The 72,089-nt window shown below is 41.2% G+C and overlaps 2 protein-coding genes and 1 long non-coding RNA gene across 4 annotated transcripts; 2 read left to right on the top strand and 1 right to left on the bottom strand.

Annotated features, from left to right (window-relative positions):
* Window positions 1-29,862: 29,862 nt before the first annotated feature.
* LOC131225314 (uncharacterized) lies at window positions 29,863-36,293 on the top strand. The gene is made up of 7 exons (XM_058220836.1): window positions 29,863-30,210; window positions 31,426-32,166; window positions 33,327-34,005; window positions 34,136-34,236; window positions 34,329-34,418; window positions 34,504-34,631; window positions 35,906-36,293. The coding sequence occupies exons 2-7, from the start codon at window positions 31,528-31,530 to the stop codon at window positions 36,048-36,050; spliced, it is 1,782 nt and encodes a 593-aa protein (XP_058076819.1). The 5' UTR covers window positions 29,863-30,210; window positions 31,426-31,527; the 3' UTR covers window positions 36,051-36,293.
* Window positions 36,294-43,705: 7,412 nt separating this feature from the next.
* LOC131225508 (WRKY transcription factor 22-like) lies at window positions 43,706-46,383 on the bottom strand. Its single transcript, XM_058221045.1, has 3 exons — window positions 46,126-46,383; window positions 45,877-46,014; window positions 43,706-44,345 (listed from the first exon to the last, which is right to left on the bottom strand). Exons 1-3 carry the CDS (start codon window positions 46,203-46,205, stop codon window positions 43,880-43,882), a joined length of 684 nt encoding a protein of 227 aa, XP_058077028.1. The 5' UTR covers window positions 46,206-46,383; the 3' UTR covers window positions 43,706-43,879.
* Window positions 46,384-62,701: 16,318 nt separating this feature from the next.
* LOC131225654 (uncharacterized) lies at window positions 62,702-68,183 on the top strand. Of its 2 annotated transcripts, none has more exons than XR_009161447.1 (3): window positions 62,702-63,242; window positions 63,356-63,530; window positions 67,788-68,183. It is a non-coding gene; the product is annotated as an uncharacterized LOC131225654 (long non-coding RNA). The 2 variants fall into 2 exon arrangements; XR_009161446.1 differs by lacking the exon at window positions 67,788-68,183 and adding an exon at window positions 66,656-66,936 and having other exon boundaries at window positions 62,703-63,242.
* Window positions 68,184-72,089: the final 3,906 nt, after the last annotated feature.

The following is a 72,089-nucleotide window of genomic DNA, read 5'->3' as shown; positions in this document are numbered from 1 at the left end:
ATGGCTCTAAACGTGTAGATTAGTGAGCGCTACGTTACTCTAAAATCTGGGATCCATCACTAAATCCAGTTGTTCTGGAAAATTTTTGGAAGATCTAGATCGGACCTGGACCGCGCGTCGAAAGTCCGATGGCGATGATCTTAGACTGTTGCGGTCACCGAGTTGGGCTTGGTCATCCCCTCGAAAATCAAGACGATCTGATGTTCTAGGTCGATTTGCTTGAGCTCGGAGTGAAGAGTGTGAGAACGGTTGGAATTTATTAAGCTTTTATTGAAATATGAGTCATGTCGCTTGCGCGATGATTTTAAGCATTCTGACCGTTGGATTCTGACCCAATTTCACCCTCTGATCAGGATAGTTGGCCCAGGCATATCCTAGTGCTTGTGGACCTGATCGAGATTCCGTGACCGTTGAATTGAGTGTGGTCCGCCACGGCTGATCTGAAGAGCCGGTCGGTATGAAAACTCAGCTTGACCTAGATCCATGGTCAAGGAGCTTAAGTCCGACCTTTCGTGGTTATAGGCTCACCAGAAGTGCTTCGTTGGATCGAGAAAGGCTTACTTTGGTTATAACCTAAGTATACCTTGACCCTGGGGTTATTTTCGTCAAGTTTAGGCCTATTTATAGTCCTTAAACCCTAGCTCTCTTTTCCATACGATTTTCTCTAACCCTAGCTTGGAAAGAGAGTGGAAAAGAGAGAGAAAGTGAGAGAGATAAGTTGGTGAATCATCTTGATTTCTTCCTTGTTCTTCTTCATCTTCGAACCTTCACTTTGAATCGTTCTCCCGACGATTCTGAGTTCTTTTGGGGTAAGTTAACCTAACCCTAACCTGTGTTAGAGCTTAGACTAGACTTGATGTTGTTGTATCTCATTTCTATCCTTATTTTAGGGTATTCTAACGCCGTTGACGAAGACAACTCGTCTAAATCAGTTCGGTGTTCCTTTCTTTGCTTAAGGTGAGAACTTTAAGTGTATAGGCTATGGTTTTCAAGGCTTTCAATCCCAGTTAGTGATTTATTCTTGTTATGGATGAGATTTCACATGCCAAATGTTATGTTTACATTGCTTTCCTGATATGCATGTGCTATATTGAGATTTGTGTATTCTAGGTGTATTTATAAAGTACCGTATACGTATAAATTATGCACTTATGTTTGCCATGATTATTTGTCATATATGTATGCTAGATGCATGTATGACAACTCCTTGGAAAAAGGAATTGTCTAAGTGCATGTATTCCAACATACATCATGTATGTCGTTCCATGTATGCTAAGTGTTTGTAGAAATGCATGAATGATCTAAGTGTAACTTATTACACTTGTTGCGGGCGTTGAGAAGTGATTCTCAATACTCCTATTGATGCGCATGATTTCCTTTATGCAGTTACTTTCCAAGTTATTTAAATTCAAGCATCTCCTATGCTTACATTTATGTTAAGTTGATATTCTTCAGATGCGTATGTGCCATGATTTGAGTTGTTGTTTCATTACTGTCTTACAATCCATATGAGTATCTGTAGTAGTGTAAGGTGTTTGGGACTATGCCTTAGTCCAGGAAATCGGTAATTGACCCTATATACGTGGTTGAGATTGCTTTCGCCATGTAGGACGTATTAAACGAACCCGAGTCGTATTAGAGTTGTCGGCAGTGGTTTGGCCACGCGGAGTGTTTGCGCACTCTATGTCGTTCAATTCAACGTGCGCTCATGCTAGTCGAGTTCATCAAGTAACCCGATTGTCCGTTGTATGTTAACCATGTATGGACGCTACTGTTTGAATCTTCCGCTAAAACTCATGAGCCGGACATGGTGGTATGAGACACTGTGGTCGAGCTGTCGGCCTACGCTGGGGTGACAAGCCTCCCCGTAGTGACCAATGAGCAACTAAACTCGTGAGCCGATTATGGTGGTATGGGACACTATATTCGTGCTGTCGGCCTACATTGATTGGTGACGAGCCCTTTGTAGTGACCTCGAGCATACCTGGATACCGCAAGGAGGTGACGAGCCAAATTATGGTAGGAAAGGCATGAAAGGCGTGCATTGATTGGTGACGAGCCCTTTGCTACGACCTCAAATGTATGATCGTATGATATGTCTAGGATTGACGACCCTAGTATGGATTACTGTTAGGATTGTGATATGGGGAAGGTATCTTAGCTTCCAAATCCTGCTGGGTGAAATGGACTAATAACAACTTGGTAATCATATCCATGCACTGCATTTGCATGTGCTTTGTAGATGTGGCGCACTTTGAGGCGATGTCATGCGTAACGTAAGATGAAGACGCTAAGGGTATACGCGTGAGGGCACGCATCATATTGCATTCATCATTGCATTAACAAGAGTACTTAGGATTTATTTAATTGTTCTGCTTTATCATTACTGTTTGATTGAACTGATAACATGTTAACCAGTGCCTTATTGTTCCACTGAGTTGATCACTCACTTCCACGTTTCTGGGGCGGTGTTACACACCCACCAGACTCTGTCTTAGGCCCTGATGTTGCAGATGTGGATGCGACGTCTGAGGCAGAGCGGGAGATGGATGACGACGAGGCTGCCTTCTCCTATATGCAGTTTTCAGACGGGTTCTAGCGAGCCTCGGTCTGTTGCGTGGGATCTCTGGGATTATATTTTTGGAACTAAAATGATGTAATTTATACTCGAATTTTGTTACATAACACTTTCAAACGATCTGGCTTGTATATGTAATTAAAGGATTTACACTTGTACACATATTTTGCTATAAGTCTTCCGCTTGCTTTATTCACTTGTCCCTGAATCATATCTGTGTTTGGGCTTAATCTAGTCCATGTTTTATGCACTAATACAGTCAACATACATCTCTCATTAATTATGTTGCATAAGTGATGTTTTGGAACTCGGGAGCTGAGTTATGCTCGACACCCGAATTTTAGGGCGTTACAAGTTGGTATCAGAGCATGATCTAGATTAAACCGGACCTGGGTTATGGTCACACACCGCACGTTGTCACCACTTTAGTGTATGTGGGTGTGGGTCTATCATCGCTTTGTGTTTGTGCTCCGTAGTTTCTATCGGCGAAGGTTTTCTGGAAACGTTCGCCGAGATCGAATCTGTACTCTTACCTGATCACACACAGCGACCTGAAACCTTTCCTAGACCCTCTATTAATGAGTGTAGACGGTCTATCTTCCCTTTTTTCATCTTTAAACCTTCCAGAAATCGCTATTTGAATCAGATTTCTGTCAGAATGACCCGATAGGCGTCAAACTACGCAAGGGGCCAATCGGGGCATTTCCAGTGGGACCCAGGGGGGGACCACATGTTTTGGACCATAGGGGACCAGGAGGGCCTCGCCAAATCGGTGAGGCATCGCCGATATGTCCAGAGACGGGCGATGCCATCGCCGGTTCGGCGAGGGATCGCCGGTCAGCGGGCTCAGAGGGCCGAGCTGACGCGGGCCGATCGTCCCTAGGCCTTGTGTGGCCCACCCCTCCACGGTTTTGCCTTTATATCTTTTTTTTTACTTATTTCCTTCACAAAACCCACCCCCAAGCTTTCCCTTTCTTCAAAAACCTCTCCAAACTCTCTCAAATCTCTCCCAAATCTTCATCTTCCTCCCATTTTTGTGCAAACCCATCACCCCATTTTCAAATCCTCCCTCTCATTGCTGATTTCTCTTTCTTTTCTTCTCATTTGACTCCTTGCTTTCCCTATTTGGCTAATAGTTGTGTGGAAGCTTCACCATCTTCCTATTTCTCTCTTTCTCTCATTCCTCATGGCCCTCTTTGAGATTGTGACGGCCATCTTTTTCATTTCTTCCCTTCTTTCCTTGATGGGGAAGAAGAGAGCGCCCTTGGATGAAGCCGGGCCCAGCCGCCCAACCCGTGCACGGAGGCCGAGAGGTGCTGCCGCTAGCACGTCCGCCACGCGCGAGTTCCAGACGAAGCGTGACCTCGATCCTCGAGCTCCCGTTAGTAGGACTTTGTTGGCGGAATTGTCGCATGGAGTCTATGAGGGGCGTAGAGTCCTTTTTGAGGCTCATGTTGATCCGCGGCTCTTTGGTGAGTTCTTCTTGTTGGAGCGCCTAGAAGGGGCTGGTTGGGGTCCCTTGTTCGAAGGTGAGTATCGCGCGAATGCTAGCACTGTTCGGGCCTTCTATGCCAACATTCTAGAGCCTTCGCTGGATCCTCTGCAGTTCAAGATTTCCTGTGGTAGCGGTCGAGTTGGTATTGTCAATGTTGCTTTGATATCCCGACTCTTGAAGGTGCCACTTGGGGAAGTGCATGCCAGCGAGAAGAATGTGGACAGTGTGCGCGAGAGGGATCGTCGCACCCGATTCTTGTGTGGTCATCTTGTTGAATGGCAGCCAAATAGGAGTCTTCTGGCTTCTTTCATGACGGACGACTTCCGTTTGCTTCACCACATCTTTACGTTCAATGTATATCCAAGGTGGAGCAACCGCAGCGAGTGTACGCTCCTGATGGTGGATTTTCTGTATCAGGTGGGGTAGGATGCGAAGTTGTGTGTGCCGACGTACGTCCTGCGTCAGATTATTCTCATCGCTCGTTCGAGTAGAAGGACCGAGTCTCTTCCCTTTGGCCGCCTCATTTGCAAGATCGCACATGAATTTGGCTATAGGTTTGGAGCTGAGAAGCCGGTCCTTGTTCGTTATATCAATTTGAGGACTCTTAAGCTGATGGAGGTTGGTTCTGGTCGGCTTGCCTCAGAGGGTGAGGCTGAGTCTGAGAGCGGTGACGATGAGAGTTAAGCTGAAGGTGGTGCGGAGTCTGAGGAAGAAGCAGAGCAAGATGAGGAAGAGATTGAGGCACAGAATTCGAGTGATAGCTCTCCTCCTGTGGTGCCAGAGCAGGGCGCAGAGCAGATTGCCAGAGATGCCCGTCTTACACGGCTTGAAGAAGGGCAAGCTGCTTTACGCTAGGAGATGGTTGATCTTCGAGGCTTTGTTAAGCATAAGTTTAAGAAGATGTCTCGGACTTTGAAGTCTATCCTGTGTTGTTTGTAGGACAAGGGTGCTCCACCTCCATCTCCTGATTCCGACGAGTAGCATCGTCGTGGCCGTCTTTGCTTTGTTTGTGTTTTCTTTCTGTATGTAGCCGTTGTTGGCTTGTAGTTGTAGTGTTGTAGTTGTGGTAGTTGCTGTGGTTGGTGAAGTGTTAGATGTTGTTGTTTTTATGCTTTCCTAGTCGTGATTCATGTATTGCTGCACTACTTGTATTGCGACGATTTTGATTAATGGAATGCATGTTGTTTGTCTTTGGAGTTGTGATGTGCTGTGTTGTTGTGTGGATGAATTATGTGACTTAGAATCTGACAGGTTGCATCCTTTGATTTAATGTAGGGATGCCTCCTAAGGGTTCGAAGACTTCGGCCCGTCTCTCTCTGATTGAGTCGCTTGATGGGGTTCCTCCCTTGAGCGATAGCCATTCAGATCCGCAGGCGGGTCCATCTTGTGCCGGTGTTGGGTTGACACCGATGGCTCCTCCAGTCACACCCTCGGTTCCTGAGCCGAGCCGTGCACCTTCATCTACTCCACCTGTTGATAGGTTTGAGCAGATGATGCTGTTGATGCAGCAGCAGCAGATTCAGCAGCAGCAGCACCAGCGGCAGCAGCAGCAGCAGCAGGAGTTCCTCTCCTCCATGGCTGGCATCTTTGCTCAGTCAGTAGGGGCGACTCCACCTGTTTCACCTATGCCTCCATCTGGGAGTGCCAGTGCCAGCGGCACATTGGAGCGATTTCAGCGCTTGCGACCTCCTACTTTTGCGGGTTCTCATAGACCCGAGGAGGCCGAGTATTGGATTGACCGCATCTCTAAGATGCTGAGACCGTTGCACTGCTCTGAGGTCGAGCAGGTTGAGCTTGCCACCTTCATGTTTGAGAAGGAGGCCAGTTTGTGGTGGGACAGTGTGCTTCGCACTGTCGAGGAGGACTTTATTTGGTCGTGGCAGGCGTTTGAGGCGCGCTTCCACGAGAAGTATTTCTCGGTGACGTACCGACATGAGAAGGAGAGTGAGTTCCTTCGCCTCCGCCAGGGAGGGTTGTCGGTTATGGAGTATGAGAACCGGTTTACTGAGTTGGGGCGGTATGTTCCTTTGATTCTGGGTGATCAGCCGATGAGGATGCGGCGTTTTTCTGAGGGACTGAGACCTGAGATTCGATCGAAGATTTGCTGTGCTAGCATTTCTTCATATGCGGAGCTGGTGAGCATGTCCTTGCGAGCAGAGCAGGACGGAGATAGAGCGTCCCGCATGCGAGCACCGATGGTTCCTAGGCCGCGACCGGACTTTCAGGGTGCACCTTTCCTTGGCAAGAGGCCGCGAGTTGATTCTCCTCCGAGGCGTTCAGCGCCGCCCGCTCAGCAGATGAGAGCTGATCTTAGATGTTCTTATTGTGGGAAGGTGGGGCACTTGGACCGTTTCTGCTTTTTCCCGTATGCGAGCAGGTGGTTTTACTCCACCGCAGAGGGTTAGCCGTCCGATGCCTCAGGTTATTTCTCCTCCTCCTATTCGATTAGTGCCAGCTCATCCATCCTTCAGACTTGCAGTTCCTGGTTTCAGGCCACCTCAGCGGCCCATGGTTCCTCCGCCGAATCGTCAGCAGCAGGCTCGTGTTCATGCGCTTTCAGCTGAAGCGCCTATGTCTGACTTGGTGCCGAGGTCCTTTGAGGTGACAGCGCATATTGAAGGTATTCCCGTTTCTGTGTTAGTGGATACAGGGTCCACTACTTCTCTTATTTCTTATGCGGCAGTTAGGCGTTTGGGTTTGAGATCTGTTCCTATGCCTGGAGTGACGCTTACTACTGCTACGGGGATTTCCTCTGCTTTGGGCAAGCGTTGTATGGATTGTTTGGTCGATCTGGGAAGTGGATCGATCCATGTTGATTTGCTAGTCACACCGCTTTATCATTACGATATTATTATGGGTATGGATTGGCTCACGAGGATGCGAGCTGAGATTGATTGTGAAGCTAGATCAGTGACGATCCATGGACCTGAGGGCGAGATTGTTACTTTCCCAGTTCAGGTCAGTTACCCTCTTCGTATTGATTTTTATTCTTCTCTGTTGGAGAGTTCGGCCGATTTGGCGTTGGTTAGTACGCCGGTAGTTCAGGAGTTTGAAGATGTGTTTGAGTCGATTCCTGGATTACCTCCTCAGCGTGAGATTGATTTTGCTATCGATCTTATGCCTGGTGCGGCGCCCATTTCCTTACCCACCTATCGGATGCCTCCGAGTGAAATGGAGGAGTTGAGGAAGCAGATAGATGGTTTGCTGGAATTGGGTTTTATTCGGCCCAGTGTGTCTCCTTGGGGAGCACCTGTTTCGTTTGTGAAGAAGAAGGATGGTTCCTTGCGATTGTGTATTGATTATCTAGGTTGAATCTGGTAACTGTGAAGAATAAGTACCCTTTGCCCAGGATTGATGATCTGTTTGATCAGTTGAAGGGGGCACGGTACTTCTCGAAGGTTGATCTGCAGTCAGGGTATCATCAGTTGCGCGTCAAGGATGGAGACGTGCAGAAGACCGCTTTTAGGACCAGCTTCGGTCATTATGAGTTCCTTGTGATGTCGTTCGGTTTGACGAACGCACCGGCCGTGTTCATGGATCTGATGAACAGGGTGTTTCGGCCATTCCTGTTTCGATTCGTCATTGTCTTTATTGATGACATTTTGATTTATTCAGTGAGCCGGGCAGAGCACGAGGAGCACTTAAGAGCGGTTTTGGATACTCTTAGGAAGCATCAGCTCTTCGCACAGTTCAAGAAGTGTGATTTCTGGAAAGAGGAAGTCTAGTTCCTGGGACCTGTGGTGTCCAAGGAAGGAATAGCCGTCGACCTTGCCAAGGTAGCTGCAGTGCAGGATTGGAAGCAGCCTGGTTCAGTTACTGAGGTGAGGAGTTTTCTGGGTCTTGCAGGCTATTATCGACGCTTTATTCAAGACTTCTTGAAGATTGCCAGACCATTGTCGCAGCTGACACGGAAGGATTTGAAGTTTGCTTGGAGTGAGCAGGCAGAGTTAGCTTTTCATGAGCTGAAGGACAAGTTGACGTACGCCCCTGTGCTAGTATTGCCAGAGCAAGGGGTTAAGTATATTATATATACTGACGCCTCTCGCGTTGGTCTGTGTTGTGTCTTTATGCAGAAGGATAGGGTGATTGCTTATGCTTCGCGGCAGTTAAGGAAACACGAAGAGAATTACCCTACGCACGACCTGGAATTAGCAGCTGTCATCTTCGCATTAAAGCTTTGGAGACATTACCTCTATGGTGAGGAGTTCGAGCTCTTTTGCGACCACAAGAGCCTTAAGTATATTTTCACGCAGCGTGATTTGAGTATGAGGCAGCGCAGGTGGATGGAAACATTGAAGGACTTCAAGCTCGATGTTTCTTACCATCCTGGTAAGGCGAACCTTGTGGCAGATGCGTTGAGTCGCAAGAAGGCTTTGGAGTTTGCGGCTCCGCTGATGATAGCAGAGTGGGATATGTTGGAGTTCGTGCGCGATTTTGAGCAGAAGCTTACGGTGGTTGAGCCGTATGAGGTTATCGCACACATTCGTGTACAGCCCGTTATCGACGAGAGGATCGTTGCAGCTCAGGCAGATGATGAACTTTTAGTGAAGATGAGGCAGCGAGTTGGTACAGATGAGAACTCCGACTGGAGTGTTAGTTCTGATAGGGGCCTACATTTTCGTGGCCGGTTATGTGTTCCTAACATCCCTGACTTGAGACGTGAGGTTCTCGAGTTAGCCCATAGTTCTAAGCTTGCGATGCATCCAGGTAGCACGAAGATATATCAGGATATGAAGAGGTCTTATTGGTGGGACAATATGAAGGTCCAGATTGCTGAATTTGTTTCTCGTTGTCTCACGTGCCAGCAGGTCAAGGCAGAGCATCGCCGACCTCCTGGGTTGATGCAGCCCATGCCCATAGCTGAATGGAAGTGGGATTTCATCTCTATGGATTTTATTTTTGGGTTGCCGAGGACGAGAAAGAGATTTGACTCTATCTGGGTGATCGTCGATCGATTAACGAAGTCGGCGCATTTCTTACCGATCAGAGTCACTTATTCTGCAGACGAGTTGGCTAGGTTGTATATCAAGGAGATAGTACGTCTGCATGGAGTTCCCCTGGAGATTGTGTCTGATAGAGACACACATTTTACATCTATCTTCTGGACTCGTATCCAGGAAGCAATGGGTGTGAAACTGAAGTTCAGCACTGCGTTTCATCCGTAAACAGATGGGCAGACGGAGCGCGTGAATCAAGTCCTGGAGGATATGTTGCGAGCTTGTGTTTTGGATTTCAAAGACAGTTGGGATGATTGTCTTCAGTATGCAGAGTTCGCGTATAATAATAGTTTCCAGGAGAGTATCGGTATGGCTCCCTATGAGGCGTTGTATGGTCGCCCGTGCAGAGCACCACATTATTGGGCGAAAATTGGTGAGCGTAGTTTGCTTGGCCCAGAGTTGGTGCAGGTGACTTCTGAGAAGGTTGACATCATTCGACGTCGACTTTTGACAGCGCAGAGTAGGCAGAAGAGTTATGCGGATACGAGGCGTCGACCGCTTGAGTTTGTAGTGGGAGACCATGTGTTTCTGAAGGTCTCTCCTATGAAGGGAGTTTTGCGGTTCGGTAAGAAGGGGAAGCTGACGCCGAGATTTATTGGTCCATTTCAAGTTCTGGATCGAGTGGGAGCGGTAGCATACCGCCTTGCTTTGCCCACACCTCTTGCGGGCGTGCATAACGTATTTCATGTTTCTATGCTGAAGAAGTACGTTCCTGATCCTTCGCATATTATCAGTTGGGAGCAAGTGCAGTTGAGTGAGGATGCCACTTATGTACTGCGACCGACGCGTATTCTCGACAGGAAGGAGCAGGTATTGCGTAGCAAGGTTATCCCTCTTGTGAAGGTGCTATGGACGCATCATGGTGTGGAAGAGGCTACTTGGGAATCTGAAGCTGAGGTCAGGAAGACCTACCCTCTGATCCTTGAGGATTATATGAAGGTATGAATTTTAAGGAAGAAATTTTCTTTAAGGGGGGTAGATTGTAACGACCTTGGAATTTTTGTGCTAATCTTTCCTTAAGTAGTTGTTTTGGGGTAATTAGCGTTTTACTCGATTGCTTGTGAAATCCGCATCAATCACTTTAAATTGTATCTGCATGGCTCTAAACGTGTAGATTAGTGAGCGCTACGTTACTCTGAAATCTGGGATCCATCGCTAAATCCAGTTGTTCTGGGGAATTTTTGGAAGATCTGGATCGGACCTGGACCGCGCGTCGAAAGTCCGATGGCCATGATCTTAGGCTGTTGCGGTCACCGAGTTGGGCTTGACTATCACCTCGAAAATCAAGTCCATGTGATGTTCTGGGTCGATTTGCTTGAGCTCGGAGTGAAGAGTGTGAGAACGGTTGGAATTTATTAAGCTTTTATTGAAATCTGAGTCGTGTCGCTTGCGCGACGATTTTAAGCATTCTGACCGTTGGATTCTGACCCAATTTCACCCTCTGATCAGGATAGTTGGCCCAGGCATATCCTAGTGCTTGTGGACCTGATCGAGATTCCGTGACCGTTGAATTGAGTGTGGTCCGCCACAGCTGATCTGAAGAGCCGGTCGGTATGAAAACTCAGCTTGACCTAGATCCATGGTCAAGGAGCTTAAGTCCGACCTTTCGTGGTTATAGGCCCACCAGAAGTGCTTCGTTGGATCGAGAAAGGCTTACTTTGGTTATAACCTAAGTATACCTTGACCCTGGGGTTATTTTCGTCAAGTTTAGGCCTATTTATAGTCCTTAAACCCTAGCTCTCTTTTCCATACGATTTTCTCTAACTTTAGCTTGGAAAGAGAGTGGAAAAGAGAGAGAAAGCGAGAGAGATAAGTTGGTGAATCATCTTGATTTCTTCCTTGTTCTTCTTCATCTTCGAACATTCACTTTGAATCGTTCTCCCGACGATTCTGAGTTCTTTTGGGGTAAGTTAACCTAACCCTAACCTGTGTTAGAGCTTAGACTAGACTTGGTGTTGTTGTATCTCATTTCTATCCTTATTTTAGGGTATTCTAACGCCGTTGACGAAGACAACTCGTCTAAATCAGTTCGGTGTTCCTTTCTTTGCTTAAGGTGAGGACTTTAAGTGTATAGGTTATGGTTTTCAAGGCTTTCAATCCCAGTTAGTGATTTATTCTTGTTATGGATGAGATTTCACATGCCAAATGTTATGTTTACATTGCTTTCCTGATATGCATGTGCTATATTGAGATTTGTGTATTCTAGGTGTATTTATAAAGTACCGTATACGTATAAATTATGCACTTATGTTTGCCATGATTATTTGTCATGTATGTATGCTAGATGCATGTATGACAACTCCTTGGAAAAAGGAATTGTCTAAGTGCATGTATTCCAACATACATCATGTATGTCGTTCCATGTATGCTAAGTGTTTGTAGAAATGCATAAACGATCTAAGTGTAACTTATTACACTTGTTGCGGGCGTTGAGAAGTGATTCTCAATACTCTTATTGATGCGCATGATTTCCTTTATGCAGTTACTTTCCAAGTTATTTAAATTCAAGCATCTCCTATGCTTACATTTATGTTAAGTTGATATTCTTCAGATGTGTATGTGCCACGATTTGAGTTGTTGTTTCATTACTGTCTTACAATCCATATGAGTATCTGTAGTAGTGTAAGGTGTTTGGGACTATGCCTTAGTCCAGGAAATCGGTAATTGACCCTATATACGTGGTTGAGATTGCTTTCGCCATGTAGGACGTATTAGACGAACCCGAGTCATATTAGAGTTGTCGGCAGTGGTTTGGCCACGCGGAGTGTTTGCGCACTCTATGTCGTTCAATTCAACGTGCGCTTGTGCTAGTCGAGTTCGTCAAGTAACCCGATTGTCCGTTGTATGTTAACCATGTATGGACGCTACTGTTTGAATCTAGGATATCGAACTTACCAGTGAAATCCTGTTAACTATGGTACTTGATCCACTAAGACTCATGAGCCGGACATGGTGGTATGGGACACCGTGGTCGAGCTGTCGGCCTACGCTGGGGTGACGAGCCTCCCCGTAGTGACCAATGAGCAATTAAACTCGTGAGCCGATTATGGTGGTATGAGACACTATATTCGTGCTGTCGGCCTACATTGATTGGTGACGAGCCCTTTGTAGTGACCTCGAGCATACCTGGATACCGCAAGGAGGTGACGAGCCAAATTATGGTAGGAAAGGCATGAAAGACGTGCATTGATTGGTGACGAGCCCTTTGCTACGACCTCAAATGTATGATTGTATGATATGTCTAGGATTGACGACCCTAGTATGGATTACTGTTAGGATGGTGATATGGGGAAGGTATCTTAGCTTCCAAATCCTGCTGGGTGAAATGGACTAATAACAACTTGGTAATCATATCCATGCACCGCATTTGCATGTGCTTTGTAGATGTGGCGCACTTTGAGGCGATGTCATGCGTAACGTAAGATGAAGACGCTGAGGGTGTACGCGTGAGGGCACGCATCATATTGCATTCATCCTTGCATTAACAAGAGTACTTAGGATTTATTTAATTGTTCTGCTTTATCATTACTGTTTGATTGAACTGATAACATGTTAACCAGTGCCTTATATTTCCACTGAGTTGATCACTCACTCCCACATTTCTGGGGTGGTGTTACACACCCACCAGACTCTGTCTTAGGCCCTGATGTTGCAGATGTGGATGCTACGTCTGAGGCAGAGCGGGAGCTGGATGACGACGAGGCTGCCTTCTCCTATATGCAGTTTTCAGACGGGTTCTAGCGAGCCTCGGTCTGTTGCGCGGGATCTCTGGGATTATATTTTTGGAACTAAAATGATGTAATTTATACTCGAATTTTGTTACACAACACTTTCAAACGATCTGGCTTGTATATGTAATTAAGGGATTTACACTTGTACACATATTTTGCTATAAGTCTTCCGCTTGCTTTATTCACTTGTCCCTGAATCATATCTGTGTTTGGGCTTAATCTAGTCCATGTTTTATGCACTAATACAGTCAACATACATCTCTCATTAATTATGTTGCATAAGTGATGTTTTGGAACTCGGGAGCTGAGTTATGCTCGACACCCGAATTTCAGGGCGTTACAAGAGAGGAATTAGATTTTTTTATTATTATTATAACATTTTACGAATTTTGATAGTTAGAGTTAGTGTTCCAAAAAACTAATGTGCACCCTAATTCACTATCCATGCGGATGTGATTGGGCAATCGATCTCAGCCGTTGATCTTGATGACCATAGGTCCTTCTTAGACATGCGTTGTATACTTTAGACATACTTAGTGTTGTATTTATCTTACATTCATCAGATCATGTGAGGAGTACATGGTACATCCATAGTTTTAGAGAACTTGAGATTAGACAGTGGTCACAGAATGTGAAGAGTTGTGTTTCATGGATCCCAATCTTAGATGACCTGTAATCGTCACATATGCTTAAAACACATATGTGGACATCGATCTTAGAGATGTATGGTCATCCTATATGAGGGGACTGACTTGAGTTATGATTGAAGGTCTTCACTAATGAAAACCAACTTGGAGTTGGTCGTGCACTTTCGTCCCTACCCTACACAGGAGAGAGAGAGAGAGAGAGAGAGAGAGAGAGAGAGAGAGAGAGAGAGAGTGTGTGTGTGTGTGTGTGTGTGTGTGTGTGTGTGTGTGATGATATAGGATTCTAGTGTGGACCCTTAAATACTTACATTAGTGGATCAAAGTTTAAGTTAATAGTTCAGAGACTTATTAACCTAGACTATAATCATGCGATAAAAGATTTGAGTGCACACATTAATTTATTAATCTTGAGAACTGAGGATGTGTGAGAGTTTTGGATCTTGACCAGGTGGATCTGACTCTCAAGGCCACTGAAACTATGTAATCTTGGGTATGTCTATCAAGGTTCATTGATTCTTACATGGGTCGACAATGAATCCACTAGTTTTATTATGGTAATCATTTAAGACAATATCTAAATAGATGAGGAAGTCATTGAGTGGTTTTTCTGCTGGGCCTAGTATTTGAAAGGTTATAATCAACTTTTGAAAGGTTTTCAATCGTTAAAGTTTTGATCAGCATGGAATCTATATTATGAGTGAATATCCTTGATAGGGAAGAGATTAGATTATGGTTATGTGCACGACAGAAGCGAATTAACAAATTTTCTTTACAATAGGATACATGAAAGTCCATAGATTGGAGGAGCACCATATTAAGTGCACCTCCTAGACCCTAACTCTTCTGATTTTAGATCATATTGCAGGGGAGAATAAAAGAGAGAGAAGAAAGAGCATGAACATCCCCCCAACTCCTTATTTTTTGTGCGCAAGGTTTGGGACTTTGGCCTTTAAATCTGGGTCATCTTTCAAATGATCCAAACCATTAATATGGCAAGTCTCACTTTTATGGTGGAAAGACAACAAATAAAAGCCGAACTTGGATTTATTTCAGCCCTTCGATAATTTGAATATTTTGTTCTGAAGATGTATGTTTGCTATATCATTTCCTTTGTAAGGTTAAGAGGTTTAAATCTAGAGTTATTTTTTAGCATGCGCCATCCAATGGAAGCTCTATGAAATAAATAAATTGTGTCATTTAAAAGTGACAAATCCAACAGCTAGAGTCCCGATGTATCGTATAATTCGTTGAGATGTATTTCCGTGAAGGTATTGCAAACGATTTTGGTCCTATCAAATCTCTCTCCTCTCTCATTTCCTGGCACAAATCCCTTGGCTTTTCTCCTCCCATTTCACATTTCTCTATCCTATGCTACTGAATTACACCACTTATCCTATACACCATCATGGCGGAGGAGAAACACAATTGCAAGAACCCATTAGTGGAGAAGATTCTTGATCAGGAAGTGAATGAGATGTAAACTAATCCTTCCGATGATTTCATAAGTCTTCCTCTCAATGTATTAAAAAAAGAAGAAGAAGCTAATAGTATCTTTACTTGCACAAAAATATAGTGAAATATCACGATATTTTATGACTAATCAATCTAGTTAGCAGCAAAATATTATGAAATTTTATGATGTGATAATGTATTGAATTTGAGAAGAAATGGAATCTGCTTTTAGTATTAGGAAATAATGATGTATTAGGGCATAAGCAAAATGGCTCTCTTTAAATTCAATGTTGTTTTTTAGGGGTTTCATCTGCTCAATTGTTGGATCATCGACATGCATTCTAATGTGATGTTTTAGAGTAATTGTTCAATTTTATCCCCAAAAAGTAATGCATTCGGGGTTTATTGATATGGGTTTCACGTCTGTAGGAAGCTATTAGGATTCTATTCACCAACTGTTAAGCGAAAGGGTCTAGATTGTGGAAAATATGAATTTGTTTATTTCACTAAAAATTTAGGGTTTATTGAAATGGGTTTCACGTCTTTAGGAAGCTATTAGGATTCTATTCACCAAGTGTTAAACGAAAGGGTCTATATTGTGGAAAATATGAATTTGTTTATTTCACTAAAAAATTCAAGGTGCTTTGAAAAGAGAAACTTGAGTTTAAAAGATACAATGAATATCTATTTAAAAATAAAAAAGATTTAATGGTAATGTGATGATGAGTCAACAAATCAGATGAGTGACAAATCGATTTGCAGTATATGAGGTGAGGATGACGCAACGAAGCAATGAGTGGTGATGAAACAATTGGTATGAAGTGAGCAGACACTTTCAACAAGTGGTAATGAAACGATGAGTAGCATGAAGTGAGCAGAGGCATCTCACACCACTGAGAATCTCAGAGTGCCCTGAAAAAGAGGAACTTAGGTTTGAAAAGTACAATAAACATCTATTTGAAAGTTAAAGAGAGAGAGAAAAATTTAATAGTAAGGTGGTGACGGGTGAATGAGTAACATGAACGATGAATTGAATGTGTAGTATGAGATGAGCATAAGGTGACAAAGTGACAAGTGGTGATGAAAGGATGAGTAGCATGAAGCAGACATTTTTAAAGATTTCTGGGATGTGAACTAATGGCACTTCCAATGACTAGTAATAATCTAATGACACTTTTGGTTCCCATGATTTCACCCATTGCACTCGGATGGATATACAATTTTAGCAGCTGGGATATCACTTATTGTTCTTCTGGTAACTCTAAATGTTCCCAAAAAAAAAAAAAAGTTTCGGCCCATATGCCTAACGTAATTAGGTCAGGTCCATATGCGGGACATAATAATAAGTTCAGACAATAAGTCTATACGCCCAGGTACAAAAGCAAGGCTTGGTTGAGAACGGCGTATCCCGAAGGTGTATCGAGACAAACTAAAGTGGATGATTGACTCATTCCACACTATACTTAGAAATAGTCACAAGAAATCTTTTAATAATGATTATATTTATTTCTCAACGATGTTCTGAGATTGTGACGATGGGTGAATGGAGGTGCTGACACAGTAGGGGAAAAATGGTGATTATGGATCGATTGTCTCCAAATGCGCATCAACATTAGGCGCACTTTTGGAGATTATTCTCAGGAAAAAAAATATTAAAGGAAAAAGAGATGCAAGTAACTAGACATCCCGACTTTGGTGGTGTGTTGATATGGCAAAGTTATTTGGGCCCCACCTTGAATGTATTTGTTATTCCCACCCATCTATCCATTATTTAAGATCATTTTTGTACATGAGCCCAAAAGTGAGGCACATACAAACCCCAAATTGACCACACCATTGGAAGCAGTGAACGTTGAATGTCCGTTGAAAATTTCTCGAGGGCGATGGAAGTATTTGTGTTTTCCCTTCATATGGGACTATCCTGCTGCTTTTTGTGGTGTGGTTCACTTGAGGTTTGGGTCTAGCTCATTTTTTAGCTCAAGTGTTAAACTGATCTCACAAAATAGATGGACGGTGTGGATGTCATGTGGCCCACATAACTTTGCCAGACAATCCACTTCCTTGCTGAAGGCAAAGCTTGAAGAAGACGAGCCACATGTGGAGATATTGTTAGATCTTCGTAGCAGGCTACTCTGCGAGGAAGCACATGTGAGGAGGCTGGAAGCTGATTATTAGGTGTGCACGTCACCAAGTTTTGTGGGTCCCACTATGTTGTATATATTATATCCACACCGTCCCTCTATTTTGAGAAATCATTTTACATTATAGACAAAAAATGAGTCAAATCTAAGGTTCAAGCGGACCACACCGCAAAAAACAACTGGGATTAAATATTTATTGTTGAAAACTTGTCGAGATCACGGAAGTTTTGGATCAAGTTGATATTTGTGTTTTTTATTTACCTAGGTATGTGTTACCTTGTGAACAACTTTGATGGCAAATAAACATCACAGAGGGCTATAAGAAGGTTTCAATGGGGGTGTCATTGTTCCTCTTAAGTCATGGATTTACTTTATGCTTTGGCTCATAGATTAAAATTATCTAGCAAAATGAATAGACAGCGCAGACATAACACATACATCATGGTGAGACCCATAGAACTTGGTGGCGTTAATATACGACCAAGGTCGGTGGTGTGTTGCACCCCACACAATCAGCTTCTGCATAGGTTGTAGCACTTTGCCATTGGGGAGCGGATTAGGTGAGACCCTTGATTCACCGAGTTGTTGGAACCTGACCGTAGGGCTCATTGTGATGTATGTGACTACATCCATGCATGTGGTCCATCCATTTTGAAATCTTGGTTTACCATTATCCAAAAATTAAAGCAGTTCCAAATCTCAGCTGGACCATAATACAGGAAACAGTGGTGGACTGTTAAAAACTTCCTGTGAGCTATAAAAGCTTTGGATGAATATGATATTTGTGTGGTTTCTTCATTCAGGTGTCCGTGAGCTTCCGGTGGAATCCATTAAGTTTTTAATAGTGGGATTCACGACTGTTTCCTCTGATGTGGTCCACCGAAGATTTGAGTCAGATTCATTTTTGAGATCATGCCCTCAAATGAGCTTTCAAAATGGTTGGACGGTGTGGATTTAAGGCGGATGCATCACTGTGAGGTCCCACCCACCTCGGTGTATCCCGGGTCTCACCTAATCCGCTCCCTTGCCGGAGCAGATGTGATAAGAGAGCGATGAGCGCAAGCGACGCCACCGGTAGGGGTTGAGCTGTGCCGGAATTCGATTCGCTAGTGGAGGGGAGAGAGAGAGAGAGAGAGAGAGAGAGAGAGAGAGAGAGAGAGAGAGATGCCACAGGGTGTGGCGACTGGCGGTCTGAGGTGGGTTTTTTTTTTTGCCGGATCTGGTCTGGAGTTTGGCCGGGGATGAGAGAGAGGGGATTTGAGGATATGGTAAGCCGTGGTGGGTATGACAGTCACTGGTCATAGGCAGCAGTGGCGACGAACAAAGGCGGTGGCAATGGCACGGTCTCAGCGAGACAAAGGTGACGAACAAGAACGGCTTCGAGGATTTCCACAAGCCAGCTGAAAATAGAAAACAGGCAGCGATTCGAGTGGCAGAGAAATGCTGGTTGATGTGATTCCGGAGACGGAGGGGGTGGGGCGCCGCTGGAATGCCGTCTGTACGGGGCCATGCTGGTACCGAAATGGTGGGGACACACTTCTTGAAAGAGGCCTTGCGCTTGACAGGGATGACCGCAGAGCTTTACCTACTGTAGAGTCGATAGTGAGGGCTGCATGAACAATCTCCAACTTTTTTTGCGCTTCAAACCGGAGAAACTGGGACTTACTCTGGCTCTAATAGCATCTTAAATCTACGTAAGCAGTAGAGAATATGAATTATTTATTTTACCAAAAATAACATGAATATATAATAAAAGTGTAAGATGCATAAATAACACGGATATATATATAGTAAAGATGTAAGATTTATAAAGTGTCTTTGACATAAATGGTTCCTCTTGTAGGGAGAATTTTGGGGCAACTTGCTCTATGTGGGGCCCTAGCTTGGTGTGTATATTGCATCTAAGATGTCCAAGCCCATCATGAAAATAAGATGCCTAAAAAATTAAGCTGGTTCTATAAATAGGTGGCCACTAAGTAAATTTTGGAGCTTTGGGGTGGTTGTCCATTATAAAACAATAGCCTCTTGGTGACTGGATTAACTTGAATTTTGGAGTGTGCCATTTTAATGGTAGAGCAACCGTGCTGGACAGGTTGCGTACAAACCATTACAGGCCCTGCATGCAGCTAGTTGTAAGGAACCAGACTCTATTTACCATCCCTCTCTCTCTCCTTGGAAATATTAGGGTTGGTTTGGTCGCCACCTTCTTTTTTTTTTTTTAATCGCGCTGCGCTGTACTGTCTCTTGGTCGGGCGGCTGCCTTTTCTCTTTTTTTCTTTTTAATGATTTTCATCACTTGTCACCTGTGCCAGTAGTGCACAAATGTGGAAGATTGAAACCATCCCTCAAAAGCTGCATATGCTCTATAACACCAGTCTTTGAATTTCATGCTGATTGGATTTTGGGCCATTCCCATGATAGAAGGTACAATCCTAACTGTAGGCACTCCACCCAACAGGCAATGGCATTTCTTCCTTATTAACTGTATAAGAAGGATGCATATCATAGATGAGGTTGTAATTCTTCTGGCATGTAAAAATAAAAAATTAAAAAATTGCACTTAAAGATTGAAAGGGAAATTGTCATTGATTCACCATGAAACAGAGGGAGTATGTCGTGAGACTGGTGATTGTGATGGAACGCTTTGGAGACTTAGATCCATTGAGCTTCTATTTGAAAGTCGATCTCGCTGGGCACTGAAAATCTGTATTCTGCTCTTTCTCTTGGTTTACAGATTATATGAACATATGATTCTATGGAAATGATTTTTCTATTTCTTTTCGATGAGTTATGGAAATGAATTTTCTGTTTGTAGCTTTTGTTTGATGTCTTTGTTGAATGACAAGAGCCATGAAGAAGACATCCAGAATTATCGTAGGTGATTAGATGCCACTAGTCCAAGGCAAAAATGAAGCTGGAAGTTATATTTATTTTGTGGACAACAAGCATGAAATCATTTACAATCACAATCTATCATTCATAAACACATGATGCTTGAATATGAGTGTTTCTTTGAAGTAATTGGTTTTGTTACCGTCTTTTACTAGATGTTTGGTTCTGTGTTCTGATGAACTCATGTTTCTAGTGAAGCATCTCTCATCAAAAGATGATCAAATTCACTAGATATGCTTCAATAGAAGCAAGCATAGGAAACTTTCATGGGGCCTACAGATTTTATTTTTTTCTTTAAAAGCCTTTTCAACCTCATATCTTAGAAAGGAACCCTCATCGAAAGTTAACCGTGGAGCATGAGGCCAATTGACATGGGGAATGACGTGATGAGGTCGATCATCGTTTTCCTTAAGGATAACTACTCTGAATCCATGGAGCTCTCTGGATTCCTCACAGAATTTCCTCGAATCTACCATGGATAAAATAGAAATAATTTTTAATAATTAAAAAATAAATTGATTGATTATTAAAAAAAAATGAATTTACAATCCTTTAACTAATGAGCTCAAACCTAAGACAAGTTTTAGACTCAAGCTCCCTAAAAATGTGACTTACTATAAATAGGAAACTTATTATTTATAGACGGTCACCATTTATGCTAGACTTCATGGTTTTCGGCCAAAAATAGTAAGTGTCCAATTTGGCCTATGTTGGGACTCCTACAACTCAAAGGATCAAATGTTATTATCGAACTAAAATTTAATATTTATAGTAAAAATGAAAATAAAATGGACTTTTGACCGTCGATCTGATGGAATCTCGCAAATCCGGTGTAGGCAACCCAGCATAGCAGGGTTGGTTGGCTAAAGTAGCTTCTCCTACCCCAAAATCATATATGAAACATCGAAAAACTCATTTTGGTTTGCAAGATAAGACTGTTTTAAGTTTCTGATGGTCCGGATCATTTCCAGATCCAATAGAGCCTTCTCTGGTCCATCTATGCCATGAAAGTGTCCGTGACCTGCTCTACATCACCAATGCAGCCAGATTGAGTATTTTCAGCAGAATGTTATAAAATTGTAAATGGAAATCCATGAAATCACTAGTGTTAATTGTTAGAGGTGAAACTAGAAGTTTGGCCTTGTTGTTTCAATTAAAATTTACACTTTTGTGGTTTCATTTGGATGTGGATTGAAACCAACATCCCATAATTTCAGAAGTCTGAGATTCTATGATGTTGGGGGCTATTTGAATGAATGGCTGTGATGATCCTTCCTTTTGCTAGCCAGACAGAATAGTTGAATGAAGGATATATCCTCCTAAAGCCATGGCTGCAATGCTAAGGCAATCTTTTGACATGCTTTCTCATTTCTTTGTTTTACTCACATGAAGCAGAACCAACAAGCTGTTCTTATCCCTCGTCACTGTAATCTAGCTTCGTGAAAACTTTCACCATACCATCTTAAATTGGAGAAGATATCTACTGACGAACTGATGAATCAGTTTGAAACAGAGCGCTGAAATGTAGGGTTAGGGCTCGTTTCAGATACTCCATGGAACCGTTGGAAAGAAGTCTTTCTAGTTTATGCCACCAACCATGGTTCTGAATATCGGTATTGGAGGGCTTATCGGTCCGTCCAAAAAATGATATGATAAGGCCATCAATGTGTCGTCCGTATTGGTCAGAAAAAAAAAAAAAGAGCCAAAGAATTAAGAAATTTTCAGTAAAAAAAAAAGAAAAAAAAGAAGAAGAAGAGGAGAACAATAAAATATTCTTAAATCATTCATTTTTTGGTATTTTGAACATGCATATGACGGTGTATCGGACAATCCAGTATGAGAATGTTGTCTGTCGGTTTGACTTGTTGAATGTAAACTAAATGGGATCCAATTGAACACAAATCAAACATGATTTGGTGAACTAGGGTTCATTACATTGAAATATAATAAAAAGAAGATGAAAATATAAAAAAGAAAGTGAATATTTATCATTCTTTCCCAAAAAATGGTCCGCTTCGCTTTGATTTGTCGAATTCCATTCAAATTATTTTTTTAATCCCAAAATAGGTATAGATCCAGTTTAAAATGACTTTTTAAACTTCTTTCATGATTTTTTGTTTTTTTTAAAGACGAGAAATTAAATTTTTATAGGCGGATGGGCTCGATACATGCCAGTTTTTTTTTTTTTTTGTGGCCTGATACAACCCAGAGATCTGTACCGTCTCATGCTGATACAGATATGATTTGGCCACCAATACGATACCGATATTCATGCCTATGCTATTAAGTTACCGTTGGACAGACGACACATTATAGGATGGTGTTCAAAATCTTACAAAAATTAGATCTCACCCTGCTATTTCCGAAGGCAGGAACATACGGGCATTGAATTCATGAAGCTCATAAACAGGGGCATTCCATATTGAAAAGAAAGGGAGCAGTACCTCAGCCTTTTTCGAAATTCACGGAAAGCCACTCAATCCTTGCAAAAACACTGTCATGGAACAGTTCAAATGTTTATTCTTTTAGTTTGGTTATTAAGTGAAAGATTTTCAGCGTATGAATTCCCATAATCCTCCCAATCCAAGTAGCCATATTTTCTGACTACTGGTTCCATGTTTCAATAATCCAGATCATCGTTTTGTTGGGTCCACCAGTGATGAACCACATCCTTAAGATCTCCTCTACAGGACAATCTTAAATAGACGGTTCAAGAGAGATCCAGCAACTGTCATTAGTCAAATGAAAAGGGCCCAAGATGGGTGGTTAGGATCTTCTAATCTGGAAACCTTTTGGGTCGCAGTCCATCTAAAGTGCGCCGGAACGGACCAAGCGTTCTGACTCAACATACAGGTGGGGCTGACGCAGGGATGAACGTGATGAGGTCGATCACGACCGTCTTCCTCGAGGATAACTACTTTGAATCCGCGAACTTCTCTAGACTCCTCACATAGACTTCTCGAATCTATGAAGAAAAATCAAGAAAATAGAAATAATATTCTAGAAAATTCATAAATTGATTGATAGATTGAATAAACGAGTTTACAGGGAAACTAAGGGCCTGTTTGTTAATGTTAAATTTTTGCACTTAACACAGAATTTGAAAAATGTTCCATGTTTAGTGGTGTTTGTTAACACGGAAGAAGGAAAGTGTTATGTCCATGTTTAATGGCCCATTCGAGTATTGGATACGGCTTATTTTTAACACTATGTCCTAAAATGATCTCGCAAAACAGATAGTGGGCCCCACGTAAATTTCCAGCGGTAGACTTCATGGGAAAGGCGGCTCACACCAAGGGATGTCGTTTGGCCAGTGACGGTGCCACTAGCCGGGTGGCTAGTGGTCGATGCTCTGTGGGCCAACCATGATGTATGTGTTTCATCTACGCCATTCATCCATTTTTCCAGATCATTTAATAGGTCATTGATATTAAAAAAATGAGGCATATAAATCTAAGGTGGACCGCAACAAAGAAAAACAATAGTGATTAAGTGCCCACCATAAAAAATCTCTTAGTGACCATTGTAAAGTTTATTTGACCTCAAACCTGTTGATTAGGTCATACAGACCTGGATTGAAGGGAAAAACAAATATCAACTTGATCCAAAACTTTTGTGGGCCCAATAACTTTTTAATGGGGGGCAATCAATCAACACAGTTTCCTATGATGTGATCCACTTGAGATTTGGATATACTTCACTTTTGGGATCATGCCATAAAATGACCTATAAACATGGATGGACAGAGCAGAGAAATGAATACATCATGGTGGAGCCCACAGAACACCGACCAATAGCCATTGGCTAGTGGCAAGGTAACTAGCCAATCTGCCTTCCCAATTTGAGGAGCGGATTTGGTGCGCCCCCAAATCCACCAAGGTGGGTGGGACCCTGACTGTGGGGCCTACTGTGATATATGTGACTACATCTGTACTGTCCATCTATATTGAAAGCTTATTTTAGGGCATGATCCAAAAAATAAATTAGCTTCAAATTAATCTTAGATGTACCTTTGTATAGGAAACAGTGGTGATTAACCATTTAAAAATTCTTTTGAGCCACAAAAGCTTTGGATCATATTGATATTTGTGTCATCTCTTTGTTTAGTTGTTTGTGACCTTTTCAATAGGTTACATGACAAATAAACATTTCAGTGAAATTCATAGAGTTTTTAAAGATAGATGTTCAATCATAGTTGTTTCATATAGGTAAATGTGTCAAATTAATATATTTCAAACATTTAAGACGTTAGTTAACAAACAAGTTATTCTAAATTCAATATTAGTTTTATGACTTCAGATTTGGATTTCATATTCAAACTTCAAATTTCAGATTTAACAAACAAGCCCTAAACCATGTAAGAAGTTTCCGAATTAAACTACAACTAAAACTCATAGGAATCACGACTTACCATAAATAGTAAACTTACTATTTTATAGACCGTCGTAATTCCTACCAATGCGCATGGTTTTCAGCCAAAAATAGTAAGTGTCCTATTTGGCAGAACCGTGATGTTCCCCTAACCATTCTAAGCACTTTTCATGTTTAGCGCAACTCCTAGAGCCCAACAGATGAAGAGTTATACTCAAACTAAAACTTACTATATAAATAGTAAAAACAAAGTTAAAACAGGAATTTGACGGTTGATCTGATGGTATTTCGCAACTTTGGTGTGGAAAACCCATTGGGTGGCTGAAGTAGCTCGTCCTACCCCAAAATCATAAATGATACGTAGGATAACTCATTCTATTTGCGAGATATGTTCGTTTCTCGACGGTCTAGATCACTTCCGCTTCCAATTGGGCCTTTTCTAATCCATCTTGGCCATGAAATTATCTGCAATCCGCTTTACATCAGCGGCCCACCAAGTAGCAAATAAGCCTGATCTTAGAGAAGAGTGATATTGACGGTGGGCCTACTGCTTTCCCTATACAAGTGGCATTTTAGTGGGAAAGATGGTATGGTGCCATAAGTTGTGGGACCGTAGCCTATGGCTGATTAGATCTCAACCTCTCTTTCCATAGTAATTCTCCTTTGTTTTATGTTTTAACCATTCGTTTTCAAGCTAAGCATGCAGCCCATCCAAGCCGTGAATTCTGTCCAGTGGTGAAATGATGATACTGCACTTAAGGTTTCAACATGGGATGGCCCATTAGGTTAACGGTCCCATTCATTAAGAGTGGGTCCATCATAGAATGAAGGTGTAGGATTGTAACCTGTCCAGGCCAAGTTGTGTCCATTTCCAGTGCATGACTTGGGATCTAGAACGAGACTCAGCCCAAGCGAGTCAATCCGGTAAGTGGGCCCAACAAATCAAGTGGGCCCAACCCATGGTCCGTTGATGAGCCTAAACCTGCCCAAGTGGGCTGAACTCGGGCCAGCCCAGCCCAGTTGCCACCCCATCTGAACTCTGGAGGTCTATCTGAAAGTAGGTTGGGTTGGGTTGGGTTGGGTTGGGTTGGGCCGGGTCGGGTCGGGCCGGGTTAGTGCTCAACCCTAGCCCAACACAAGGTTCCTATACCTCTACCCTAATCTAACCCAACTCAACCTCGGGTTGGGAATTCTCAACCCAAGCCCAATCTAAGTGAGCTTAGTAGTGTTGGCCGGGTAGATACATGCTAATATTTTCGTTGTTATATTAGTTTATTATATTTTAATACATGTCTTACTTTTTTATACCTATGATTTTATAATTATATATGTAATTATTTATTGTACAGAACTTTTTTTTTTTTCGTAAATAAACTGGCTAAAATATAGGACAACTACTCATTTAAAAGTCATGTTGTATAGCATGTAATTTATTTGGGAGAGAAATTTGGTGTATCAGAAATAATGTGAACTAATGAGACCTGACGGCACTAAAATTTCATGTACCTTCAACATGGACAATCCGCATCCAGTTATAATTTATAAGTAGCTTATATATCGATCGGGTTCAGGTTGAGTCAAGTAACTCGAGACTTCAACCTAAGCCCAAGCCAAGTTTTATCAGGTTGGTGTATGTATAGCCCAAGCCTAAGACCGAACCCGATACATCCTACCGAGCCCAACTCAATGTCGGGTTGGTTGGGTTAAACCGGCCGGACTTTCAGCCCTATCTAGAGATACATTCAGTGACTTGGACCCACTCGTTTGGTCCGGAGTTGACTGTCGAGTGAGGCAACTTTTCAATGCTGACTTCTGGTGCCGAATCGGATTGGATCTACTGAGTTCGAGTTGACTCGGACGAGTCAGCAACCTATGATAGAGAACTACAATTTCGTCAACTCCTGCGAGTTGCCTGTCCTTTTCAGGAGAGGAGAAGAAACAGTTTTGTTGCTTAAGCCCACACGCACCTATAGGCATGGCCACGTGACACATCCAAACCGTGCATCAGGTGGGCCCAGGTCGATCCCATCAGCTACATAAACTGGCCCAAAAAACCGACCGCCGGTTGATCCTGTGGCCCACAACTAGTGCATCCAATGATTCATCTTGCACAATGGGGCCCATCTGAGAGATGGCTACGATGTCCCATGCAAACCACACGTGTGCCCACCCTAGCCTTTAACATGAAAAAAGCTGTTAAGCTTTCCATGTGGACGAACTCGCGTTACGCCGTTCTCTAACTTAAGCCAGGTGCGTAGAGAGGCTAATCTGCGCCTCCCCATAAAGTCGGGAGCAGGATAGGTGCGGCTCTTGGCGTAGGGCTATCTTGATGTATGTATTATGTATCTACGCCGTATGTACGTTTTTTTTTCCAGATCATTATATGGTACGAGCCCACAAATGAAATAGATCCAAATCTCAAGTGGACCATACTGTAAGAAACGTTGGTGATTGACAACTTAAAACTTTTTGTGGGCTATAAAAGGTTGTGATTAATTTGATATTTGTTCTTTTACTTTCATCTAGATTTGGGTGATCTTATCAAGAGGTTAGATGGCAAACAAACTTTGTGAAACATTACAGTATGCCTTTGCAAGTTTTTAATGGTAGGGAGTTGAATTACTAATATTTTATATAGTAGGGTTCACTTGATTTCTAAATCTACTACATTTTTGGGATGTATATCATAAAATGATCTGAAAAAAATGGATGAACGAAGAACGTGAATATTGAATGAATACACCAAGTGGCCCATAGTAGGGGACCCACTGTCTCTAAGCCTCACCTAATCTGCTTCTTAAAAAGTTATATTAGAGGCATTTTATCATTCTCTTGTCAAAGTAGACACGAATTGCGTATTGTAATGGAAAGTAGGCTCACAAGATGCCTGCCTCGAAGTCACTCCGTCAATCAGTTTTTTTAAACAATAATAAAATAGGAATATAGAATATTGTATAGGCTCTTTTAAACCTTGTTGTTTCCTTTTTAAAATTAGACCCTTTATTCCTGGAATCTAACATATGCTGTCATTTTTTTTTTGTTTTTTTTTTTTTTTTTCACACTCTCTCACACCCACACATGCCATAATGGGAAACGGATTGGCTACTCCCCCGTCACCAGCCAATGCCTGGTGGTCGGTGCTTTGTGGGCCCCAACATGATGTATGTATTTCATCCATGCCGTCCATCTATTTTTAAAGATCATTTTATGGTACGAGACCAAAAATGAGGTATATCCCAATCTTAAATGGAACACATTACAGAAACAGTGTTGAATGAGTGTTGACCATTAAAAAATATTTTGGAGCCACAAAAGTTTTGGCTCAAGTTGATTTTTGTTTTTTCCCTTCATCTGGGCTTTTATGACCTAATCAACATATTGGATGTCAAATAAACAGTACAGTGGGCCTTAGGAGGATTTTAATGGTGGATATCCAATCACTATTGTTTTCATGTGGTGTGGTACACCCAAGATTTATATTCCTCTCATTTTTGGGATAAAGCCATAAAATGATCTGTTAAAATGGATGAACGGAATGGATGAAACAAATAAATCATGGTGGGGCCCATAGGATGGTGTAGGGGGAGTAGCCAATCCATTTAGGCCATTATGGGCACTCCAAACCCATGACCTTTGTGTTGAAACTCTAATGAATCTACCACTGAGCCATGTGTACGGACTCATATATAGGGTCTGTGAGCATGAAATCAGACATATGGAAAATGCATGTGACCCAAATACACTGGATGGAAGGAATTAAACACCAGCCAATGAAAACTTGGTAAGGGTTATGGAAGTATTGTATTTGGATGATATTTGGGTCTATATTTCATTTGCATAGCAATAACCTAAGGGGTCATTTGGCATCATGAATTTGGGTGTTTGGAGGGAATTTGAGTTCAAATCACCTGTTATATTTGGCACTAGGGAGTAATTAGAGGGTTTCAAATTTAAGAGTTTGAAATCTAAGGTCAAAACTTGAATTACATCTGAAATACTTCTAAGAGCTACATGTGTAACGTGTTACTAGACTATTAATCTATTGGGCACATGGCCTATTGAGAGTGTCTCAAAACAATTAGATTATCAATTGCATCACTATAATTACTTTAACACAATGATTGGCACTGTCCAAACATTGTCCATGTAAATCAATGGCTAAAAATCATTAGTTAGTCATTTGGATGTGATCTTGTGCTGATGGCCCATCTAAGACTTGAAATTTTATCATTTTCAAGCAAAGTATATATTTTCACAACCATTGTATCAAACATTACACAAGTACACTAATTAAAGATATTAAAGTTTAATAATTAAATTCAAATCCCTTCAAATATATTGCCTATAGCTACTTTTGAATTACAGGAGGTTCTGAATCCGGGGTGCCAAACACAACAGTAGGGTTTCAAACCGTGGGATTCTAAATCCACGCTCTCAAACATTCCCTTTAAACATGACAGACAGGGCTTAAGAAAGATTTCAATGGTTGAACTTTTTTCTCACTTTTCCATGTAATGGGTTATACATGAGTTTTAAATCTAATTTATTTTTAGACTCACGTTCTGTTATAGTTCTACAATACTAATGCCTGAAGTAACCTTAGATTAGATGTCTTATTTCTCCGTCACGGCATGATATAGGATAAAAACTAGGATTTCACCACCCATGGGTACTCAAACCCAAGACCTCGCGAATTATGGATAGTTAACGGTGAATATTCAGTGGGATAAACTGTGAAAATAGTAATTGGTATCGTGACGTTTTTTTTTAATTTATAAAACGGCCTTCGTTTATATAGATGGACCTAATCCAAACATCACCCTTCCACGTGTACGGTTGGGAGATGGCTATACCATAGTCCGGTTGTTCCGGCTGTACCGTACCATCTCCCTTCGCTTCGTACAAATGGGGCCCACGTCTCAGTAAATATAAGCCGTTGATACCATTGGCTGGATGTTAGCATTGCTGTGAGCCGTTTCTTGCTGGCCCCCTATTAAGAACTTTAGAACGTTATCATGACTAAGATTTTCGTTGCATGGACCATTCACAGTGAGGGACACAGTCTCAACGGTTTGGATTGGGCTCGATTACAGGCTAATGTACAGATCCCCGGCCGAGCATTCTATAGTTCGAAAAATGGGAGTTATATGACACTCAGGCAGAGCATGAAACTTGATGCACAGGCACTCCGAAATTGCACACGTGGCATACATTGACTCAAGTTAAGCCGTTTAAACTGTGGAACTAGCTATTCATAAACCCCAATCTTAAAATTAGATTGGATGAACAATCCTAGCCTCTGATTCATGTACACTTTCTTATTGAAATAGGACCATTGGATATTTTTGATTTTGAACCGTCCAATAGATGTCCACTAACCCTATTTCAGATAATCATAAGGCATAGTTCATTGTATATCTACACCGTAGGAGTTTACTTTGGCTTTCTCTGTATGCCACAGGCGTAATTTCTAACTGCATGCGTATCATCCACTATAGTCTACCAGAGTATCAAAGCTTTTCTCTTCCTCAAAAATCAGCCCTGGGTTTTTCCGCTCGCGGAAGACGAATCGAGGGAGGGAAAATAAAAAGAAAAGAGTTAGAGAGACGCAGGTGCGGTATACGAACGACATGGCGCATGTTAGCACAACCCTCTCGTACATCTCTCATCGCGACCCAATCTCCACTCCGCCTTTTTCGATATTCCTACTACAACCACAAGAGCGACAGCAACCACAGCAGAAACTAGGAAACAGCCACAACGAAGCTCCTTTCACCTTAATAAAACCACTGTCCGACAGAAAGAAAACCTACTCGCCCCTAAATTATAAAAGACATACACGCACCCTTGTCTCTCTCTTATTTTGCAGACCGAGCGACCTAGGGTTTCAGATGTCTTTGAAGAAGGTAATGGTTCTCTCCCTTTCTTTCTCTTCTCTGTGTGAAATTTCTATGCGGATTTCTGGAATTCTTCTGTTTTCTTTTGATGTGGGTTTGTTGATTAATTCTCTGCTTCTTGATTTGGTTGGTGTTTTTGAGGTGGGTTGGTTGCTGGGTCGATGTTGAATTGGGTGTTTTGATCTGGGATTTGTTGATTTCTTCTCTCTTTTGATTATAGATATGGTTTCCAATGATGTTGGTTTCTTGATTTCTTTTCTTTTCTTTTTTTATATCTAGGTTTCTTGATTTTGTTACTTTTTTCTCAATCTGGGTTGGTTGATTTCTTGATTTATTTGGTTTTCTTATTGATATTTTTGGGGGTTTCCTATGTGGACTTTCTGGATTTGTTCTGTTCTGATCTTGGCTTTCGAGTTACTTTGTGTTCTGATCTGGGTTTTATTATTGTTGTTGTTATTATTACTTTTTTCCATATTTCTCGGTTTGGTTTTGATTTGCGTGTATTTTTCATTGATGTTTGCTTGATGTCTTCTGATTTTTCTTGGATTGGTCTTATGGCCTGTTTAGGAGACTCCTGAAAATGGGTTCCTGTCAATTTAGTTAAGGTTAATTCTGTTTTAGGGATTATGATTGTTGGTTTTCAAGATTATTTTTAATCCTTACCAAAAGGAAATATTATCTCTAATACACACAATTAGCTAAAATGAGATGAAGTTTAATACATACTAAGCAGGCAGGCACTTATGTTTTTTCCCCTGTTTTTCTGCTTTGTGTATGTGTGCGTGTTTTTTTTTTTTCCCACTCTATTTGAATCTTTGCTTGAGAGTCTATGGTTATTTTTTCGTCTTATGTAATAGTAATCGCTGAAGAAAATTTTGTTACATTAGTTTTCTGAATTTGTGTTTTCTTGTTGGGTTTGTTTTAGTTATCTGTGCATGGAAGCCTTTCTTCTGTTGAACTGCTGGTGTAGTAATATGAGAAATGCTACAATGACATGCACTTGATCTTTGTTAGTTTTGCCAAATTGGATCCAGAAATGGACTGCCACATTAATTGTCTTTATTTCTATAAGCATGGACGGTGGAGATCTTTTGCTGCTGTCAGTTTATGGAAATGAATGAAGTGTACACTTTGTAGTAGAATTTCTCTTCGTGTATTACTGCATTGCATTTGTAGGAATTTTATTCAATTGCTGTTCTTCTTATTTTTGTTTTGGTGGAACAGGAATGGGAAAAAAGTATTCCATGATTGGTGTTGTTGTGTAGCTTTTCTTCCATAGTTTTCAAAGAAGAAGGAACTTCGCAGGTTTGAGCTCGAGTAACTCCTATGGAGGGTTTGAGAAGCTGTGGATTCGATGGTTCAAGTGCTGTGACAAAGAAGCGGAGGAGTAATACATCCAGGCGACCTCGGCCTGACTCACAGACCTTTGTGGATGGTCAAGATATTTCGCCTTCATCATCCACACCACCTTCAGATAATGTTAGCAAGGTTTCCAGTGATGAAAATACAGCCTATAACACCAGCTTTCGAAGGAAGGAGATGAATCTTAATGCATCTTCTTCAAGGGGTGAAGGTGAAACTTTCGCTAGAAAGATTAGGAAGGATGATGGGGGATTTGGAGATTTATCTAAGTTCTATGACAACAGTAGTGCAAGAGACAGATCGTTGACAATGCACGAGAAGGGACGAAATGTATTGGATTTTAAACGGTGTAGTGAAGGCGCCCTTGCGCCTGCTAATTGGAAAAGCTCGAGCAACTCTAAGGATAGCGGCAGTAGCAATGGAACAGGAGATGGGAGGGATTCTTCACCACATGAAAACAAGCTTAGAAAAGTGAAGCTCAAGCTTGGGGGAGTAACACGGACAATACATGCAAAATCAACATTGGATAGTGCCACTGGTGGTTCTTCTACAAAACCTTTTCACTCAGATGCCTCTCGGCAGAGGCGGAAGCTAATTTTTCAGGTACTTTGCCATCTTACATTTTCTAAATTCTATTAAATCATGAGACATTGTGTGAAGAGTAAGCTTTAATATCCATGGATTGTGTTATGTAATGCTTTCCCCCCTTAAATAATAATCTCAGACAGCAAAATTGTCAGATAATTCTAAAACAAAATCATCTAGAAAGCTTTAATACCCTTTAAAAATAAATCTCAGGTAGCAAAATTTTTATCTAGAAACTTTTGCCTATCGTTGGTACCCATCAATTGTTTGGGTAGGGATGATCTTATTAGAGTTAGTCCAAATTATTGTTGCCATATTTTTAAAGGCAGTGTTGGGAAATTCTGCAAACCTACTTTTGTTCAAATCATTTGGTGGCTTTGTGTGTGAAATGGTACTATGAGGTTGACCTCATGGGACCTTCCCATGAAGTCGAGCTTTGTGGGCCCCACCCTGATGTGTGATGGACATCCATCCCATGCATTAGGTAGCTCTGCTCTAGGATACGGGATGTGCCGAAAATCAGCCGTATCTGGAACTCGGGTGGGCCACACCATCTAAAATCATGCGAAATCTTGCCTATGCACATCTAAAATAACTTGGCGGGGCCCACCTGAGTTTTGGAATGGCCAAAAATTTGTTGTGACCCCTCATCCAAGTGGGGGACACACAATTGATGGTCTGGATGTCTAAAGCACATCTCACTGGGCCCTATATACAATCAGGAAGGTTTCAATGGGCGTGCATCTACTCTCAACTGTTGTCTGTGGTGTGGCCCACCTAAGCCATGGATTGGCCTGATTTTTAGGCTTATGGCTCACCATGGAATGGTGCATCTGATTAATAGGATGGATGTCTGTCACACATCACGGTGGGCCCCACAGAACTCGACCTCATGGTACCATTTCCCTACATGCATGTGTATGTATATATGTCTCCTGTGTTATCATTTTTCCTCGTACGAAATGTTTTTTTTATTTTTATTTTTATTTTTTATTTATTTATAACTTTTGACTTTCAAGTGCTATTTGATATTAGCAAAATATTCTTTTGGTAGGAAAGCATTCTGCCTGCCCCAAAATGTGCCCAAAATTTTGGCCTTTGATTCTTTAAGTAGCTGCTCATCTAAAAACGTATGTTTTGTCCATGTTGGTGAAATATTTAATTTTTATTGATTGCAGGACAATTCGGATGATGCCCACTCTCCACCAGATCAAACAAATGGCTTGCAAGGAATCCCTTGGAAAAATTTCTCAAGAGGTAGTTTTACTCTCACGTTGAAGGATTCGAGAAGCAAAATGCCAGAAAAAAGTGGAACTCTAAAGCAGCTCAACAATTCTCTTGGCATGCTCCCTTCTGAGCCAGTTCGCAAGAGCAAGAGGGTCCCCAAGAGGCGTGTTCTAGATGATGATGCCAATGGAGATGATGAAATTCGATATCTTGAGAGACTCAAAACTGCTAAGATTGGTGTAGCCGAGTATGACGATGATGGGCTACTGCATAGCAAGAAACGGAAAAATTCAAAAAATTCTAGAAATAGACTATTGAATGATGAGTACGATGATGATGTTGAAGAGTGCGGCATATCACTACTGGGCAAGAAGAAACCAAGACTGGAGGGAGAATCTGAAGATACAGATTACATTGACGAAGAGGAAGAACTAGGGTCGGATGTGGGATCTGATTCTAATAAGAGGAAGAAGCAGAAGAAGGAATCTCTTGATTCTTTGACTGATGTTAAGAAGGAAATCTCTCTTACATCGCGTCAACGGGCCCTCCAGTCGGGCAAAGATGTATCCACTGGAGCCAATGCCGGTTCAGTCGAGTTCCCAAATGGGTTACCCCCTCCTCCCCCAAGAAGTAAGGCCTTTATTGGATTCCATAGCATCCTTCAAGTTATTTGAACTCTGTGTTGCATTCTGGTTGCTGTTAGATTTCCTCTCTCTCTCTCTCTCTCTCTCTCAATGCTGAAGCTTGTGTTCATTGGCAGAGCAAAAGGAGAAGCTTTCTGAAGTGGAGCAGCAGCTGAAGAAAGCTGAGGCTGCTCAAAGACGGAGAATGCAAGTTGAAAAGGCAGCTAGGGAATCTGAGGTTTGGCTACTATTCTCTGTTTTGAATTGTTCCTTCTTTTCATTTTCCTTGTTGAAGGGTGAAGCGGGACTAATGTTCTGAATCTTTTACAGGCCGAGGCAATCAGGAAAATACTTGGTCAAGATTCCAATAGGAAGAAGCGAGAAGATAAGCTGCGCAAGCGGCGTGATGAAATGAAACAGGTACTGAACTGCACCAAAACTCTTCCTCTCTGCCTGAGGATTGATTGTTTACCCTTTAATTTGGAATGTTCTGTTGCTTATGCAGGAGAAGGCTGCCAATGCTGTGATGCTTGCATCAAGCACTGTTAGATGGGTCATGGGCCCAACTGGCACAGTTGTCACATTTCCCAAAGAAGTTGGCCTGCCCAGCATATTTGACTCTAAGCCATGCAGGTCAGTGACCATTCTCTCTTGTGGACCTGTTTATATTTTTACAAGTTATGGCTTATGGGCTGGTCCGGCACGTGCAAAACGTTGGTAGGAGTATAGGAGAACCTGCCCAAGGCCTAAAATGAGAACGGGTTCTTAATGTTCCTTTCTGATATTTTCCTCATTTCTGGGAGCCTTTCGTGTATGGGGGCCTTCAGCATATCCCACAATCTGCATTTTGAGGAATATGCCAAAATTGTCCTGCTTCCTCAAAATGCAGATGTAGGGACGCAGGATTGTATTCCTAGACCGATATCCTACTTCTGCTGGTGTATTTGTTTGGAGAGAAAATCTGGAAAAGAAAACAAATTTCCCTTATGTGACTGTTTCCTCTGTTTGAGAAAAAAAGCTATTCAACGAACAGTGTGGGTCCCACTGTGGTGAGTATGGCATCGAATTGCTCCAAAATAATTGCCCAACCGTGAAAGTGGGACTCCCCAAAGGTCAGACCAATCCAACCACCATATGGGCTACAAAGTGAATTGGGAGCTTTTTTGAGTGGTGGTCCATTTTTTCTTCGTATGGCCCACCTGATGATTGTATGGACCTTATTTTTTGAAAATCCCAGCATCATGGCAGGGCTAACTTGATCTTTCCAAAAAAAAAAAAAGGAGGGCAGAGCTCACTTGGTGCACAGGTTTGATCACATAAAAACAACATGATGGGCTAGACCATAGAAAGCTATGAACAACCACTGAAAAGCCTCCAATTCATGTGGCGGCCACATGATTACTTGATCGGCCTGACTTTTCAGATGTCCCAATTTCATGGTGGGGCAGCCGTTCTAGATGGGTTGGATGCCATGAAAGCATAATGGTGGGTCCGATGCACAGGAGTTTTAGAATAAGTGTATTATACTAACAGAGGTGCGCCTACTAGAGTTTCGGATTGACCTCGTTTTTGGGGCCCAGGGCCAAACAGAGGTGCACCTACTAGATGGGGAAGAATGAAAAAGGAAGAAGAAGAAGAAAGAAACCTTATCATGTAGATTTCCATGCTTATGAAAGAGCTTTTTGCGGTTTGACCATCACCTTGTAACATTTCCATAGAAAACAGCAGTTCAAACCAAACAGCAGAATAACTGTTGGATTCGGCAGCTTTCCATTTCCTGAGGATTCCACAGGGGTTTTCCATGTCCACAGTAGATTCTCCCTATCCTAACAGCCCAGTTTGCGTGCCTGCATACTTATTGAAACAAACTCCTTTTGCTAATTGCTTGTTTTTTTCCCCTGATTCAGTTACCCTCCTCCTCGGGAGAAATGTGCCGGACCATTGTGCACAAATGCATACAAGTACCGTGATTCCAAATCGAAACTCCCGCTATGCAGCCTCCAGTGCTATCGAGCAGTACATGCAATGATGCATCCAGTAACAACCTGCTGAGGTATCATCCATCATCTTTAACTTCTTGGCCTTTACCTCGCTGCCTTAGTACATGCAGGCAACCTGCACATCCAGGTATGCCTTATTTGTAAGTGGAATTGTTGAAAGAATTATTTTTCCTGTTATTGGTATGGAGTTCTTTCAGATTGTTGAGAACGATTAGGCTCATGCATTCAATGTGTATAGGCATTAAAAGAAAATCTCATTTTTTAACACTACGAAAATGCCAATGTGTTCTAACCATCACTACACGATCGAACCACATTACTCATGGATTGATGATTACATGCATCTTGGATTAATTGATACACTTTCATCCACCAAAGTAGGTTTGATTCACCTATGCCCTTTCAATGGTAAGAGGAAGGTCGGGGTATGGCTAAAGATCAATATTCTGGCTGGTCCATTTATCAGGTGAGACGTGCATTTGCAAGTGATGGATGGTTTGGAAAATTGACAACCAACGGCGTGCATGTGATGTGATAACCAATGGTGTCGTTGCAATGTGCATCTGTTGCTCTCCTGGTTTTCAAGATGACATGGATGCATTGTTAGGAGTGCCCCACGAGCACCCCAGATCCCACATGCGCTCGATGGGCTAATTTCCACAAGGAGCATTCCCCCTCGTATCAGTCCGGCTGTCTAACCAGTTTAGTGTGGCAGACTGTGTCTACATGTGTGTGCTAGGTAGTTCATGCATGCCACTGTACGTCCCGGTGTGGCGGACTGGTGCAATATCCAGGCCATTTCCCATCAGCTGTTTCTAATCATGTATGTGTTCCCGAGGCCATTCAGCAGGTGGGTGATGATGCTAGTAGCAGTTGGATGGGTGAGAAAAATGAGAAGCCAGGAATGTTAAGCCTGCTATTTCTCTCTGTAACCTGCTGATCTGATTCTTGTGCCACAGGATTCATATAGGTAGCATGTACACGAGCTACCTTGTGCATGTGCAGGTAGCAAAGGGAGTGGAATAGGTGTGGCCCACCTTGATGCATGTTTTGTATATCCACACCGTCCATCAGCTTTTCCAGCTCATTTTAGGGCCGCCCTAAAATGAAGCAGATACAAATCTCAGGTGGGCTGCACACTAAGAAATAGTGGTGATTAAAGGCCCAGCGCTAAAAACTTCCCAAGCGTTATTATTTTTCCTAAATTAAGTGCATTAGTAGTCTAAAAGCACGAATTAGACTTTAACAACTAGGGTATTGGACCATTGTTACGGCCAACATGCATGCTACTCGTGTAGGAAATCATTGCCATGTAAATGGTAGACCCCACCATGTCCGCTCATCAGGTAGGGCCCACGTTGGAACTGATGGACAACCAAAGGCCGACTCAACATACGGGTGTGGGCACCTGGTGAGTGGATCAGCTCGATTTCCAGGAAGGGCGATCTTTGTGGTGGGCCTTATTATTCGCATGTTATAATTTAGGGATTCGGATTCGGTAGTGACCCTTAGATCTCAGTACTGGTTGGTGCTGGAAAGGCTCTGTGGGCCCCACCATAATGTATATGTTTTATCCACCATCCATTTTCCAGCTCATTTTAGGTTCTGGCCCCAAAAAACGAGGTGGATCCAAATCTTAGGTGGGCCACAGCAAAGGACAGAAAAGTGTTGATTGAACACCCACCATTAAAAAGTTCCTATGGGCCACTATAATGTTTATTTTCCATCCGACCTGTTGATTAGGTCACATGGAGCTGGATGAAGGGAAAACACAAATATCAGCTTGATCCAAAACTTGTGGCTCCCGAGAAGTTTTTGATGGTAGGTGTTCAATCGCCAGAATCCTATGGTGTGGTCCACTTGAGATTTGGACCTACCTCATTTTTGGGATAACATCCTAAGATGAGCTGACAAAATGGATGTGCGGCATGGATAAAACACATACATCATTGTGGGGCCCACTGCACTGACGACTACCAACCTCCGTAATGGAGGGGTCCGAAAGAGTATGACAAATGGCATGTGGAGAAGAGGTGGTGGTATACAGCGGTGGGCTTTGAGTCGTACCGGATTGGGTCCAACTTGACTCGATCCGATTTTTCAAGAACTTGACCCGAACTTGATCTGATCCGGGACCGAGTCTATTAGGGTTGACTTGATCTGATTCGAATCCTTGCTGGCTCGACCTGACTCGGTCTGAGAAATCAAATCGAGTCGGATCGAGTTGAGTCTGTCCAGTCGATTTAGACTGGGTTGAATCAAGAGCGGGAGAGAGAGGGAAAGAAAGGAGGACAAAAAGAAGGAGATGTGGAAAATTGAGAGAGAAATGAGAGAAAGAAGGAGATGGGGGAAATTGGGAAAGAAAGGAGGAGAGTTGGGTGGGTGCGGCGCCTCTTTCGGGTAGAGAAAGAGAGCTTAGGATTCGTTAGTTTTAGGATGGGTAGAGAGATGGGTAGTAAAAAGTAAAAAATTATATGTAAAAAACTTATATATAGGACCCGACCAAATCAGGTCGGATCGGATCGGATCCATTCAGATAGGATTTCAGATTAGATTGGTCTGGATTGACCACGATCCGAACTCAATCCGATGTACGATTGGATCTGAGTGATCCTACTCGATTCGCACCGATCTAAGCCTTTGGTTCGGTTCGGATCGGGTCAGATTCACCGGATCAGGTCGGATTCTGCCCAACTCGATTTGCCCTGCTCTAGTGGTACGGTACCGTAGGTTGTGGTACCCTTGCCCGCAGGTGAACACTTCTCATGTTTTTAATCAAATGTTGTCGATTTCACGTGGACTTCTTTGATGCCGCGATCCCAACAGGCTTGAAATGAGATGGGGTTAGTTCACCACCATTTTGGAAATGTTGGGGACTAGTCGCAGTGGATGGTGATCTGTCTGTGAGGCACGTTCTAGATGGATCATAGCCGATAATCCAATGATTGAGCATGCCATTAAATGGATGGTCAGAAGTAAAAGAGTGAATGGTCCAAATTCAATGGGCAAAATCAGACGCCTACCATAATCTAGTGCGATTTTTTGTGTTGTGCTCATTCACACAATTGAGTCCGTGTTTTGGATGATCTGGATTAACGTACAATGATGACATGCGTATAGTGAGGGAGCAGATTAGGTGTGGGCCCGATGTTCATCCAAGACAGTGCGGCCCTTACTGTGGGCCCCACCTGGATGTGTCTATTTTTTTTATTTTTTTTTTCCATCTCATTTCAAGACATGAGCTCAAGAATGAAGTAGATCCAAAACTCAGGTGGACCATACCATAGGAAACACCGGTGATTCAATGCCTCGCCTGGGCCACGGTAATGTTTATTTGCCATCCAACCTGTTGATAAGGTCGGTTAAAAAACAAATATCACCTTGATCCAAAACTTCCTTGGCCTACATTAAATTTATAGTAGTCAATCACCATCATTTCCTTTGGAATAGTCTGCTTGAGATTTGGATATGCTTCATTTTTGGGCTCATGTCCTAAAATGAGCTGAAAAATAGATAGACAATGTCTACTATAAATACATGCATCAAGGTGGTTCCTGCAGTAAGGGCCACACAATCTTGAGTGAGGCATATACAGTGGGTGGTGAGTCAATTCAACACCATTGGCTTCTGAGCCATAATTGAATGAGAAACTTATTTTCTTAGAGGTTTTTTTTTTTTTTTCATTTGAAGTCTCTTCCAGTGGAATTCTCTTTCTTTGATTTTCTCTCAATTTTCTTTTTATTTTAAGCATTTCATAATTGATATTAATGGTCGAGTTCTACTTCCTAATCAAGATGAGTTTTCACCCCCATTCGGGTGCTTTTAAAATTCAACATTTTCCTTTCCTTTTCAGTAAGGATATCCGCGTCATTCATTAGCTTATGAAAAATCACTATTTTCAAAAGGAAGTAGGATAGTTTGGTTCATGACCATTTCAGGAGAAGAAACTTCCGATTTTACCATTTCTATCCTTGGTAAAAATTTCAAATATCCTGAAAACCAACTCTTTTATTAAACAGAGTATTATTGGCGTTTGCCAAGAGGAAGAGCTTATTTATCATTCCTATTGAGAAAGACCATGATACATGATCCATCATGATCCAAGCATCGATGGCTTAAAAAGCAACCATACAATGGATAATTTGAGAAGAGAGTTTGATAATCATATAGCAAAATGTGATGGATGATACGCATACGTTTAGAAATTGATTAGGAATGCTTACGTAACATATAGAAGTATTTCAAATTAAACTGTCCAAACCAAAAATTGTGCTCATCTAATTATCAAACTATTATATTGGTGGCTTTGGTTCATGATACATCTAAACTGAGACTTATAATTTGGAAATTTTAATTGAATTACTTATATGCTAATTTTGCAATTTCAAAGTAATTTCTAAGTGCCGGCGCATTATCCATCACAATCTCCCCGAGTAAATATGAATTACATTCTAGGAAAGTTCTGCTTCCAAATCCAGAAAGTATACTACCTTTGGAGGTGCTTTGGTAGAGATGTCAAAAGTGCTGTGGCCCTACCATTATGTATGTGTTTTATCCATGCCATTCATCTATTTTGTCAGCTCACTTCAGGGCGTGAGACCAAAAATGAGGCAGATGCAAATCTCACATGGACCACACCATAGGAAACACCGTTGAAAACCTTTTATGGGCCACGGGAGTTTTCGATCAAGACGATATTTGTGTTTTCCCTTCATCTAGGTCTTTATGACCTTATCAACAGGTTGGATGCCAAATAAACATTACAGTGGCCCTTGGAAATTTTAATTACGGACTTCTAGTCAACACCGTTTTCTAGTGGTATGGTCCACCTTAGATTTGAATTTGCCTCATTTTTTTTGGCTCATGCCCTAAAGTGAGCTGGCTAAACGGATGGACGGCGTGGATGAAACACATACAACATGGTTGGGCTCGCATTGCTTTGACACCAACTAGCTGACTGGTGCAGGGGTCACTAGCCAAACCGCCTGCGGTAGAGAGAAAAACACGAAGTGGGCCATCCTCCACTTATCTAAAAAGGCCAAAGATATCTAAGCATCTCCAAAAAAGAAAAAATCACCCAAAACAACCAGAAAAAAATAAAATAAAATAAATGCATCCTTCTCACCCACCTCGTGAAACTCGTGCCATCTTTTAATAAAATATCTCTTTGGGATGTAGACTCGTCTTACTTTCGCACCATTTAGAAATTGATGGTGACTTGTCCTGCTCACATATGTGGCACCAAGTTACAGTGATCCAGACCATCTAAGTTGGGCAATGCATTGTGTATGGTGCATATATCTAAAATCACACTGATCAAGCAATCCTTACCATCCAATTAATTGCTATCACATGGAAGGTTAAACTAAAAATAGTTGGTGATCCAAATTTGAAAGGAAAAGTCAGAGGGATAATATTATTATCTCAGTTATTATTATTATTTTTTAATCATGATCTATCTGTGGTTGCGGGTCAGAAGTTTGGATAGTCTGGATTGCCGTGCAACTATGTCATGTGTCCACTTCAAAGAGTTACCACTTTTTTTTTTTCTTAAACTGTACGTGCAAAACTAACATAAGAGTTTACCATATATTTAAAAGGATAGCATCCATGGGAAGTTTGTGGGGGTACATTCCCTAGAAATGTGACGAAAGTTACAAGAGTTACTGGCTGCATCTATCAGTTGAATAGTCCAATCTATCAATCTAAACCCGGTTAATTTCAAAGCACATTTGTGAGCTCCTGTGCAAAATCTATCAATTCACACTTGTAGGACTGTTGGAGTTCAATTCAGATTAAGATATTATCAATGGCTAAATTTGATCAAATGTATGTGATTAAGAATAATTCCCAGCATGTTAGATTCGTATTCGATTTAAATTAATTAAACGTTTGTAACCTTCGGCGCCAAACTAGCCAAATTAAAATTAGACCTATGAAGGTTGATACAACTATTCAAACAACAATTGTTACAATAATCAATCCATTTAAGAAAGAGAGGGTTAGTTTTTCAAAACGTGACATTTTTTCCTTAAGGACTTTTGTTTCAACAGATGGTATATCAAGTTTTTTTAGTGAATTAATAATGAATGGACAAAATAAAAAATAATGTTGGATGTCGATTTTATTAATTTGCATGTAAGAATACTACAATAAATGGAAAAGTAAATAAACTAAACGGAGAAGAAAATAAATGTCGATGGTTGATTGTGCTAAAAAAGTGGCTGTGGAAAAATATCGTACAGTCCTAGTGTAAAGTCAACAAAATATGACTAGTGATTTGCCATGTAAGGAGTAAGGACTTGGAAATTAAGATATGACGACTATGGTCATAAATATTTAATTTACTCGTAAAGCGTATTATTGCAATGGTGATAGACATAACAAATTTAAACTCATTGCGGGATAGTAGCGGATTTAAACAAGGACTGGATTTTAGACTTATTATAGCATGGCAAGATGGAAGTGAAATATCTAAGCTAAACTAATGATAAACAATGCTGTGACGTAGAGAAATTAATTATGCGTGGGTGATGACTCAGAACTCTTCTTTTAGTACTGCTTTTATAGGCCTTTGAGATATGGTAGCTTTGCATAAGATACCTCATCATAAGAAATTTAGATAGTTAGCTGTGCAAATCTTCTTAAATTTTTTGTGTAAGCTACACAAGGTTATATATGTCTGATCTTGTTATTATGATCATGCATAAGAAGGTTCGCTGGAGTCTTCACATAAAATCTTGGATAGAAAACTCATTAGTGCTCATGCTGGACTCTTACATATGAAAATGTTACTTTGGATCCAACACTGACAATTAATGCTTGATAAAAACTTATTATGAAGAGATTTGTTTTGTAGAAACTTATTGGTTTTTATATAACTCTAACATTTAATACTCTCACATGTAAACACATTTAACTCCTCCTTTTAAAATCCATTTACATTGCGTGTGGCATAGCCACCACGTGACACCTTATGAATCATTCGATCTAGCCATGATTGATCGGGTGCAAATAAGGATAATCTAAAATTATCCTTGATTTGTCCTTACTTTATAGCCATCCTTTTCTCAAGCAATGGATGGATGGATGGATGTCTCAGATATGAGATGCCGTGTAGCTAGAGGGTACATTTCCACACTGAGATACATTGCATATCTTGGTACCTATTGGAAAAAGGGGCAGACTACATGTGGAACTAATATCCAGCTATCCAGACCATTCAAAGTGTGGGTCCAATTGTAGGTGGAGAATCACACAAATCAAGAAATCCTAACCATCCGATTAATGGCTATCAAATGGATGGTCTAAAATAGAATAGTGAATCATCCAATTTGAAGTGAAAAATCAGGTTCTTGGCAGCATTGTCTCAGTGTAATTCTTCTGTTATACTCCATCCATAGCTGGGCCCGTGATTTGGACGGTCTGGATTACTGGACAACAATGTCATATATATATATATATATATTGTTAGCTTGTTAGTACACTCACTGTCAGTTCATACTTCACTATTAGCCACCCCTCTAGGGAATCGATGCCAAGACCTAAGTGTTGAAAAGGTATCTTTCACTCAGTCTACTACTTGAGCCGGTTGAAGAGCTTCCACCATTTTAAAACTGTGCAAAACTAAGCCCTTTGACTGCTGATTGGAAACTCCTCTTCCATTTCTTGCAAGCATTTGTTCCAAAAAACAAAAAAAAAAAAACAAACAGCAACATACGTACTCCCAATTTAGAGTGGTGGTGTTCAACCACCATCCACCCTCAGAGATACATGTTCGGAAATCCAGACCGTCCATGTCGTTGTCCCCATTATTTATTGACTACAGACTAAAAAAGTTCCTAGTGTATATGTACATCTCAAACCATTTTCTTTTCCATACTAAACTAGGATCCTTTCATCAAAGAAGCTTCTTCTCACCAGGCTTGAGAAAGATGAAGAAATGGGTAGCTCTTCAAGCTCATCGAAGAAATCATTTTCTTCTGACTTACGTGGTGAGAAGGTGATGATGTTGGGTTGTTCATCAAAAAGGAGGGTCATGGGGTTGTGGGCCACTTCCAGTGTTGTTAGTGGGTCTTCTTGGTTGATGCCTGGTGAGCTGATGATGGGTGATTGGAAGTGGAAATTTTCATTGAAATCTTCTTCACTTATGATGGGTTGATTTGGGTTTGTGGTGGGGATGTTTTTGATTGGTTGGTCTTGGTGGCGTTGTTGTGTGGGGTCAGTTGGACCTGGATGGTTGTGGGTGGAGGTGTAGGTGATGATGAGCGTTGAACCATCTGTTCTACATCTCTCTACTTGCTTTTTGGCTGAACAGCCCTTCGAAGTACTGCACCTGTAGTAGCCCCTACACAATGAGAGAGAGAGAGAGAGAGAGAGAGAGAGAGAGAGAGAGAGAGAGTCAGTTGATTTTTGGGCTCAAGAAGACAAGGTAAAACCAAGCTCAAATGAGATTCTACAACTACAAAAACAAGGGATTAAGTGCTCATAGGTGGATTGGAGCCCTTAGAAGATGCAGTCCACTGATCTAGAATATCGGTTGGATCCACCGTTCATTTTCATGGGCTATAATGTAAACATTACACTAATTTGCCAAATATTAACCATTTGATCAATGGCCTTTAATATGGAGGGTTTAGATCGTTTACACAAAGATAAGTACTATCAACAATTTCATCCATATATTTGTTAGAGCTCATCTCGGATGATTTATGATTCTAAAGAATAGCTTTTGTTAAATGATTGTCACAATCCCATCCGTGGCTTGGAGAAAGGCTGGCTGTAGAAAATAAGGCCAAATCAATGGCCCACGCGACTTCTGTGGATCCTTGACTGTGGGGTCCACTGTTATGTATGTTCATTAAATCCATGCCGTACATCTATTTAGACAGCTCATTTTAATGCATAATACCAAAAATTAAGAAGATCCAAATCTTAGGCTAACCACCCCATAGGAAACAGTGGATATCGACCATTAAAAATATTTTGTGGGCCACAAAAGTTTTGGATCAAGCTAATATTTGTGTTGTCCCTTCTTCCAAGTCATTACGACCTTATCAACAGGTCGGATGGTAAATAAACATTCACGCGGCCACCAAGATGCTTTAAATTGTGGGTATTCAATCACAACCTTATCCTCTAGTGTGATCCACCTAAGATTTAGATCTGCTTCATTTATTTTGGTCATGCCCTAAAATGATTTTTCAAAACGGATGGACGGCGTGGATGTAAGTTACATTAATCAAGGTGGGCACCACATTCAGGGATCCACCCACCTCGGTGGATCCGGGGATCCACCGAAGCCGCGCCTCATTCAAGGATGGCTAGATCATCATCCTACCAGAGTAATTTCTGCATGGGAACCTGTGAAATGTGGTCTGAACTTACCGGACAGTTCAGATCAGTCGATTGGACTATCTAACGGTTGCAATGCAGGTAGGAGCATTTCTCATTAAAAAGCCAAAAGAGAGGGAAAAATAAAAATAAAATCAAGAGCTTGGAATTTTTCTTTTCTTTTTCTTCATTAGATCACCACTGATAACTGTTTAAGGAGAAATAATTCAAAGGACCCAAATTTCTTGATGGTACTTCCACAACTCCTTGCAATTTCCAAAAAAAGCATGAAAATGAGAGAGAGAGAGAGAGAGAGAGAGAGAGAGAGAGTGTGTGTGTGTGTGTGTGTGTGTGTGTGTGTGTGTTTACACCCACCACTGATGATTTGTATTACTTCAATTCCCAAAAAAGAAAATTGGGGTGTACCCAAATCATCAGTGGTGGGTGTAAACAACAACTCCCTGTAAGAAATTCCGATGCAATCCGCCAACTGAAAAATCTCAGAAGCAGCTAATTAGAAGCGTTGCGAAGGAAAAGCAGACTACCTTGGATAAGGAGATCCTTTGATGGGCTTTTGCCCATATTTCCTCCATGACCACATATCAGAAGGTGGGCCTTCTCCCTTTTGTATCCTAACATTTCCACCAATCCTAACTCTCACCACAATCTTCTCAGCCACTTTCCTATAACAAAAACACATAAAAAGAAAAAAAGAAAAACGGATAAAAATATAGAAAGAAATCCAACAAAATCAAGCTAAAAAAAATTAAAAAAATTGAAAGAGAATGAACCACCTTCTCCCGGAGGCTTGATTATCTGTTTTGGACTCCTTTGAAGACTTGGAATCTGATTTTGTAGCAGGAACTTCACCCATATTCTATAACTACTGCCTTTGTTTTCTTTTTGTATTTTGATGTATTTCTCTTATTGCCTTCTATAAGCACCGACACTCTTAGGCCTTGTTATCTTTGCAAAGATGGCAAAAAAGCAAAAATAAGAAGTGGGTTTTGAAGATGGAGAGAGAAAGAGATGAAGTTTGAAGAGATGACAGAGAAGTGGATATGAATCAGCTCTCCATTTAATTAAGAAGAGAGAGAGATGACAAAGCAAGTTGCTTTCTATCTTTTCTTTTCATTCATTAATAAAAGCTAGAAACACGGCAGCTGAAAAGCAATAAATATGAATTTTATCCCAAAAGCAAACCCCAAAATCACCGCACCAGACTCTCTCTCTCTCTCTCTCTCTCAAACGAGTGAAACGGATTAGCCAGTGATCCTGCCACTAGCCAATGGCTAGTGGTCACTGCTCGGTGGGCCCCACCATGATGTATTTTTTTCATCCATTCCGTCCATACATTCTTAGATATAATTTTATGTTACAAGACCAAACATGAGATTGACCCAAATCTCAAGTGGACCACACAGTGTTTATTGAACGCCAACCATTAAAAACTTCTTGGGAGCCACAAAAGTTTTAGATCAAGCTGATATTTGTTTTATCCCTTCGTACAGGTCTGTGTGACCTAATCAACATTTTGGATGTCAAATAACCATTACAGTGGGGCTTAGGAGGTTTTTAACGGTGGACATTCAATCACTACTGTTTTCCCATGGTGTGGTCCATATGAAAGTTAAATCTACTCATTTTTTGCCTAAAGATAAAAAATTATCTTTGAAAATGAATGGACGGCATGGATAAAACATATACATCATGGTGGGGTCCACATAGCACCGACCACTAGCCACATGGCTGGTGGCAGCGTCACTCACCAAACCGCGTCCGACTCAAACGGAAACGGCTACATAGAGAACTGATCGCATACAAGCAACCGTACTACAAGTTGCGGTACCGTACTATCTTTCCCTCCAACGTACTACTTGTGCATGATATCAGTACTATTAAAACGGTAGAAACCACCATGAAGAAAATCAGACTGATCCTATCTCCACGTGGGCCACGGGTGTATGTTGAATCAAACTGTCGGTTGTTCACTGAATCTAATGGTGTGGCCCACCTGTTCATTGGAACCTCCTGATTTCTGTCCCAGATGATCTTCGTGGAAGGACATAACTTTTTCATGGTACTGATTTCCTACAAAAATGGTAATTTGTAGGTAAATTACATATTTGTATTTTACCTTAATGCATGTCTATGTAACCTTACGGAGTTGTTGGAAGAAAAATAAACATCACTGTCGGCAACGGGAAGGTTTCAACGGTGGACGTCATTATCCTATGTTTACTGTGTGGTGTGGTCCACTCGGGTTTTGGATAAGCTTCAATTTTGAGTTCAACGAGCTGAATGGACGGCGTGGGTAAGATGTATACATCAAGGTGGGCCCTTGAGAGGGTAGACTCCGGTGTTTGTTTTCCACAGCTTATTAAATGGTAGCAACTGTTACACCGGAAACATGGCAGACATGAAAGTCGGTCCAAACCGTCCAAATCATGAGTCGCATGAGTACAGCCTGGTAGTTAGCACTAATGGATGATCTTCGCCGTATGATTTGTCCTGCTGAATTTTGAGTGCTAATTGTCGATTTGATGGTCTTTTAATCCGTCCACAACGAGGCCTTGCAACTTGGATGGTCTGAATTACGGTATGGTTTGCAGGTGTACGGTGAGTTGCCAGTTGCCGCGCTTTTTATACGGTGTGAGAATCACTCTTGAGTATGACCCAGTTTCAGTGAGGAAGTGGATTGCGTCCGGCCCTCTCGTAGACGGACTAGGTCCAGACAGGGGCTCTCTGGGGCCCACAGTGATGTGTGGGTTTTATCGACTCCGTCCATCCATTTTTCCAGATCATTCTATCGTATGATTCAAAAAATGAGATAGATCCAAGGCTCAAGTGGACCATACAATACGGATTGAATTCCCACCATTAAAAATATGTTTCCTACAGTATGGTCCACCTGAGATTTGGATCTGTTTCATTTTTACGCTCGTGCCCTAAAATGATCTCACAAAACGGGTGGACCGCGTGGATATAGAATACATACATCAAAGTGGGCCCCACGATAAGGGTTGGCCAGGTGTACGGTGAGTTGCCAGTTGCTACCTGTGGGAATCACATCCGAGTATGACCAAGTTGGAGTGCGGTTACCAATATGCGGATTAGGTGAGACCCAGCTTCACCCAAGAAGGTGATGGTGTTACAGTGGGGCCCACTTCATGTATGTATTATGTATCCACACTGTCCATCGTTTTTCCAGATCATTTTAGGGTATTATTTCAAAATTGAAATAGATCCAATTATTAGGTGGACCATACCATAAGAAACAACGGTGATTTGACCATTAATGGCCCACAAAAGTTTTGGATCAAGCTGATATTTGTTTGTTCCCTTCATCCTGGCTTATGTGACGTTATCAATAGATTAGATAGTAAATAAATACTACCTAAACTTTAATATGTGCCCTAAAATGTTTTTAATTGCAGGATGGTCAATCATCACTGTTTCTTATGGTATGATCTACCTGATAATTAGATTTGCTTTATTTTTGAGTTAATTCACTAAAATGATCTGTAAAAATGAATGGGCGGCGTGGATACATAATAAATACATCAAGGTGGGCCTCACGGTAAGGGCCGCACCGTCTTGGGTGAGTCCGGGGTCACCTAATCCGCTCTTGATCAGGTGCTAACATGGTGGCGGGGCTCACATTCTTAGTGTGAACACTAGTGGCGCATGTTAGAATACATGCCTATTGCGTGAATTCTGTGCATTAACCACAGTTCTACTCGATTGGTGCCCATATAGGGACTGACGGATATTCCAATTCGTGTTACACTTTTGGTGGGCCACAGCTTTAGAAAGTTCGCCGATAGGATATCCTAGCCGTCCAACTAATGGCCTCGTAGATGGTCAAATGAAGTTCCAGGAATTGGCCCATTGAGAGTCTAATTCAACCAGATCGTGAGATCACTTGATTGGGGCATTCTTTGGGCTATGGCACATCCAATAGGGACGCGGATTGCGTCCTACCCTCGCCCCCGGACGGTAATCCGTCCGAGCAGGGCTCCGTAGGGCCACCGTGGTGTAAGTGTTTTATCCACGTCTTTGATCGCTTTTCAAATATATGATCCTAAAAACGAAGTAGGTCCACAGCTCCACTGGATGGCACCAAAGGAAGCTGCAGTGATAATGTTACCCACCGTTGAAACCTAAGGTCCACCGTGGTGTTTTTTTACCATACAACTTATTCATAAGGCCATGTAGACGTGGATGAAATGAAAAAACAAATATCATCTTGATCCGAAACTTCTCCAGCTCCCAAAAAGTTTTTAATAGTGGAAGTTGTGTGTGGTCCATTTAAGCTCAGTAACTATCCCATGTCTCGTACCTCAAAATGATCCGACAAAAGCAATAAACCGCGTGGATAAAACACTTACACCATGGTGGGCCCATAGAGCCCTTCCCAGCGGGGGTAGGACGCAATCCGCAGCCATCCAATCAATCAATCAAAGCTGCCAGTTTCATCCAGTCTACACTGCATGGAAGACCATACAGACGTCCCACCAACTGGATGATTCTAACCATCTAGAAATTAATAACCTATAAAATGGACAATCAAGATTGCTTATAGCAGTGGATGGGAGTGGGACCCAATCTGAATGACCGTCCCCTCCATCCTTTGGAAAGTCCCATCATATAAATGGTTGTTATAAGAGTACCATCCAATAATCTAAAATATACCTCTGAACTATATATGAAAATTGAATGGGGCCCTTGCAAATGGCTTCAAATGTGCACCCTTCTGTACGAGGGTGACCTACTTGACTATTGTATGAGGTTGACCTATTTGATTATTGTACCAGGCTAATAAATTGGGCCACCCGCCATACATCAAGACAAGATTTAAGCCTTAGCCCAAACCACTGGGCAAGTTTATGGGTCCAGTCCATCGCCCTAGCTATCCCATCTGAAACATATCGCCCATTTGATAGCCGTGAAAGTTTCATTAGAATAAAATAAAAAATTTGCAAAAGTAAAAGTATTATTTTTGTCTTGTTCACCCTTTGCCTTAGCTGTGTTTAGTTTTGTCCCATATTGAAATTTTTTTAAAGAAAATTAAGCCTTCGTATTAAAGTCTCTTGCTAATCCTTTGTATTGGAAAAAATGGGTATGTCATAGGAGCAACCTTGAACTGCATGCGGGGATATATGGCCGTGGAGTTGGCGAGGCACTGCAGCTGCGACGTGGTGTGGTGACTTTAATAGGGTACTCCTATCTAACATGCATTTATTACGCTGCTCACATACACCTCAAGCCCAAACGACTACCTATTGAAAATTTTCTCTGATTTTCTTGTGGGCTCTTTCTGCAACTTCTCTTTGGGCAAATCAATATTCTTGAATTTGTGTGACTGAGATTGTGATTACACCTAATTGATGTCGTTCATCTTGGAGGAGAGTTTTGTATCCTGAGGACATACTTGCTGAAACCCAGTGCATCTTGAATCTTCCTGTGGGGGCAAATTTGTCTTTAACACAATGACTATAACATACCTCAACTCTCCATATTCTTTTTATTTATTTATTTATTTAAAATTTCAATTTTGATATTCAGATTTCCTGCTACGTCTCTGCATATTATAACCAACAATTTAAATGTAGATTCCTCTCTTAAAAATCTCAACACTATGGTTTTTATTTTTTAGTATCCTAGAATTAAGATTTTTTGACAAGAATAACTTTAAGAGACGACAATAGATAATGGAGTTCTATCTCACTACCCTCAAGCTGATTTACATTATCAAATATTACGCCTCATCGCTTGAGGCAAATGAACCAGTGGTATCATTTGAACAATCGAAATTGAAGAACGATAACCATCTATGCCGAAATCACATTCTTAATGTGATGACTAATGAAAACTAAGATATATATTGTCATCTCTCCACAGCCAAAAAATTGTGGGATCTTCTTGAAGAAAAAAAATTCAAAATAAAAGATGCTGGAACAAAGAAATATATAGTTAGTTTTTATGTTGATTTTGAAATACTTGATAATAAATCTGTAGTAGATCATGTACATGTTTTTACAGATGATTGCACATGAAATATCATCTAAATATATTGTCATTGATGAGGCTTTTCAGTATACTGTAATAATTGAGAAACTTTCACCATCTTGGAAGGAGTATAAAAATTCTCTACAGCATAAGAGAAAAGATATGAGGTTGGATGACCTCATCCCTCATATAAAAAAATAAAAGATGAAGAAAGGAACCGTGATAAACATTTTCTGAATTTAGAATCTGTAACTAAGGCCCACATTGTTGAGAATAACCAGAAGGGTCAAGAAAATTACAGGTCTAGACTAGTAAAGAAAAAACATCTATATTATAAGACCCGTATCTTAATCTATACTGTTCCGTCGACTCTCGCAATCCTTCCCGTCGAATTCCGGTAACCTGCGACCTATTATCGATGTTTGCGCACGACCCTAAGTCGTATTTTGAAGATTTAAGTCGGCTTAATCCGAGACTTGTATCATTGCGACCGCACTGTCGCCGCGATTCCAACGCCATGTCTTGCATACCGATCTGATACCCTGGCAGGGAGATATGGGCCGACGTTCAGTTCGAAGAAAACACCGCGCGTTTGTAATCCCAAGAGAATCTCTACAACATGTCCCATCAATCAATTAATCACTCAAATCAATCAATCAATTAATGATTTCTTTCTCCTCAAGTCAAGCAACCCCAAAGTCAACTCTTTCTCACCCTCTCTCTTACACACCCATGCTAGTCAAGTACACCATCACCTCACATCCATCAACCATCACTTCTCTTACAACAACCCTCTCTCTCTCATTTCTCCAACACATTTCCCAAGCAAGAGAAGAGGCTCACGTCCAAGCTCTTCCATGAGAGAAAAATGCATGTGTGTGGCCCACTTTCTACCCCCAAAATCCTTCATCCTAGCCATTCAACTCTCATCACCTTCCATCAAAGTGAAGCACAAGGAGACCGACATTTCATCGGACCGAGAAGATCGAATGGTGGGTGCTTCTATAGGCTAGATTGTCATGTTCTTATGATGGGCCAAGTGAGGCCTACCGATTGATGGTATGGATCTCTCTTTGGACCCTAAGATGTGGCCGATGGCCCACCTTGATTATCAATGTCATTCCATGATGGGGCTATTCTCCATAGATCCCATCATGATGTTTACTTTCTAGTTTAAAAAGGGGTCATCTAGACCTTCTATTTCGGTAGAGAAAAGATCTCCACCGTTGATTTTGATCGGTGGGCCCATTGAAATGGGACCCACTTGATGTATGTTATAGATTATGCAAGGAAGGGCCCATAGTGCCGGGGTCCCTCCATCATCACGTGTCTCTCTTTCTCTCTCTCTCTCCCTCTCTCTTTCATATTTTTGGTATGATGATGTGGCCGTGTGGCCGGCCCCGATGGACCCCACCATAAGGCATATATTTTTATCCAAGTCATCTATTGGTGGGGCCCACTTTATAAGCGTTGTATCCACACCATCCATCATTTGGTGGTCCACGTGTGCAGCCCACTTGAAATGCACAATCGTCCAGCGTCCCTTGACGCTGGATGATTGAATGGAAAACACAAATATTAGCTTCGTGTAATGCATTTGGGGTGGGCCATTTGTGTAGACCCCACCTTGATGCATGTTGTTAATCCATGCCGTCCATTCCATTCTCCAGATCATTTTACCCGTTGAGTCGAAAAATGAAGTTGATCCGAGTGTCTGGTGGGCCATAGCATGGAAAACAGTGATTTTCACCGTTTAAATTCACCTTAAACTTTTCTACACGCTGAAAGATGCCTAATATTGGGCTTGTTGGATTGGTTTTGGACGATAAAATCCATTGGGTGAGATGGATTCTTCCGATGTGGGCCCCATGCATGAAAAACCGTGAGATTTCACGATTTCAAAAAAAACAAATATGCAGTAGATGCTGTTGTTGCCAGAGGCACAGGCAGCGCCTGCGGCATGTAGCGGGCGGACAACAGCAGACCCACGGTCCAGTTGTGGGCCCCACCATCATGTGTGTTTTGTATATCCACACCGTCCATTTTGTAGGCCCTTAGGGCAGTAGGCTGCCCTCCAAAAATTAGCCACATCCAAAGCTCAGGTGGCCCACATCATAGGAAATAGTGGGGTTGAACCTTCTGCCATTGAAACCCATTTTTGGGTTCACAGAAGTTTTAAATCAATATGAAATGTATTTTTACTCTTCATTCAGGTCTGCGTGACCATATGAACGGATTGGATGGCTTATAAAAGTTATGGTGGGCCCCACGTAGGACCCACAATGATGCATGTGTTTTACTCATACCGTCCACAGGCAGTGGACGGTTAGACCCACATGAATGTATGTGTTATACACCACACCATCCACGGATAGTGGAACCCCCCACTGTGTATGTGTTTTATACATGCCGTCCAGCCATGGCTGCTGGACAGTCGGTGGACCCCGCCTTTGATGTATGGGTTCCATCCAAACCGTCCATCCTGATGGCGGGCTAGCCTTAAGGCTTGAGACTAATGAGGCAGATCTGCCTATCAAGTGGACCACACAACAAAAGGCAGTGGAGGATTGTGCGTCTGCCCTTGGAACCTCCCTAGTTCCACAAGTCTTGATAAATATAATATTTATTTATTATTTATTTTTGGTCTGTGTGACCTTATTAAATAGATTGGATGGTAGATACATGTTATGGTGGGCCCCACATGGGACCACTGATGTATGTTTTGTAATCAACACCTTCCATTAGTGTGGACTCCACCATGAGGTATGTACTTCATCTATGCCGTCCATCCCTATGGGACCCACTGTGATGCATGTGTTGTATCCAAACCGTCCAACCTTTTGTCAAGGCCCATTGTGATGTATTAGGGCCCATGGGTTGAGGCCCATTGTGACGTATAAGGGCCCGTGGGTTGAGGCCCATTGTGATGTATTTGGGGCCCATGGGTTGAGGCTCATTGTGATGTATTTAAGGCCCGTTATTGAGGCCCACCGTCATGTGTATGAAGCCCGTTGTTGAGGCCACCTTGACATATATGAGGACTATGTGATTAGGCCCATTTTGATGTATTATAGGGCCCATGGGTTGAGGCCTATTGTGATGTATTTGGAGCCCATGAGTTGAGGCCCATTGTAATGTGATTCCACCGTGGTTTATGTGTTGACCTTTATGGCGGGCCATGCCTTGGGAGCAATGTTGGTTTGACGTCCACATTGTAAGGATAATGTTGGTTAAATGTCCGCATTGTACTTCTCCCTAGGGCCCATTGATAGGCCCATACTTGTTATGTGTAGGCCATCAAGGCCCATCTTTGTTGTGAGGATAGTTCATCCCCATATAAAATGCTTAGTATAACTCCATGATTCCTGCCCATACGCATCATATGTATGCCTGATATGAGGAATGTTTGATCATAGCATACGCCATGAGCAACTATTTACGGGACTCCTTATGAGACGGAGTGCCCACATTATTGCGCCATACGCGCAGGATTGCTGCATGACTGGATAGTGTGACTCATGTATCTCGCATATATGTGACTTGATCATTATATGCCCTAGTGACATCAGGGCCGTGGCCTCCACAGACACATCATGGGTGGCCAGATGAGACACCGAAAATGCTTAGTTCTAGCATTGTGGGCATGTAAGATGTCTTTATGTGAAAATTTCAGAATCCTCCTTGGTACCAGGAGATGCTCCAACGTCTAGACCGAGTGGAATAGTCGGTTGGAAGGGGGTGTGGCCTTATCCGCCCGAGTGAGGGGGCTATAAGCTAGGTTGAGTATGACTAGCTTGTAAATGGGTCCGCTATCGACGAGTCGGGTAGGTATTGGCAGACTACTAGTCAGGCGGATAGTGAGGTGTCTTCCACTCACTGGGCTGTGCAGCTAGGGAGGAGGCAGTCGGTGTGGAGTGTAATAGACCCTGGTGATTTTTTCAGAGAACAACCATACTGATATGTGGACTTATTGAGCAGGAATTGCATATCCATTCATTTATTCATTAACTATCCACTCGGGCTAGTAGTGCGTAACTATTTGTTACGTGTGTCATCGCATAGCCAGGATTTCGGTTGGGCGCGTGACTAACCCGAGATTGGGAGTTTATCACATTGAGTCTAACTATTCAAATTTAGGTATGAGACTGATTTAGATAGAAGTCCCTTGTGGTGGACCCCATAGCCTGCGATACTACGTACTATCATCTTGACTTTACATCCCAGTATGGTCATTTCATTCGCATCGCATATTACATTGCATCCGCAGTACTTAGTATTTTGAGTTAGTATGTTTTTGCACTTATATAGCCTAGATGAGGTTGGTGGTATTCGTGTCTCGTCAGGATTTGCATATTGCATTGCATCCTCCGCATCTGTTATTATCTTATTATGTTTTGCATCGCATAGCCTTGGTATGGCTGATAGCACTCATGGACTTACCAGTATATTCTGCTTACTCTGATATCGTATGATTCATGATCTTGTCAGTATTTCCGCTTATTCCGATGATGTATGATTTATGGACTTTATGATATACTTGGTACTTATCTTGTGCACACACTTTCACCACCCTCTAAGCTTTCTATAAGCTTATACACGATAGATGCATGCAGGTGATGTTAGGTTGCAGCAGCGTAGAGCTTGGAGCATGTAGCTGACTTATGGAGCTTAGATTTGTCATATGTATTTCCCTTTCAACATTGTCTCCAAATGTTTATATTGGTGGATATGTGATGATGATGTTGCCTTTGTGATTTGGGTAAACTTGTGGTTATGCTTCTTACAAAAAAAAGAGTATGTTGAAAAATCCTCCTTGTAGGATCCCAGGATCGGAATCTGGCATATGAGTGCCGGAATCTGAGAATGGGGTACTACGGAGACTGTTGACACTGGATTCGGTGATCGAAAATTTTGTGAGCCCGGTTTCTAAGTTTGGGGTGTGAAATACATGTCCAAAGAAACAAGAAAATAAAAAGAAAGAAAGATACTATGTGTGTGGAAAAAATGGATACTTTGCTAAGAAATTTAGATTCCTCAAAAGTAGTAAGAAAGAGAGACAATGCACATGTTATCGGGTCATCACTAAAACACTCATTTCTTATAACTCAAATGAGTGGTGGATTGATTTAGGCGCCACTAAGCATTTTTGTTACGATCAATGTGCCCTTTTTTCCTAAGAGAAGGTAGATGATGCGATGGACATTTTCATGTAAAATTTGTCTAAGGCAAATGTTATTGGTAAGGAAAATGCGAGCCTGAAGCTTATTTTTGAAAATGTGTTGACTCTTTTAAACATGCCGCATGTACTAGACCTTTGGAAGAATCTTCTCTTCGGCTTTACTCTTGACAAGAATGAGTTTAAGATAGTTTTTAAATTCAAAAAATGTGTTGTATCTAAGAATGGTACTTTTGTTGAAAATGATGTGTAACTGATAGTTTGTTCAAACTTAGTATTATAAATGGTAATGACGCTAGTTCTTTTATTTACTTGATATAGTCTCTTTATATGTGGCGTGCTAGAATATGTCATGTGAATTATCATTCTCTTGAAAGCATGATTAATATATGAGGCTTATTCCTAGAGTTGAAAGAAAAAACTAAAATATATGTGAAATATATGTACAATTTAAGCATTTAATAAATTAAATCATTCAAAAGAGTTAAAATGAACAATCAAGTCCTAGATTTAATTCACAGTGATATATGCAACCTTAAAAATATTATAACTCATGGACGAAATAAATAGTTTATAGCCCTTATAAATGATTACTCCAGATATGTGCTGGGAGTCGTTGCACAAAACCTTAGGATCTAGCCTCCCCAAAACATCAAAATTATGGGATAATAAAAGAATGAAATAAATCAAAGCACAAACCACATGACACAAGAGATTTTTACTTGAAAAACCCTTAAAGAGGTAAAAACTATGGGACCTAGTCCAGAGCAAAAATTCACTATGAAGTAGAACGTTACAACCGATCACAACCACACACCGCTTGGATCAAACCTTCTTCACTCATGGAGAAGCGGATGAACAAATAAGAGAATAAAATAAAAACAGAGAGATCTTATTGATTACGAGGACGTAGAAGCGCTGAGATGTTGAGTGCACAATAGATCACCTCTATGAGCATAACCTCCATTCCACAAGCTTCCTCTCTCTCTTTCTCTCTTTCTCTCACACCTTTGATAGCCCTAAACCCTTTAACAAACCCTTATAAAGCTTTAGAAAGCTCTCTTGCATTACATAGAATAGCCCTAGGTACCCCTATTTATAGTTTAGGCAACTCCCTTCCGCATTATGGCAAAAACCACCTCAAATTTCCGTAGTCCGCACAAAATCCGGACTCAAATCTGCGTAACCCCGACTGGTCGAGCAAAGTCCTCGACCGGTCAAGCGGCCCACTCGACCGGTCGAGCACCTCCCTTGACTGGTCAAGCACTAAGGAGAAAATAATCTCAAAGTCACTAGACTTTGAGTCGAGCCAGGGATCGACTGGTCGAGCACCACTCTTGATCAGTCGAGCCTGGGAGGAAATCCCATAAAATCTCCCCCTTTCCGACTCAGGAGCGATTCACCTTCTTCAAGCCAGCCAGATTTCTATAAACCTCAAACTTTCCCTTGAGCAAAGCCTTGATCATCATGTCTAACCCATTATCGTCCGTGTGGACCTTCTCAAGCTGTAATACCTTCTGTTCCAAAGTATCCCTGATCCAGTGATACCGAATCTCTATGTGCTTCGACTTGGAGTGTTGACTTGGATTCTTACACAAGTGTATAGCACTTTGACTATCGTAATAGACCACGTGCTGCTCCTGCTTCAATCCATACAAGCTCTTCTTCAGCCTACACACCATATGCTTTTTCCCTTGACTTCGAACTCCTCTGGTTGGTGCATGTAGATCTCTTCTTCCAGGTAACCATGGAGAAAGACAATTTTAACATCTAACTGCTCTATCTCCAGATCCATGTTAGCCGCCAACTCAAACAACACCCATATGGATGTCATCTTCACCACTGAGAATATCTCCTCAAAGACTATACCTTTCCTCTGGCCAAACCCTTTCACCACAAGTCTAGCCTTGAACCTCGTTTGTGAATTCTTCTGCTCAACCTTCTTTCTGAATACCTACTTGTTGTTCAAATCTTTCTTGCCCTTAGGCAATTTCACCATATCTGTTCACTCCCCAAGTATAGGGTTGTGATGTAGTTATAAACTCGGTAAGACCGAGGTCGAAGCCACAGGGACTGATACCTGTACGTTATCTGAAACCAAGTAGAACTAAAACTAGACTAAGATGTGATCTAAACCAAATAGAATTTAAGAAATAATTGTGAAATAATTATCTAAAACTTTAAGGAATTCAGAGGAAGGAAACTAGGGTTTCAGAGGATCCACTTGTAGAGATCAGAGAGATCTTATGCCTGCATCAAGGATTATGGAATTCAAACTGAACTTACTTGATCTGGTTTTCAAGAGATGAAAGGTATATGAATTAGAATGGATTCCATCACCAAACCATGCCCAGGAGACAAAGTAAACAACAGAATTAAACTAATTACCAACCAACCAACAATGTATGAAGATCAGGAAGGGTACTGTCATCCTACCATGCCTATGGAACAATGACGAACAACAGGGCTTCCTGACTTCATAAACACAAAAAAAGAGGAAGAAGAAATATTCAAAGCCATTGCAAACCCATTGTAATTTCAGTCACAACAGACCATTAAAGACTGAAAAGAATATTCCTTTAATAATCAACTTAAAACCAAGTTCAGTTCAGAAATTTTAACTTAAACGCATGAAACAGTATCTCCCATCTCGCTACAGGCTTCACCTCTTAGCCCTAGCTAAGAGGTTTAGCCACACATGATTGGCCTAAACCCAAAGCAAATAGAAAGAAAAAGAAAACGAAAAATAAAAGAAAAATAAGAAAAACTTCTTATCTTTTCTCTCCCATCTTCTCTCTCTGTATTCTTTTCTTCCGTCCTCCACACACTGCCAGCAGCTTGAATCCCTCCAGCCACGTCCAGCAGCTCTCTCTCCAAAACCGAGCTCTCCTCTGTTCACGGCGTTCACGGCTTAAATCCCTTTCAATCCCTCCTTCAATCTCCGTTTTTCTTCTCTTGCCTTGCTCCTGACGTCCCAGCCGTGGATCCCCCTCTCTCTCTTTTCTTTTTCCTCATATAGAGCCAGGAGGTCGGTGCGGAAGGCTGGAGTCCGCGGACGAGTCAGCTGCGGAAGCTTTCTTTACGCACAGCAGCTAAATTCGAAGCCTTCCACTCTTCTTCTTCTTTGCTTTCCTTCCAAAAGGACAACGTCCCCTGGGAGATTTTTGGCAGATCTACATGATGAACGGCTCAGATCAGCCGTCCGATCGCCCCCACGAGCGCACAACTCGCCGTGAAAACCGGACGGCGACCGATCGCGAAACAGAGTGCGTTACGCACTTGCGCTGGCTGATGGTGGGGCCCACATAGCTTTTGTTTTGGGAAATCCACGCCGTCCACTGGTTTCCCCTCGAAATTTCAGTCAGGAAGGTATATTTTTGGAGTGAAATCGAAGGGGTACACAAGATCTTCTACTCCGCCGTTCATCATGCCTTTAACGGTTAGGATTCTGCAATATTTTACATGGTCTCAAAAGGCCGCCTTGGTGAGGTAAATACCCCACCTACGCACACAATGGACGGTCCCGATTGATGCTATGCATGATGTGTGGGGCCCACAAGCAGAACCGACGGTCGGGCAGCGTTACGCTGTTGCGTAATTTGAAAATTTTGAGTTTGAGTCGGTCAGCGCCTGCTGACCGACTTTGAGCGCACGGGTGCACGGCTGGTGCACGTGATGTTATGCACATTCATCACAGGCGGGGCCCCACAGAGATGTTAATGAGAAATCCGTTCCGTCCATCAGCTTTTTCACCTCATATAATGGGTTGAGAAAAACTTGAAGCATATCCAGATCTCAAGTGGGCCCAGAATCAACTGTTTATGGGCTGATCTGACCATTGGGCCACTTCCACAGTGATCCAGGAGCTGAAATTTTATGTGTACGGTTCATTTATGGTCTTCAGGCTACGTATGGAGTTTTGAACTGATCAGATGGTGGGAACCCTATGATCTTGCATTCTGGACACTTTTTAGGTCACTTGAGCTTCAATTCCTCGATTTTCTTGGATCCCTGGCGTGCAAATCTGTCGATCTTGGTCTCCTAGGGTCCGTCGCTTGCCTTGGTGATTTCAAATCCATGCTTTTAGCACCCTTTTTCAGTCCAAGCTCGTGAATACGCCCTGCATCACAAACATGATTAAATCAGGCCGTTAAACAATACTATGTTTGAAAATCCAGGCAATAACATGGTTTGATATGCAATATTTGACCTTCAACACAACCCCCAACCAGCATCTTGCTAGTCCCGAGCAAGGTATGCGAAAAAATAAATTGAGAATTACAGGACAATTTCTACAAACTCAAGAGATTTATGAAAAATAATTCAGATACTTAAATTCTAAGATTCATGAATGTTGGCATTACTTTCTCCTGGAATCAGGCTCACGGTACTTCATAATCAAGCTTAAATATTAATCCATTAATTAGAACGATTCTAAATATTGGGTTCCATGAGTGTATAGTATAATCTCGGCTTAACATCATTAAAATTCACTTCTCTGTTTCAGGATATCATTGGTAACGACAAGAGAATTCATGATAACCAACACCTAAACCAAAGCTTGATTCATTCTTTCAGCTTTTGATGATTTTCACACTATGTCAACTTGTTTAAAAGTACAGCCAAGGAGGAGAATCGAATCTACACCTATAGGGAGTAAACCTATGGTAAAGACCGGTCGCCAAAAAGTTTATGAATGTCAACCTTGGGGAATCAAACCTTCACCTGTAGGGAGCAGACCTATGGTGAAAACCATTCGCCCAATCTTTTCAATTTCTCAAGTTGGTTCCTTTCAAGCTTAGTGATCACCAAATTAATCCTTTAATATCGAATGAAACCTTAATGTGTAAGCGAGATGTGACATGTAAAATTATGATTCAATCAATGTTTAAAACTTCTAATTATAGATTAATAGTTCTAACTTAACTGTGAAATCTAACAGATACTGAATCCAAGCGTCTTAATTTTCCTACATCATGTATCTTGAAATTCTAAGTGCCCTAGATGGCTGTCAAAATTCCTTCGAATTCACAAGAAAGTCCAGAAAAATTTAAAAATTTTCACAATTTCTGCTCAAGACTAAGAAAATACAGATTATGAGACCTAATCTCCCACCCCCAACCTAAAATCTACATTGTCCTCAATGTAGAAGAAATAAGCATGCAATGCACATGGGACAACGAAAAGTGAATATGAAGTGATGGGAAGATAGTACCTGGATGATGAATCGAGAAACACTTTCCAAGAGATCGCAGTATGGGCGTCGGTCAGCACGAGAGAGAAAGCAACACAAAAATAACAAAAATAAAATCCTAACTATACCACTTTCGTAGGTGCTCTCGATTGCATTTAGCGTATGCAACAAGCCTTTAAACCCCTAGGTTACCCCTAGTGGACGAGTTGTAGTCTCGTGAGGGTTTGCAGTAATGTTACCCACAAACATTGAACTAACTAATGATAAAAACAAAATGAAATGACGAGCTGGGTTACCTCCCAGGAGCGCTAAGTTTACCATCTTCAGCCAGACAAATAAAGTAACTACCCTAGACCTATGAAAGCAATAAACCTACCTATACCTCCATCAGACTAGGAGATCAATCCTGGTAAACAGGATCAGTCAGAGGTATGGACATGTCCTCTGAATCAAATTTCTCGACAAATGGTTTCAATCGATGTCCATTGACTTTAAACTCCTTGCCATTGTCGGGATCTTTTATCTCAACGGCCCCATGCGGAAAAATAGTAACAATAATGTAAGGGCCGGTCCAACGAGATCGAAGCTTACCCGGAAAGAGATGTAATCGAGAATTGTACAAAAGGAGTTGTTTTGGGTGTGTCTTAATTTGTCTTGGTTTGGCTTGTTTTGGTTTGAATTTGATTCATACAGGTTATTGTATGTTGTCATCAATGTTTTGGTATCTCTCATATTTTTCTTTTGGTAAGTTATTTTCCTTCTTTTTTTTTTTCTTTTTTTTCTTTTTGAATTTTTTAAATTTTCAAAAGGATAAAGCTGTTTTGGCCTTTTGGTTTTTGTTATTTTGTCATGGATGTGGAAATCTTAGGCATTTTTGCTTTGCCATTTTTAAAAAATGTTGTTGGAAGTTTTGATGGTGGATTTGTTTTGTGTGTGTTAATTCGTCACATGCATCTATATTTCTATGCACTCTGTAATGGATTGTTGCTATTTTCGTTTGCAGGCATTTCAGCAACTCACAAGAATCAACACCGTAATGTACTACAATCCCACAATTGTGCAGATGGCTGGATTTGCTATTTTCATGTACTACCTAAAATATAGCTTATTTTCTGCTTTCTTTGCTGCCATCTATATTACACATCAAAATAAGTCGAAGTTGATGATGTTATGTATATGTGTGTTAATTGGGTTTTGAACAATGCTTAAGAGATCAAATATATGGAAAAACCTTGTTTTTTATGGATTAAAATGACTCTAAATACACATGGCTCTGTTTTCCTAGATCCTTACAACGAATTTGATTTTTCTTTCTTGGCAAAACTAGTTCACTAAGCATTTAAGTGGCTTGGGAAATAGCAATTATATTAGGCAAGTTCCCATTTTCTCACTTTTTCACCTTAAAATGCAAGTGAATAAGAGCCATTCTTATCTCATGTTATTACATTCAGAAGATTTGGGAGTTTGTGGGTTACCCTTTTGAGTTGGATTTGCAACCTTTCGTTAGCAGCCCAAATGACGATGACAACGTGAGTTGAAACTTCCGCCTTTACCATTGAATTAACAACTGTACGTTTGGTTTTCATTAGACTGATTTTTTTTTAAAAAAATTTGATGTCTTTCTTAATTTTTTGGATATTAGGTGAATCTCTAAAAATACCCACTGTTCAACAAAATTTCTTTCATGCCAACCTTGTATTGCTACAATTGAGGTTGTGGCAAGATCAGCAGCATGGCTTGGAAGAAGCCTTTCTTGTGTTTGTGCTCAGAGAAGAGAGAATGGTGCTTGTTCATCATTTGAACTAACCCCTTTACTGGTAATTTCCTACCTTTGATTTCGCTACATTTAATTTTTGGTTTGCTGTTCAGCTTGTGGATTCCATTCTAATTGCAATACCTGCTTAAAGCTTCAAAAAATGGGATGAGTTCCTTGCCCAAAAACATCTCCCCCAGTTAACCAACAAGTGCATAATATGCATTACATATATTATTTTTTATCCCCCTGGTTCATGAAGAGAACATTTTGCCCACATTATTTTAAGCAAACTCAAAAAAATCTATATTTGGTACTTAACTACGTAGTTTCATCTAGAAAAGAAAAAGAAAGCTTATGAGCTTGATTTGCATCATTTTTGAGCTCACGCCTTTGAGTTGGAAAAACGGTTAGACGACATGGATAAAATGGATAAAACACATACATCACGATAGGCCTCACAGAGCTTGGGCCACGTTGTGGCGGATGCTGCAGGCAATCTGCTTCCATGACACCCACCCTGTACATCAGTTTCACCACCTCGTGTTAGGGCCACATTGTGGCGGGTGCTGCAGGCAATCTTGGGGAATCAAACCTTCACCTGTAGGGAGCAGACCTATGGTGAAAACCATTCGCCCAATCTTTTCAATTTCTTAAGTTGGTTCCTTTCAAGCTTAGTGATCACCAAATTAATCCTTCAATATTGAATGAAACCTTAATGTGTAAGCGAGATGTGACATGTAAAATTATGATTCAATCAATGTTTAAAACTTCTAATCATGGATTAATAGTTCTAACTTAACTGTGAAATCTAACAGATACTGAATCCAAGCGTCTTAATTTTCCTACATCATGTATCTTGAAATTCTAAGTGCCCTAGATGGCTGTCAAAATTCCTTCAAATTCACAAGAAAGTCCAGAAAAATTTTAAAATTTTCACAATTTCTGCTTAAGACTAAGAAAATACAGATTATGAGACCTAATCTCCCTCCCCCAACCTAAAATCTACATTGTCCTCAATGTAGAAGAAATAAGCATGCAATGCACATGGGACAACGAAAAGTGAATATGAAGTGATGGGAAGATAGTACCTGGATGATGAATCGAGAAACACTTTCCAAGAGATCGCAGTATGGGCGTCGGTCAGCACGAGAGAGAAAGCAACACAAAAATAACAAAAATAAAATCCTAACTATACCACTTTCGTAGGTGCTCTCGATTGCATTTAACGTATGCAACAAGCCTTTAAACCCCTAGTGGACGAGTTGTAGTCTCGTGAGGGTTTGCAGTAATGTTACCCACAAACATTGAACTAACTAATGATAAAAGTGAAATGGAAAGAGATGGGTTGCCTCCCAGGAGCGCTAAGTTTACCGTCTTCAGCCAGACAAATAAAGCAACTACCCTAGACCTATGAAAGCAATAAACCTACCTATACCTCCATCAGACTAGGAGATCAATCCTGGTAAACAGGAGCAGTTAGGACATGTCCTCTGAATCAAATTTCTCGACAAATGGTTTCAATCGATGTCCATTGACTTTAAACTCCTTGCCATTGTCGGGATCTTTTATCTCAACGGCCCTATGCGGAAAAATAGTGACAATAATGTAAGGGCCGGTCCAACGAGATTGAAGCTTACCCAGAAAGAGATGTAATCGAGAATTATACAAAAGGACCTTCTGACCAGGCGTGAATGATTTTCGCAAAATGTGTTGGTTATGAAATGCTTTCATCTTGTCCTTGTAAATTCTCGAATTATCGTACGCATCATTCCGGATTTCCTCAAGTTCATTCAATTGAAGTTTGCGTAGCGAGCCAGCATTGTCCAGATTGAAATTTAGATTTTTGATCGCCCAGTACTCTTTATGTTCCAGCTCCACAGGCAAGTGACAAGCTTTCCCATAGACAAGTCTAAAGGGAGACATTCCAATAGGGGTTTTAAAGGCAGTACGATATGCCCATAAGGCATCGGTCAATCGGATTGACCAATCCTTACGATCTGGGTTAACCGTTTTCTCCAAAATGTATTTGATCTCCCTATTGGAAATCTCAGCTTGTCCACTTGTCTGTGGATGGTATGGGGTGCTCACCTTATGAGAGATATCGTATTTCTTCATTAAGCTCTTGAATGGTCTATTACAAAAGTGTGAGCCCCCATCACTAATGATGGCTCGAGGCGTTCCGAATCGAGAAAGGATGTTTTCTTTTAGGAATTTAATGACCGTGCGATGGTCATTCTTTCGACACGGAATCGCTTCAACCCATTTAGTGACATAGTCCACGGCGAGCAAAGTGTACAGATTTCCAAACGATTGGGGGAATGGTCCCATGAAATCGATGCCCCAGCAATCAAATGCTTCAATGATAAGGATGGGGTTCAAGGGCATCATATTTCAAAGGGACAATGCTCCCAATTTCTGACAACGCTCACAATCTTTTTAAAACTCATGAGTGTCCTTGAACATAGTGGGCCAGTAAAAGCCACACTGCAGAATCTTAGCTATAGTCTTTTTAGCAGAAAAGGGACCACCAGAGCTCACGCCTTTCAGTTGGAAAAACGGTTAGACGACATGGATAAAATGGATAAAACACATACATCACGATAGGCCTCACAGAGCTTGGGCCACGTTGTGGCGGATGCTGCAGGCAATCTGCTTCCATGACACCCACCCTGTACATCAGTTTCACCACCTCGTGTTAGGGCCACATTGTGGCGGGTGCTGCAGGCAATCTGCTTCCATGACATCCACCCTGCACATCAGTTTCACCACCTCGTGTTCGGATATGAGCCCAAAAATGACTGGATCCAAAACTCAAGTAGGCCATGCCAAATTAAACAATGGAGATTGAACACCCACCATTGAAACCTTCATTGGCGAAAACTGATGGACAGGGTAGATGTCATGTGGACATGTTGGTGGGACTGTTATGTTCCCAAGGGTTTAAAGAGCCTAACTTTAGGCATTCCATTAGTCTTGTGGTTTATGGCTTAAGATTAGCGAAAAGTTGTGTTTCATCAATAATCACATACCTGATTGGTGTATGAGACTTTGTTGTGTTTCATCAGTAATCAAATACCTGATTGGTCAAAAGCTTCTCAATCACCATCTATCAGCATTACCTGCAATTTTCATATTCTTATGCAGTCAGGTGGTCTTCTTTCTTTTTTTTTCTTTTGTATGTTGCAGGTTGCATTGTTGGACAAGGGGCTATGATATTGACATTTTCAAACTTTCTACAGTCTCTTTCAATTATTCTAGTTTCTAGTGATTGCATTCACATGCTCCGCAAGAAGTCTTATTGATACAAAATCTGGAATTGCAAGTAGGGGTTTGGTTGTCTCACCCCACTCTGGGCATTTCCTGTTTGGTGAATTGAGTGAATTGTGATTCAATTCAGCTGAGCATCCAAATAGACCCAAATAGATATTATGGGTGTTGTTGATTCACGCAGACTTTCTTCGTATCTCATGTATAGTTGCTCGCATAAACGAATGGGACTCCCTAAATCCGAATCTGATGGGGAATCGGCAGAAAGAGATGGGTCGGATACAGGAATGCCATCGGATCCACCCAAAACTCCTATAGTTTGTCGAGGCAGGGCTTCAATCGAACAGTCTCGTAAATCAGTATTCCGGATGGATGGCCAACTCCTCGAACTGCTGGGTGCTTGGTTTTTATTATTATTACAATAATCTCTGTTATATCCAAAAGGATCTTGTTTAATCGACGTGCAGTACAATTGCTTTCGAAATGGCTGGCCGGACCGAGATTACCAGAAACTCCATTGGCAGCCAAATGGATCTTCCTCATTCCATGTTGCAAGATTCATGTTGTTGAGTGTGCACCTTTTCTGCTAGCATCCAGCCATGACTTGTATAAATTTCTACTCATAGGCTCTTCGATGGTTCTGATTCTAGCACTTGCAAAACTGGTTTATGTATCAGGAGTGGATGTTCTGATGTTTTGATTTTCGGCTAGTGTTTTTTGTTGGCTAGGTTTCTAGATAACTTGTGTTTGATAGCAGCTGAACTATTTTAGTTAATTCTAATTTGAATTGCAGTCACTCGTATGAAGAATTCGTCTTTGACTATTCTTGGGCTGATGCTTACTACAACTATGATGCTCAACATGCCTAATTTGAATTGCAGTCACTAGTAGTTCTAGTTTTCGTCATCAGATATTTGTACACTGCATTTGTGGCTTGAATTTGTACTTTATCCATTTTCTTTTCTCTCTCTCCCTTTACTTTTTCATATTGCTTCTTAAAGATTAGTTTTTGGTTCTATAATATTTAAATTTTTGTTTGTTGCTTTAACAGTTTGACTGGAAAGGCTTCTAGGTTCTTGACCATCGCTATTGGTGGTAGCAATGCCATGGGAATCGAAAACCCATCCGACCTTTTCATGCAGATGAGAAGATAGAAGGTCTCCGACAAGATTTGCAGTTGAAAACCAGGTAACCAGATGTTGCTTTTACTTGGAATCAATGATACTGGTACCCACATTGATGTGGGAAGTGTCTGTTTTTATTTTTATGGAACCAAAGCTGCAGTGTTCTCCCGAACATCAAATCTTCTTGTTTTGACAATGATATTGTTTCATTTATTCATTTTGATGGAGAGAGTGATAAGGATGTGTCTAAACTTGTGTCTGATTTTGAGGCATACATGTCCTAGTCTGGTTTATTAAAGCTTATAGTTGTAGAGCATAACAATGGTTGTGGGATTGTGAAGCGAAAAGGCTGATATATCCCTATCTTTTGACAAATAGTAAAAATACATGCTTTGAATATCTGTGAAATCAAACACTTTAGCAACATATCTTTTAATTATCGAAAGATCATTTGCTTCAATATCTCTACTTTCTGGAGAAGGGTTAGCATCTTATAATTGATGATAGTTTGTCAGTTTGTAGTGTCCTTGAGAATTGGCATGTATGCCCATCTCCCTCCCTCTCTCAAATTGCAGCTTATCCATTTCTCAGTTATTTCTTCCTTTTCTCAAATTGTGCTTGAATATTTCACAGGTTTGAGATGAAGCTGAAAAATACATATGATCAGCTACATTTCAGCAGGTTTGCATACTTACCGCCATCAATCCTTTTTTTTTAATGTCGGATGGATGTTTAAGTATTTATATATGTACATATATGTACATATAAGGTTGGATCTTTCAAGCTAGATAGTTGTAATCTTCCTGGCTTTTTGTTGTAGTTTTAGCTGCATCTGTTTCTGCTAAATAGTTCTTTTTTTTTTTTCCTTTTAGATCTTTCAAGTAATTTGAATAGGCATGATAAATAAATGCATTGTAAATCAAATAAAACAAGTATTCTAGGTTCCACCTGGTCATGATGTGCTGGCTGGGTGGGACCCAGACTTGGATGGAGGGTTGATATTAAGCATCCCATCATTGAACTTTGAACTTTTGCCAGCCCAAAAAAGCAAGAGCTGCTTTATATGTAGGTTCCAGGGTGTGTTTAGCAGTTCAAAGAGTGGTTGGTGAATAAGGGGAATTCTACGACAGGAAGAATCAAGAACTGCTTTATATGCAGGACTTACTGAACCAGGAACTGCTGTAAATGGCCTACTGATTCTTCTTGAAGTTAACTTTGCACAAAAGTATTTCCAACTTTGAACTGCTGGATGTATTTAAGTGACTATTTTGTGTGTTCTCTACACCATAATGAAGGACCACAGCTGGTCACAGAAAGTTGTGAGGTGCATTGGACACAAAGCTGAAATATTATGCTTTTGTACGATTTCAATTCCCAAATGGAAAAATTGACTGTATGCTAGTGACAAAGGTGGGTGTAAATTGGGTGTACTATTTCAATTCCCAAATGGAAAAATATATGACCACTTCACGGTCTTATTAGCCATATTTTACAAGAAAGGTGATCTAGATTCTATAGTTGAAGACAACAAGCCGACATTGGTGACCATCTGCCCAAGTCTTGCATGAATAATAAGTAACCATCTACACAAACATGGCCAAAAGACTAGATTCTACTTCGAAAAATACCCTAAGGTACTTCAAATCATGGTTGGAATGCAGCACTTCAAATAGCACATGTGCTTAATTTCAATCACTCACCTCCACCTTAAACACTCTTCATGACAATTTTGCTTGCTAATGTATTGTACTATAGAAAGAGAACCTTCTACAAGTCCACAATAACTACAGTTCCCACCTTTCACGGCCTTCGATTGGGCTGCTGGAAAGGGGTGCTACATAAGACATGGGGGATCCTAGTGCTTTCCATGCCCTCCGCTGATAACAGGGCAAGGACAATAGTTCTCACAGGCTATGTATCTCTTCCGATTATAGAAAACAATGAGAAGTTGATGAAAATAGTTCTCACAGACTACAAATCTTTTCACATGGCCAATAGCTGGCTTTCTTTTAACAGTTTGTGAATCTGCATGGACTGCATGATACTTAAGTTTCTTATTTGTCTTAGAACAAGGATTGCATTGGCGATTCTTCATTCCCTGTCATCAACGGCCAATCTAAGTTTTCTGTTGCACATGCACGATCCAACAAGGTAATTTGGCCCTGATCTTTTCCAGCCATTTTGAGTTGTCAAAATATATCATCAGCCCTGTTGCATCAAATCAAATGAGTGCCAGTCAGACAATTGTTTTTGCACCATGCATCTAAGTACTAATATCTTTTGACCTTTCAAAAAACAAGCCTAGATTTTGTTCTAACTGAATATTCAGATGCATGTTTGCATATTTAGGAATAATAAATTTTCCCTTAATGGGGCCTAAAAGCACATATCGTTGACTCAGGGAAACATGGAGAAAATTGTGGATCCATCCATCCATCATGATGCGTGCATACACACATTCACAAACACACCTCATCCATCCATCCGTGCAAGCATACATACATCCATCCATACTCCATCCATTCATGCATGCATATACACACATAAAAACATGGATTTCATCATACAACCATGCACCCATTAAAAAATGAAATGGAAAATCAGGTTGCTTGTTTTGAAAACCAGTTACTTCCATTTTCTATTTTTTTAAGACTGAGAATTTATTCCTCATTGTGGCAGGCATACACGAACAAGCTGGAGAACAAGGTTTCACGTCTGGAAGAAGAGAATGAAAGGCTCAAGAAGCAGAAGGTCGGCATTTCATCTCTCCTTGCGATTTTATTTTATTTTTTTCTAAATGGGGTTGCAGGACCATGCAGAGTTGGTTATATCTAAGTTTTGGTCGGATATTGCCTGCGAATTAGATTGTGTTTGTTTTCCTTTTGGTTACATTTTAAGGCATCTTATGTTAAAAAAGCTAGGATTTAGTGGCCTTATTGTTGTTTTTTGTTTGTTTTTCATTAGTTTCTCATAGCAAGTTGCGATTTTGGTTCGTTTCCTTTTGCTATTGAAATGTTAGGAATTTACTTAGCGTTTAGAAATTGCGGGCTGCTCCTTGTTTATTTTTCTTTGTTGGATAGACTTGGTAGAAGAGAAGTATCTTGTCCCAGCTTCTTAGGGTCTGCTTCAAGGATCTTTTTTTTCTTGGTTGCCAAAATTCCTATCTAGGACCCTATCTTGTGCGAGTGAAAAAGCCATCTTGTCCATTATCACCACCTCTATCATGGTCTTGTTAGAGTATCTAAGGGCCCGTTTGGCCGGGTGGATTGGAAGGGATTGAATGGTATTAGGATGGATGGCATGGATTTCTAGGTAATGATGGTGTTGTCAGTGGATTGTCTTGAGCTCCATGGGATTGCTATATCCCTGGATTGCTATATCCAGTCTATTTGGCACGCCTGGCCAATCTGGGGGTTAAACCTTCCCATCCCTTTCAATCCCACGAACCGAACATGTCCCAGGCAAATTTGAACGGATTAGGGTGGATTAGATGAGATTTAAAGGTAATGATGGTGTTATCAGTGGATTGTCTTAAGATCCATGGGATTGGGATCAGATTACCGACTCTGTTTGGCACGCCCGGCCAATCCCGAGATTTAACTTCCAATCCCTTCCAATTCGACCGGCCAAACGGGCCCTAAGGTAAATTAATGGAATCTTACGAATATGAATGAACTGAATCAATCATATTTATCATCTACATTCTGACTGTTGAGTTTTCTTATTTCTTCAGGTTTTGGATGCTTCTTGTACATGCTTGATTAGCAACGAAATCCACTTCAAGAATATTAGGTGATGACTTATGTTTGCCTTTTCTATCGAAATTTTTCATACTTGGTGTGTTTTTCTTATTGGTTTTCTTTTACAAGGCCAATTTTTGTTTCCTTTGTTGCTTATGATTTGCAATACCTGCCAGCAAGCAATTGAGTAGGGGTTGTATTGTGGTGCTTGTAAGCCTTGTAGCACCGTATAGTTTGATACAATGACAATTTATTCATGTGATTGAAGTTCCAATTGAAGGCAAATCATTAAGAAAAAAGGAAATGAAAAAAGAAAGAAAAGAGAAGAAAAGTTCCAATTGATACAATGACAATTTTTTTTTACTGTGACACTTTCCCAACTATAGAGGTGACTTGTGAAGCTGATTGTCCTTTTATTTTCTTGTTTTTCATAGGCCTTGATTGTTTATAAAGGTTCAAGTCTTCAACAAATAGAGGACTTGGTTCTGC

Source organism: Magnolia sinica, chromosome 14 (assembly GCF_029962835.1).
Source record: "Magnolia sinica isolate HGM2019 chromosome 14, MsV1, whole genome shotgun sequence".
Lineage (NCBI taxonomy): Eukaryota > Viridiplantae > Streptophyta > Magnoliopsida > Magnoliales > Magnoliaceae > Magnolia > Magnolia sinica.
This window is presented reverse-complemented; position numbering and strand designations above follow the sequence as displayed.

Coding starts and splice junctions, on each gene's coding strand:
- LOC131225508 (XM_058221045.1), bottom strand. CDS start 46,205: ATGGGTGAAGTTCCTGCTACAAAATCAGATTCCAAGTCTTCAAAGGAG. Junction 46,015..46,125: donor AATCAAGCCTCCGGGAGAAG/GTGGTTCATTCT, acceptor TTTTTGTTATAG/GAAAGTGGCTGAGAAGATTG. Junction 44,346..45,876: donor AAAGGATCTCCTTATCCAAG/GTAGTCTGCTTT, acceptor CTCATTGTGTAG/GGGCTACTACAGGTGCAGTA.
- LOC131225314 (XM_058220836.1), top strand. CDS start 31,528: ATGGAGGGTTTGAGAAGCTGTGGATTCGATGGTTCAAGTGCTGTGACA. Junction 32,167..33,326: donor GGCGGAAGCTAATTTTTCAG/GTACTTTGCCAT, acceptor TATTGATTGCAG/GACAATTCGGATGATGCCCA. Junction 34,419..34,503: donor GGCGTGATGAAATGAAACAG/GTACTGAACTGC, acceptor TTGCTTATGCAG/GAGAAGGCTGCCAATGCTGT.